Source organism: Lactuca virosa, chromosome 5 (assembly GCF_052849685.1).
Source record: "Lactuca virosa cultivar CGN04683 chromosome 5, Lactuca_virosa_CGN04683_v6, whole genome shotgun sequence".
In the NCBI taxonomy this organism is placed as follows: domain Eukaryota; kingdom Viridiplantae; phylum Streptophyta; class Magnoliopsida; order Asterales; family Asteraceae; genus Lactuca; species Lactuca virosa.
In genome coordinates, this window is record NC_136430.1 from 352,650,065 (window position 1) to 352,722,153 (window position 72,089).

General features: G+C 37.8%; 2 protein-coding genes and 1 long non-coding RNA gene across 3 annotated transcripts; 2 read left to right on the forward strand and 1 right to left on the reverse strand.

Moving 5' to 3' along the window:
• Positions 1-897: 897 nt before the first annotated feature.
• Positions 898-1,750, reverse strand: LOC145114811 (uncharacterized). The gene is made up of 3 exons (XR_013711241.1): positions 1,675-1,750; positions 1,497-1,565; positions 898-971 (listed from the first exon to the last, which is right to left on the reverse strand). It is a non-coding gene; the product is annotated as an uncharacterized LOC145114811 (long non-coding RNA).
• A 5,778-nt stretch (positions 1,751-7,528) lies between these two features.
• LOC145113420 (uncharacterized) lies at positions 7,529-8,056 on the forward strand. The gene has a single exon (XM_079049515.1). The coding sequence runs from the start codon at positions 7,529-7,531 to the stop codon at positions 8,054-8,056; it is 528 nt and encodes a 175-aa protein (XP_078905641.1).
• Positions 8,057-8,117: 61 nt separating this feature from the next.
• Positions 8,118-11,827, forward strand: LOC145113421 (uncharacterized). Its single transcript, XM_079049516.1, has 4 exons — positions 8,118-9,350; positions 9,450-9,656; positions 10,430-10,645; positions 10,832-11,827. The coding sequence occupies exons 1-4, from the start codon at positions 8,118-8,120 to the stop codon at positions 11,825-11,827; spliced, it is 2,652 nt and encodes an 883-aa protein (XP_078905642.1).
• Positions 11,828-72,089: the final 60,262 nt, after the last annotated feature.

Genomic DNA, 72,089 nt, shown 5'->3' on the forward strand with positions numbered 1-72,089 from the left:
GATCAATTAAATCAAAACTATTTATATAAATCTAGATAGCTAGTCCAGTTGATCGTGATAAGACCATCTCTGATGGTAATATATATATATATATATATATATATATATATATATATATATATATATATATATACTAGTAACGTCTAACGGCCGTGCTAAGCACGGCCCACGATTGGTCCAAAACTTAAGATAAAGTGGATACCGAATATATAGTTGGGGATTCTTAAGCCGGAAATGGTAAAAAAAAAAGTTTACGCATTAAAATAGATTTTCAATATTGTAAGTTGGTACATCTTTAAAGTGCAATGCCTCAATAAGAGATATTTGAAGTGAATATGGAATATGAATGCAACTACAATTAAACTACCACAACCATTAAAGTTACCTACTCATTTCAGCAACCGTCAATTTCAACGTTTTTCGAACTATATTTAACTATGTAACCACCAACTCATTATCATTCCTCTCGGACATCATCTTTTATGGATGATATTCGACTGTAAACTTGGAAAATTTTATAAGAAAGCCCTTCATTAAAATCAATTAATCCACTGTTAGGTAAATTAAACATGTAGGTATTACATCAAGCTCACAATTCTGAATTCATATTTCAGGTATAAGCATGAAACAAAACTCATAGTTCTTCTCATGGAAGATGAAAATGAAAATGATGTTATTAATGTGGAAACTAATGTGTTGTGCCATGAAAACTAAAATGAAATTGAGCAAGGCCAATGGCACTACAACAAACTCAGATAATGCTTTCTCCATGCATAAAATAACATCAATAACTAATCAATTAAACATACTTTTTATTTGAGCAAAATAAAAGTAATTCATGATTTTTACATAAAAACAAAACCTGAACTTGATTGTATTTACCTTCAAAATAAGGCTCTGTTATATAATATGACATGTATCACAGTTGAAGCTTTCACCCAGAAGTTCTACATAAACTGTGCACCTCTTTTCTGCCCAATACAAAGATATAATCAGCTGATTATTAATCATGTACGTAATTTTTTTTATTATTTTAATATTTTTTGAGGTCATTTACAATTTTAGTTTAGAACGATTTCAAATAAATAGTTAATTATTATTTACCATCACTTTTGGACTGATAGATAAAATGTTATTTTTTCACATTCAGACTAATCATTAATCCGGTCAAAAAACAAAAAAGAAGCAGTAGTTATTTATACAACACTTAACAGACATAATGTATCCTTTGACCACTTTACGTACACAACACTAAAATGGGAAATAAAAGAAAAAAGGCCCTTGGACTGAATGAAGTGGCTGAATGTGAGTTAATGACTATTTTTCCATTCTATTAAGAAATGATGATGAATAACAAATAATTGTTTTGTTAACCCATTAAGACATGCTTTATGTATTAAGTTTGAAAGAAACTCCCTAATATATCTGCTCCTGTTAAGCCGTGTATAACCATTATGTCGATTAAGTCAAAACAAAACAGACAATTAAACAATTACCTTAGTCGGCTCAAGTTCTATCAATAGAAGAACTGCAACACCTTCTCCTCTAACAAATCCATCATGTCCCTATTATTAAAAGGAAAATGGAGAGTTTAACATTGTAACTCATAATTTACACATATGAAATCTTGAATAAGCTTTGAAAGTGGGAGAAAGTATATATACTGAATGTTACCATATCCCATGATCACGAAGTTCTGGCATGATCAATGTTTCTTTCTAACAAAGCTCTACATGCAACAAAACCTCCCAATCCTGCATCACCACCAGTTGTACCATATCATTCTACAAGTTCAACATGAGTACATAACTTGTAACACATGTGTAACACCATACCTATGGCTATAATCACATCATCAAAGCCAACAAGAAGCATCAAATCAGTTACGGCTTCAGCAATGTTAAATCTTTCTTTCATAATTATAATTCATGTCAAATCAGTTACAACATCAACAATGATAATCACAGCAAGAACCAATGGAGCACATAATTATAATTCATGTTAAATCTTTCTTTCATCTCCAAAGACAAAATCAGTTACAGCTTTTTGAGAAAATAAAAACAAAATCAGTTACAGCTTCAGCACTATATATATGTGATTTCCAGCATTCAATTAGTTGGTTAGAAATAACTCCTAGTTCAGGAGTTACATCAAACAGTTGATAGGCATGACCAATTCTGACAGATTTTAACACTAAAGCTCAAAATCAAGTTGAAAAATTCAACTTGATGATTTTTATTTAGAGATGGCAATCCAAAATAGAAGAGCTTAAAGGCAATTTATCTACCATGAACTTTCAAGGATCCACTCCAAACCCTTATAACCATATATATACTACATTAATTATCTTTGAACAATGATCAATACAAATGATAAAGATAACCACGCCTCTATTATTTCTCCAAAACAAAACATAAATAAATATACTTTTGAAAACTAACAAGCTTCAGTTGCCTACTGGCAGAACCTTGGAGAACCACAATTAAAATCCAAAATATAAGCTCCTTCATGTATAATATATATCAAAAGATGAGTCTATTGTAGTAAGATTTCATAAAGTTGGCATAATGGAAACCGTTTTTTCAAAATATTATCATCAATATTGAAATAATACTCACACTATCTTCAAATACTTTACAACCTCTTTTCATCAAATCATATCTAACCTGAAAAAATAAGAAAATAAATTAAAACTTACATCCAATTTGATTCAAAAACCCTAATTTCATAAATGAAATCATATACAGATAGATGAACGTGTTTCAATATACAGATAGATGAACGTGCTCCAAAACTTGAGATGTCATCAAACAGATTCACCACAGCAGATGGAGTCGATGTGAAGAGAAAATCGATTTCAACAAAGAGGAAGAGGAAGAAAGAAGGAAGAAATCATCTCCGAAGCATTTAACTGATGAAAGAAACGAAGTTCCAGTACCGGGAAAGCCAGAAGGGGGAGAATGAGGATGGCAGGTTCTGTGTGCATTGGGCGATATAGGTGGTGGTGTGCAGGCCATGGATGACTCACGAAGGCTATAAGTAAGTTTTGTAAGAGGCTAAGTGGTGGAGAAGACGGTGCAACATGCAAGAAAAACAACCCTAAATCGATCTTTGAAAGAAGGTGTGAGAGTCCGAAGGACAGAGAAGGTGGAAGGAGAGAGAATTCATAGGGAAGATGTAAAGAGAAGAGGCGATGTAGTCGAATGGAGTCGGTGATGGTCTGGGGAAAAGCTAAAAAACTGGAAGCGGTGTGAAAATGTTTTGGGAAGACAAAGCTTCTCCAAAACTTGTATCGGAAGTATCGATGAATGAGGCGGTGACGGTGGCTTCCAATCTCGCCATCTGATTGGGACATAAGGATAGTGTACGGGTGCAGGAGGTAAAAAACAGCCTTGTAAAAGACACGCGCCGATCTTAAGGTGGCTAGACGCGCTCATGCGTGAAATATACGTAAAAATCTTAAGACAGGAGGTTTATATATATATATATATATATATATATATATATATATATATATATATATATATATATATATATATATAAAAGTAAGTTCAAATAAAAACAGTAAATAGTGTGAGAAACGTAAAAACATTATGTTTATGTTATTATTCTGTAATGAATTTTATATATATGTGTATTGTTGAAGTAATTCTAATATAAATATTAACTTTCGATTAGTCATATATTTATTACAATGTTATTATTCTATTATAAACTTATATATATGTATTTTGTAGTAAATTCTAATTTTAATTTTAACCTTTGACTATTCATTTATTCTTTGCTGAATAATGACATAAAGTTGTCGATACAAAATTCATTGCAGAATAATAACATAAAAAAGTGTTTTTACGTTCTCACACTATTTACTGTTTTTATTTGAACTGTCCCCTATATATATATATATATATATATATATATATATATATATATATATATATATATATATATATATATATATATATATATATATATATATATATATAGAGAGAGAGAGAGAGAGGATGGTTCAATTGAGAAAAAAAAAAGATTGGGAATGGGGGAATCATTCTTAGCAACTCATTTATTTTTGTCGCAAAAGCTCGGTCGTACCAGCAGAAATGGAAAATGAATAGACATGTGTTTTCCAACAAAAATTTTCCTTAAACTATGCTAATCATTACCTTAATATATATAAAAACATAGTTTTTTTCGTTTTATTTAATTTTTAAGAAGCTATTTTTATCGAAAAATGATTTTAAATATACCAAAATTCATGATTTTTTATTCTCTACAAATAGACATCCATATTGATATAGTTTTAAGATAAAATAAAAAAATTATTTTTTTATATATTTTCAGCTATCGTTATTCATAACTGAATAAAAATACATCGGGTTTTTACTACAGTACATTCGTTATTCACTTATGAATAAAAAGTATGATTAATTTTTTTATAATTTAAGTATCATTCATATATGAATATAGCATATAATAAACATAGTATATTCATATTTAGATATTAGACGATGCATTCACTTGTGAATATTACATAGTATATTCAATTGTGAATATTAGATGGTATATTCACTTATGAATATTATATGATATTTTCATATGTGAATATTAAATAGTATTACATGGTATATCACATGTGAATTTTACATAGTATATTCACTTGTGAATATAAGATGATATATTCACTTATGAATATTACACAGTATATTCACATATGAATATTACAAGGTGTTTTCACAAATATATATATAATTTTTATACGTTATTCACATATGAATAACATACAGACTTGCATATTTGTTTTTTGTTTTAATAATCATATACTGATTCAGGTCAGAAAACATATTCATATGTGAATATAACGTGGTAATTTAGTTTATGCATTTCATCAAACAGTTGGAGTGCATACAAGTTAACTTTTTTAAAAATGTTAAAAACATGATACTTCCAATTCAAGTTATCAATTCCAAATCATCATATACTTCCGATTTCGACTTTGAAGCGTGCAATTCCGATTTTCATTTCATTCCAAAAAAAATTCCGATTTCAATTTTGAAACCTTGAAATCCCGATTCCAGATTTCTTTGTAATACTGATAATCAAGACGCGAACTATTCCGATTAGAATATATGTTCCAATTTCAAAAGCTTCTGACTTCAGATGCGACATCATATGTCTGATCAATTTCACATTTTGATTTTGATTTCCAAAAATCCGATTAGGAACCTGTGATTACCGATTCCGAGTCCTTCAATGTCGACTGTGACTGCGAGTCCAGAACTCCAATTCCAATTTCATGAACAACAAAGAAATTCTGATTCCAACTGAGTTCGTTTGCGAATCTGGGAATTTCAAATTCAGAGTATTCAACAAAGAAATCGATGTTACGTATTTGAGATTGAAGGTTATTATCATATTTATAAGTTTGCCACCGTGTCTTTTTATGCTTAGATTAAATGAGTGGCTAAGAATGATTCCCCCATTCTCAACCTTTTTTTATTTTTTCAATTGAACTTACCTCTCTCTCTCTCTCTCTCTCTCTCTCTCTCTCTCTCTCTCTCTCTCTCTCTCTATATATATATATATATATATATATATATATATATATATATATATATATATATATATATATATATATTAAAACGATACAAACCTATCCAACAATTAACACCATTATTATATCAAAATTATTATTTCATATATATATATATATATATATATATATATATATATATATATATATATATATATATATATATATATATATATATTCTAATAAATGAGTATGTTTATTCTTCTATTTACAAGTGTCATACTATTAGAACTCCTCATTAATATTATACGTCATCTATTATGTCACTTGTCCACCTATTAATTATCAATTTCAAATTTCAAATTTTAAAATTTCCACTTTAATTATATTAAATTAATAATTGGTTCTTCATTTTAAATTTTTTCACTCTAATTATATTAAATTAATAACATTAGATTCAAAAAGAAACTAAAATTAATACAAATTATAAGATGATATATAACGTCACGTATTTATGTAAATAAACGATTATAATTTTATATAACTAAAAAATATATCTCTTAAGTAATAATTTATTTAAAATAACTGATTAATAATTTTGATTTTTTAATATAAAATTTTAATTAATTTTATAACCGTCATTCTCATGGGTTATAAACTAGTGTGTGTGTGTGTGTGTGTGTATATATATATATATATATATATATATATATATATATATATATATATACACTTAGATGTGAACACTTCCAACAAGTTTGTTACCTAGACGTGTACAAAAAAAAAGATAGTTACCCAGATATGAACATACCGAAAAGTTAATTACATTGATAAGTCATTTTCCCATTTTTATATAGTAAATGAAAATTAGTTGTTACAAAATTAGAACATATATATTATTCAACAATATATAATATAAACATCTTTTTGATACAAATTTTTTTTATTAATTATATAACTCAACAGCTCTAATCAAATATATAAGTTGTATATAACAAATTGTAATTAATGAGTACTGTATTAGAAAAACATTTTATACGATAATAAATACTCCCTCCGTCCCATTTTTATTGGCCACATTACTATTTTGAGTTGTCCCAAATTAATTGTCATTGTTAAAAATAAACATGCATTTTTACTATATTACCCTTCATTTAAGTTATCTATAATACACTTAAATTTGTGATTTACGAGGAAAAGAAAACTCTTGCTTTTTTAAACAAAAAAGAAACAATAAAGTAGCAGTAAACTTCCAAACACAAAAGTCTTTCTTTTTCATTAAAATCAAAACACCATGAACTGTTTCTTTCAAAACAAATTGATATGCAAATATTTTAATTGTTCAAATACATTATAGCATCGTCTATTAAAGTTTGATCACACTCAATTTGGAGTGGCAAGTTACCTTGTCGATCTAACCTAGACTTACCAATATGAGGTACATGATAATTGTTGCCACCTTGAACCTTTATGATTTCTTTCATGCATGTTTGTAGAGTTAAAAAAACATTGTTAAGTTGTTGTGATTGCATTCTTTCAAAAGATGTTTGAACCGCATCAACCAATTCATCGGTTGTATTCAAAGCCTCTTGTTCTTGAAGTGATTGTATTGCTCGAAAAAATCCAAGGTCTAACACATTCAAATCTGGGCTATTAGGGGGTTGAAAACAAAGTCGAATATCAAACCCATCTCGCGATGCCACTTCAAGAAACTCACTATCATCTGTTAGACTAGATTATTATTTATATATTGTTTTGTATTTATCTGGCCCATGTTTCTGATTTGGGCCTAGTCAATGTATTTGCTATATATATTGTTCCTATTAATGAAAGACTTTCGGATGGGAATTATACCAATCAACTTGCTATCAGAGCTCTCCAAAATTCTCTCACCCTAGCCGCATTCTTCTTTTTCCCTCCTGTTCTTCTCTTCCAAGTATATTCTCTGTTCTCTCATTCTCATTCAATCTCCTCTTCTTTTTCTGTTATTTATCAACCATGGGTGAAGGACCATCAAACACTACACCATCAGAAAAACCATATGGCATATCCAACATCAAGGCTTCAATACCCATTATTCTTGATCTCAAAAAGCTGAATTATGACGCCTGGCGTCACCTCTTCCAAACCCACTGTAAGGGTTTTGGTGTTGCTGATCACCTCGAACCACCCAACGAAAAAGCTATTGCTGCTACAAACAAGGAAGAATGGGAACGTATCGACTCTATTGTCAAGATGTGGATGTTTGGCACTATCTCTGAGTCCTTGCTCCAGATGATCTTAAAGAAAGAGTGCTCGACATTCGAGATGTGGCAAGATTTTGAAGTGTTGTTCCGCTCCAACAAAGATGCTAAGGCGCTACAACTTAACCTGGAGCTCCGTAACATTACTCTCGGTGATTCTACCATTGAAGCCTATCTCACCCGTATCAAGACTATTGTTGATTTGCTTTCTAACATAGAAGCTCCCGTGCCCGAAAAAAAACCTGGTTATGTATGCTGTGAACGGGATGTCTCGCAAATATGATCATGTTGCGAGTATTATCCGCCACAGTAGGCCTCTCCCGACCTTTCTTGAAACTCGTTCCATGCTTCTACTTGAAGAACATCAACTGTTGAAACAAACCCCCTCTAATGGTGCTACTTCATCTTCTCCAACTATTCTTGTCTCGGAACAACAGCCAAATAACTTCTCCAATAATTTTCCTACCAATCGGGGAGATTTCCATAATCGAGGAGCTCGTAATGGGGGGCGAAACGGAGGACGTGGCGGCAGAGGCAGAGGTCGTGGGGGCGGACGATGGTCTCATCAGCAACCGGCGGGAACATCTTCAACTGTTCAAACACCCCCTGGTTGGGGTTTCGGGTGGTTTCTGTTTCATTCCGCTGGCCAGGGCTTACTTCCATCTCCTGTTCCACAATCATTCCAGTCGGACCCACAACAACAGTGGGCTGTGTCGCCTCAATTCCGCCCTCAAGCTCAACAAAGTTCATTGGTCCAACCAGATCATCAAGCATACTCTGCTCATCATACTGGAAGCACTCCTACTCCATGGGGTTGGTTCCAAACATCACCTCACACAGGCGCTCCTCAACCTATAGCTCTTCCACAGATGTTTAATGTCATGTCTCTTAATGATCCATCTCAAGACGGTTGGTTAATGGACACCGATGCTACCTCTCACATTCATTCCAACGCAGGTATACTTCGTTCTATTAGCAATAAAAGCTATAATTTACCTTCGGTTTTGGTTGGTAATGGAACTAAAATTCCTGTAAGTAAGACGGGACACACTTTTTTATCTAACCCAAATCCATATCGTCCTCTCGTCCTAAAAAATGATCTTATCACACCCGAAATTATTAAAAATTTGATTTCTGTTCGCAAGTTTACTCGTGATAATCTTTGTTCCATTGAATTTGATGCTTACGGTTTTTCTGTGAAGGATTTTCAAACCAAGCAAACACTCCTCCGATGTGATAGCACTGGTGATCTGTATCCGGTTACGCCTCATACACCTCAAGCTTTTGTTTCTGTTGACTCTACCGTTTGGCATCAACGTCTTGGTCATCCCGGTCAAGATGTTTTTAATCATTTATTTTCTCAAAAGTTAATTCCATGTAAAGACAATAAAAGTAGTCATTTATGTCATTCATGTCAGTTAGGCAAGCATACTCGTTTACCTTTTCAATTATCAACTTCTGTTACATCTGTTGCTTTTGAAATTGTTCACTCTGATGTGTGGACTTCTCCCATTCTTAGTAATTCTGATTTCAAATATTATGTGTTATTTCTAGATCAATATTCTCATCATGTCTGGGTTTATCCCCTTAAAACAAAATCTGAGGTGTTTGACAAATTTTTGCATTTTCGAAATTATATTAACAATCATTTTAAAAGTGACATAAAATATTTCCAGTGTGATAATGGTGGTGAGTACAATAACACTCAATTTCACACCCTTTGTAATTCTCAAGGCATTCAAATGCGTTTCTCTTGTCCGTATACCTCCCAACAAAATGGGAAGTCTGAACGAATGATTCGATCCATCAATAACACCATTCGTACTCTTCTCTTTCAAGCTCGTCTTCCTCCTACATTTTGGACGGAAGCTCTCTTCATGGCTGTCTATCTTCTCAACATAACACCATTTACCACCCTCCAAAATATATCTTTGTATCAAAAATTGTTCAACAAACAACCTTCATATAAACATCTTTGGGTCTTCGGGTGTCTGTGTTATCCTCACATTCCCACTTCACATAAACTTTCTCCTCGGTCCACCCCATGTATCTTCCTTGGTTATCCATCTCAACACAAAGGATATCGTTGCCTTAACCTTCACACCAACACGATTATCATTTCCCGACATGTCACTTTTGATGAGTCAATTTTTCCATATGGGTCCTTCACACCAAATTTCGCTCCATCATACACTTTTCTTGACACTTTTGACTATCCTAATCCTGTTGCATCTTAATTTTTATCAAAGCCCATAACTTCTGCTCCGATCATCTCTCTTGACCCTACTCCACCGAGTTCGCCTCCTCCAGTGATTAACGAACCCTTATCGTCTGCTGATTCTTCTTCGTTCAATAGCCCCTACTTTACCACTGTTTCATCTCCGTTGTCACCTAATAATTTTACTTCCTCCGCCACTTCCACTCATCCTATGGTTACCCGTGCTCGTGTCGGTACCCACAAACCGGTTGTTAAATTAAATCTTTATACTCAGTCCGTCTCCTCTGTCCCTCGCACTTACTTACAGGCGTTTAATGATCCGAACTAGCTCAATGCCATGAAAGATGAATTTAATGCTCTTATTTCTAATAAAACATGGGTATTGGTTCCTAAACCTATTGGCGCAATATTGTTAATTGCATCTGGTTATTTAAAAAGAAAGAAAATGCTGATGGTTCTTTAGCTCGCTATAAAGCACGTCTTGTAGCAAATGGTCGCAGCCAGCGACCAGGAATCGACTGTGATGAGACTTTCAGCCCTGTAGTCAAACCGGCCACGATTCGCACAGTTCTCAGTCTTGTCGTGTCTCGGCATTGGCCGATTCGTCAACTTGATGTTAAAAATGCCTTTTTACACAGGCATTTACAGGAGACGGTATATATGCATCAGCCTTCGGGGTTTCGTGATCCATGTTATCCTGACAATGTTTGTCTTTTGCAGCGCTCTCTATATGGTCTTAAACAGGCCCCACGTACTTGGTTTCAGCGGTTTGCTTACTTTTTGCTTCAACTCGGGTTCACTAACAACCATTGTGACAATTCCTTGTTTATTTTTAATCAGGGATCTCAGATTGCTTATTTACTTATGTATGTGGATGATATTATTCTTACTGCCTCGTCTATAAAGTTTCTACATCAGATTATTGTTACTCTTGGGATAGAGTTTGCTATGACGGATCTTGGAGATCTCAACTATTTTTTGGGAGTGTCCGTGGTTAGAGATTCAAAGAGCATGTTCTTATCTCAGCACAAGTATGCTATCGAAATTTTATCTCGAGCCAACATGCTTAACTGCAAACCAACTAAAACTCCTTCAGATACTTTAGCCAAATTGGATGACTCCGGTCAACATGTCTCTGACCCTTCCATGTACCGTAGTCTTACTGGAGCTCTTCAATATCTTACGTTTACCAGGCCTGGTCTTACATACGTTGTTCAAAAAATATGTCTATATATGCATGATCCTCGAGAACCACATTTTACAGCTCTTAAACGAATCTTGAGGTATGTTCGAGGCACTGTTGATCACGGCTTGCAACTATACTCTATGCCCTCTCATGGTCTTATTGCATATTCTGATGCTGATTGGGCCGGCTGCCCTAAGACGAGACGTTCCACCTCCGATTACTGTGTCTTTCTTGGACAAAATCTTTTATCATGGTCATCTAAACGTCAAGGTACTATTTCTCGTTCAAGTGCTGAGGCTAAATATAGAGGTGTTGCTAATGTTGTGGCAGAAGTTTCCTGGCTCCGTAATTTATTGTTGGAACTTCACTGTCCTACTACTCGAGCCACTATAGTCTATTGTGACAATGTCAGTGCCGTCTATATGTCCAATAATCCGGTTCAACATCAACGCACGAAACATATTGAAATCGATATTCATTTTGTTCGTGACAAAGTCGCTCTCGGTGAGATTAGAGTTTTGCATGTTCCTTCCGCTTCGCAGTATGCAGATATCTTCACTAAAGGTCTTCCATCATCTATGTTTCTAGATTTTAGATCCAGTTTGAATGTTCGGCGGTTGCCTCCCGTTCCAACTGCGGGGGGCTGTTAGACCAGATTATTATTTATATATTGTTTTGTATTTATCTGGCCCATGTTTCTGATTTGGGCCTAGTCCATGTATTTGCTATATATATTGTTCCTATTAATGAAAGACTTTCGGATGGGAATTATACCAATCAGCTTCATCAACATCAATATGGGGCTTTGCGTTATCTTGTTGAATAAATATGGGACCGGTATGACCTCGTGGCCATTTAGCTCTAATATCCGGTAGAACTTTTTCTATCAACCATGACCTTGTTACCTCTTTGTTCACCGATAAAATAGGCTTCGTCTCCATTGTTCCCGCAACACGGTTTTTGCTTGAACGTTTAGCGGGTTCTAATGTTGTAAATGGGTAGATACCAATTTTTCCCGAAAAAACATCGTTGCCCGATGAATCATATCTCGGTCTTGCTACCGCCGCTAGAAACATGATCTTTGTAATAAACTTTTTGCTTTTACATGTTCTTAACGGTTCATCCTCACCGGGAACAAGATAATAGCGTTTTGATGGTTTTGACATGTAAAACTATTTTTCATCAATATGGACAACATTAAACATATCATGGAATATAGGAATTGGACTAAATAATGATGACAATGTAATCTTTGATAAACAATATTCTAACCTTGCTCTTCTATTCTCATGAGTTAGAGTTGGCTTGATGGCATTTGTATGTGGTCGAAGCACACCTTCTTTAATTCTTCTATGCAAAGTTGATTTTGAAACATTTAGAGATTTTGCAAGAGATCGTATATTGGATCGACGACGTAATGGAATTTCTGAAACTTGATTCAAATTTATTTGTACCCTTTTCCGCCCAACAACCATTAGCATATTTGAAGAGAAATCAATCAGTAATCCGTGGTCAACTTGATTTTTACCTTGACGCCAAATGCGACTAACGGTTCGTTTAGAAACCGAGAATAGTGAAGCTACTTCACTTGCGGAACCTTTTTTTTAATCTTCCATCGAAATTTTCTTGCAATAAGGATTGGAATATAGCTTGACGTTGTGCAATGGTAGTGTTTTTTTTAGTGAGTGAATTTGTGGAATGCTCCATATGATAATTGAAGTGTCGATAAGAATAAATTTGAATTTGGAATACACTATTATGAACTCGTTGATGCATATAAATATACAGTAATACAGGTGGTAAAAATTAGCTCCATAAAATTATCTGGAAGTGTTTTTGGCATTATGGCGGCATAATTCGCTCCAATTGTTTATCATAAGAAAAAGAAAATAAAAAAGTAGGAGTAAAACTTTAAAATTATGGCGGCTTAATTGCCTCCAATTTTTACCATAAGAAAATGAAAATTTAAAAATAAGAAAAGTTTTGGTGTGAAATTATGGCGGCATATTTTTGCCTCCGTTTGTTACCAAATAAAAAATGAAATATTAAAAGTGGGAATAAAAAGTCTAGAATTTTAAAAGAGAAAATAAGATAAGTTTATAAAAGAGTAAAAATGTCATTTTACTGAATAAAGTAATCAGTAATTAATGTTTTTTTAAACTTTGTGTTTTTTGTCTGTGGACAATAAAAATGGGACGGAGGGAGTAACATTTATAGCAAATTAAAACTAATATTACACATTCATTTATAAAAAGATATTGTACATACATTTGAAAAAGTAATACATATATATTTAAGCAAATATTAAACATTTATGCATTGGGATATATTGTGCACAAACGATCAATTTGACTAAGAGGAGTGGAACCGGCATTTGTTCGGGAATGATGGCATACACCGTCCCTCGATGGTGGGAGAGAGAGAGAGAGAGAGAGAGAGAGAGAGAGAGAGAGAGAGAGAGAGAGAGAGAGAGAGTATCTTTGTGTGTGTTATTAAATCTAATTTTTGTCACTTTTAGTCTTTTCCTTCTTCGAGGGTGTTTGTTTTAACTTTTAAAATGACTTTTACTTTTATCTTTTAAAAAAAGTCAAAAAGATGTTTATTTAAGTGAAAATGATTTTTCCAATAGAATAAATTGAACATTTTTGAAAAGTCACAATTATGTGACTTTTCCCAACTTTTCAACAGTAAAAATATTATTTTACAAATATACCCCATCTATCCTAATCAATTCTTCATTCACAGCATGTGATTCCATACTCTCTAATTTTTGTGTGTGTTATTAAATCTAATTTTTGTCACTTTTAGTCTTTTCCTTCTTCGAGGGTGTTTGTTTTAACTTTTAAAATGACTTTTACTTTTATCTTTTAGAAAAAGTCAAAAAGATGTTTATTTAAGTGAAAATGATTTTTCCAATAGAATAAATTGAACATTTTTGAAAAGTCACAATTATGTGACTTTTCCCAATATACCCCATCTATCCTAATCAATTCTTCATTCACAGCATGTGATTCCATACTCTCTCCTAAAAGTTAACCCAAACACTTTAACTTTTGACTTTTTCCCTTCAAAAGTTAATCCAAACACATTTTAAAAAACAACTTTTGTAAAAAGTCTTTTTACAAAAAGTTTTTTACAAAAAGGACTTTTGTCCTACAAAAGCTAAGCCAAACACCCTCGAAATCTCTTTGCCACCACTCTCTTGTTTATACCATGGTAAAGTTTACATAAATCCGAAGTTTACATAAATCCGATGTGGAACTTAATGGAAGCCAAAAAGGTGATGTGGGCATAACATACCATACACCACTTCTTCCCGCCTTAAAGCATCAACCATAGCAAAAGTTTTTGGCTAAACCTTTTAATGTCACATCAGTAAATAAAAAGCTTAAAATACATTCATACCGAACATTTTTTTGTTACATTTTTTCATGAATTAAAAATAAAAAAAGATTGATATAGATCCATCAAAATGATTGAAAATGTTTTTGCTTAATTTTTTTATTGGTTGAAAACTATAGAACCCACAAATAGATATATTAAAAAAACTCTTTCCAAATGGCTTATTAATAAACAAGTGATTATGAAATATATAAACTTAACCTTTATTAAATTTAAAATGTAACTTTATATTAAAATTAACACGAAATATATAAACTTAAACTTTAAGGTATTAAACCAAAATAGCAACATATCAACGGTTGAAGTACTAAAACTGATATTTGAAACTTTAATACAAAAATGGAATTAACATGAAATGTATAAACTTAAACTTTAAACTATTAAACCAAACGAGCAACATATAAACGTTATTAGGTTTAAACATGTAGAAATCACAATTAAGAAAGAAAAATACTATTTGTAATTTGAATCGTATTGACTAATCAAATATTTGTAAAGTATTTATTAATTTACAAAGATAGAAGTTTTGTCAATAAGTTTAGAGTAAAATACATGAATGGTCCCTATGGTTTAGTGTAATTTGCGCATCTGGTCCCTAACTTCTTTTTTTACTCGGAAGATCCCTATTATTTGTTTTTGTTACGCGTTTGGTCCCTATCTTACCTAAAAAGACTATTTTCGCCTTGATTTTTTAAATTTATATTAAATAAACACACCCCAAACCGACCCCCTCACCTTACCTTACCTACTCCACCATTTTTTCCTATTTAAATAATAGTCTTTTAGGTAAGACAGTGACCAAACGCGTAACAAAAACAAATAGTAGGGACCAAGCGCGTAACAAAAACAAACAGTATGGACCTTCCGAGTTAAAAAAATAAGTTAGGGACCAAGCGCGCAAATTATCCCAAATCATAGGGACTATTCGTGTAATTTACTCATAAGTTTATAATTTTTCTTTAAATAAATATATATACTGTTATGAATATCCAATTTACAATTTGTAAGTTCATATATTTGATTCATCATGGTTATTTTCCTATAAAAACACGATGTTAGATATTAAGATCATCCTAGTAGGTTTTATAGGCTATAAAATTACATATGAAGCGAAAACATTAACCCTTATGTTTACATGCAATCTATAAAGGATCTATGTTTTCTCTAATAGCAATAAAACATTGAACATCAAGAACCCTAAATGTACCCTATAATAATCGAAATATACATAACATTAAGATTTACATACCTTTTGATTATTATAGCAAATAACCAAACAAAATTCCTTCTTCAAGACCTTGGAAAGCGAGCACCAAAAGCTTAGTGCATCTAATGGTTTGTATCCAAACCCTAGCAATTAGAAGACTTGAGGAGAGAGGAGATAAGAGAGCAAAATTTATGCCCATCATGAGACTCATCGCACAGGAACCATCAACATCAATCTGGTTGTTGATCCTTCAAGCAAAACGCTCAGTCCTCCCTCACTCAGGGCTTGTTCCCTCATTGACTGGCGCCTTCCACGTCGAAGCCTAAACCGGTTCGTCCAGATACTCTCTAAACACAGTTCTCGGCATGCAAAATGACATATGACAATTCTTGAATGATAACTAGCAATCACATGGAAATCATGAACCCTGGATGGAGATGTCAGAAGCATTCCCAACATTAAGCTTCCAATCCTTCACGAACGATCATGTTACTGGATTCTTAGACTCATCGTGACTTTCCTCGATTCGAGTATGGATCCTGTGCTGTGACATCCCCAATTTCTAGGCCAGAAAAGACTGTTTTATTTATGTTTATATGAAATCAGAGTATCCTTTTTAAAGAATAATATTGCGGAATTTGTTCCCAAAAACATAATAGAAGAATTTTCGAAGAAATGTATTTTATTTATATTAAAAGCGTTGGGACGTCATTGTCAATACATTACATAAGCATAAATGGAAATAATACATGTCTGACAAACATCTATTATTCTACCAGCCTATAATCCATAAATCCCTCATTATTCATCACACATGTGCTCTCGTGCCACTACCTGTAATGCAAGAAACTGAGTGGGTCAGGCTTGGGAGCCTGGTGAGCACATACGATTTTCAACCCACAATAATGAAATTCTTTTAATCATATATTCTTATCAATTCGTTCTACCTGATTACCCATTCCCGTTATCCTCACTCTCTGTCCCTAAAGCATCTAACTTGAGTGACCTATCCTAAGGATTATCTTCGGGATAGACAATAATTCTTAAGGGATTCCATAGCACTATATGTCAACAAGGCAACCGTGGGGGGATGGAGTACACCTGATGAACAGTTAGTTCAAAAACACCTACAGGTTGCGAGCCTGCTAGCGTTTCACTTGAATATCTAGAATAGTCTGTGGTCTTCATCTAGACTCCGCTAGACGACCAGATCATCTTTAAAGTCAAGGCCTCTCATCTACTATATCATTTTTCATCTCTCAACATATATATCATCTTTCATGTCTCATCATCTATATCATCTTACATCTACCCATATTCACCCAATATATTTATAGGTAAGACAAATACATATACAGTTTAAAATAAAATAAAACATGTATATATTGTTCATCTAACATAGATATTAGGAACACAGATAATAGGCACATATATCATGTAATTATCTTAAATACTTTATATCTATATGTAAGATGAAAGTAATTATTCACTCACTTGTTAAAGTGATGACTCGAAACTTGGACAACGTTTCGCTTTAGCAACTGACTTTTCCTTTGACGTAACCTATGTTTAATTAATACTAAGTCTTAGGCTAATGTTCCTTATGAAAAAGATAGCCCAGGTCCATCATTAATTCCAAATTTTACTGATTTATATTTGATAATGGATAACCATGTAGGATCATATCAGAGGTAGGGTCTGCTTTGTATACATAGTATACTGTTTGGAAAATCCCATTTTAAACACCTCATTAAATCCAGCCTAGACATCATCCCCATAAGTAGATCAAGCAGTAATATGACATTGGAATCACTGACAAATCTTATTTATAAATTCATAACAACGACTATGAATTTTAAATATAAATTACACTAAAATAATATAGAGTGTAATTTAACTTACAGAGATTCCCTAGACCAAGGTATAGAAATTACACTAGCGGAACTTCAGGCTAATACCTACTAGATATCGGGCTCCTAGGGACTTATAAACTTGCCAAAATACTCTAAACTCTAAGAAGAATTCAGAACAAAAGAAGTAAAACTGAGAGAGAGAGAGAGAGTGTGTGTGTGTGTTTGTGTGTGTGAGAGTGTATTTTGGATTTGTGTGAAATGAGTGAACATTGAGCAGGAATTTATAGGATGGAACCTCGGGCTGCACGTTGTGCAAGGTCCACGTATGCCTCGCACATGGTCGATGTGCTTGCCTAAGTGTGGTGCCACATGTGGGAATCTGGTTAGTGCTACGCGACGGCTTCTAGAAGGTCACACACGAGGCGCAAACGCATGCAAGTATGCAACAAAATTCAAACTTTAAAATTGTGTAACTTCTTCATACGAGCTTCGTTTTTGACGTTCTTTATATCCATGCGTAACTATCGACGAGATCTACAACTTTCATTTACACTCTGTCGGCTAATTTTGACTTTATTTATTTTACACATGCTGAGACTGCTAAAACACATATAAAATGCATAACTTTGTCATCCGATGTCTGTTTTCGACCGTCTTTATATCGTTGGAATCCTATTAATGAGATCTTCAACTCTCATTTAGATTGTCTCAGCTAACAATCAACCGATTTAAATTTCGATATCTGAGTTGTCTACTACTACGCTAAATCTTAGAAAAATCATAACTTCTTCTAATGAAGTCAGATTTGGACGTTCTCTATATTTACACTCTTGGTTTAACAACTACTACGAGTTTTGTTTAGGTCGCTAAAGCAAATAATCGATCTATCTCCGATTTTCTATTTATGATATCTGTAGCCATGCTGGTTCGATCATGAAACTTTAACGGATCATAACTTCTTCGTCTTAGTCCGTTTTGAGCGCTCCTTATATCTCCGGAATCCTTGTCATGAACACTACATTTTACTCTTAGGCTATTCGTCCTAATTGTTAAATTTATTTTAGACGCATGTTTTATTCCTATTTTATTATATCGTTATAAGCACGGATATTTCACATAGAACACATAATATTCAAATAACTTCCCTTTATTACTTCAAATAAGTTACAATTGTTGACCCTAAATATTACATCATCTTTATTAATGTCTAGCGGGAAACGCAGGTGTTACAATTCTCTCCCCCTTAGGATGATTCTGTCCTTGGAATCATGCATCAGCAAACAGATGTGGATAGCGATTCTTCATCTCGCTTTCTATTTCCCAGGTGAGTTTCAACTTATTTGAATGTTTCCATCACACAAGCACTAAATCAACCATCTTACGTCGTAACTTCTTCATCTTGCGGTCAACAATCGCTTCGGGCTCTTCGATTAATCTCTTATATTCAACAATCCTTAACTCCGAAAATGGAATTATATCAGGAACTTCTTCTGAAAACTTCCTCAAATAACACACATGGAATGTGTTATGAATACCATCCAGTTCTTCTGGAAATTCCAGCTTGTAAATTCCCAACTCTCGAAGAACCTTGAATGGTCCAATGAATCTTGGACTCATCTTCCCTCTTTTACCAAAACTTATAAATCCCTTCCATGGCGAGACTTTGAGCAACACCAAATCTCCAGCTTTGAAGTCATTGGTCTGTGCTTCTTGTCAACATAGTTCTTTTGACGATCCTAAGCTGCTAACATCCTCTCTCTAATGACATTTAACTTTTCAGCAGTCTGATGGACTATCTCGGGACCCATAAACTGTTTTTTTCCAGCCTTAAGCCAACAAGACGGCGTACGACATTTTCTGTTCATACAAGGCTTTAGAAGGTGCCATCTTAATGCTCGAGTGGTAACTATTGTTGTAGGAAAACTCTACTAGGGGTAGATGCTCATCCTAGTTACCTTAGAATTCTAGGGTACATACTCTCAACATATCTTCCAGTGTTTGAATTGTCCTTTCACTCTGACTGTCAGTCTTTGGATGGTAGGTTGTACTCAAACAGAACTTCATACCCATTTCTTCTTGTAGGCTTTTCTAAAACCTTAAAGCGAAACAATTGTCACGATTCGAAACAATCGCTAGGGGAACACCGTGAAGTCTTACTATCTCCTTCACATATACATCTGCAAGCTTATCCATAGACCATATTTCATTGGCTGATATGAATTGTGAACTCTTTATGAATCGATCCACGATTACCCAAATCATGTCGTGACCATTCTACGTCCTAGGTAGTTTAGTCACAAAATCCATGGTGATGTCTTCCCATTTACCCATGGGTACTGGTAAAGGCTCCAAACTTCCATACAATTTTTGATGTTGCGCTTTAACTCTTGCGCATGCCACACACTCAACCACATACTTAGCAACATCGAGCTTTATCGTTGGCCACCAATAGTAAGGTTTCAGATCCCCATACATCTTGGTACTGATGGGATGAATCGAGTACACGGTCTTGTGGGCTTCTTCCATAAGATGATCTCTCATTCCTCCCATCTTAGGCACCAAAATCCTATTTTGGAATACATTCAACTTTTGGTCGTTTGTACTGAATTCCAATATCTTTCCTAAACACTCTTCTTTTCGGTTATCTCCTTCCAAAGCTTCTTCCTGAGCTTTCTTAAAACTATCTACAATTATTTAGACAATCTCAATCCTTAATGCTCTTGGCCTTTTCTTCTCTAGCTTTATCTTTCTACTCAAAGCATCTGCTACGACATTCGCTTTACCATGGTGGTAAAGTATCTCGCAATCGTAATCCACTAGCCAGCATCGTTGTCTCATATTCAATTCCTTTTGACCAAAAAGATATTGGAGACTCTTATTATAAGTGTGAAGCTTACACTTTGTGCCATAAAGATAATGTCTCCATATCTTTAGCACAAAGACTACTACTGCCAACTCCAAATCATGAGTAGGGTAGTTCTTCTCGTGTTCTTTTAGTTGTCGAGATTAATAGGTGATTACTTTATCTCGCTGGGTCGGAACACAACCTAACCCAAATCCAGATGCATCACTATAAACTGCGTAGTCTTCAACTCCGTCAAGTAAAGAAAGAATCGGTGCTTCACACAACTTATTCTTTGATTCCGCAAAAGCTTCTTCGTGCTTCTCACTCCAAGTATATGTAACTCCTTTATGGGTCAAAGATATCAATGGAGTAGCTAGAATAAAAAAAGCCTTGGATAAACCTTCTTAATATCCAACTAATCCTCGAAAGCTTCGAATCTCAGTGGGAATTTTTGGTCATTCTCACTTCATCACAACTTCAATCCTTGTTGGGTCAACCATTATTCCTTTCTGGTGAACCACATGAACAAGGATTTGGACTTCTCGAATCCAAAAATCACACTTGGAGAACTTTGCGTACAACTTCTCCTTCTTCAGAACTTCTAACACTTCTCTTAAGTGATTTCCATGCTCCTGTTGGTTCTTTGAATATATGAGAATGTCATCGATGAACACTATTACATATTTGTCTAGGAAAGGCTTACAAACCCTATTCATTAAATCCATAAATGTTGTTGGAGCATTGGTTAGTCTAAACGACATAGCCAAAAAACTCATAGTGTCCATATGTTGTTCTAAATGCAGTCTTCTCTATATCTTGCTCTCTCACCTTCAACTGATGATATCCTAACCTAAGATCGATCTTTGAGAAATAGCTCGTACCCTACAGCTGATCGAACAGGTCGTCAATCCTTGGCAATGGGTACTTGTTCTTCACTGTTGCCTTGTTTAGCTCTCTATAATCTATGCACATCCTTATACTCCCATCCTTCTTCTTCATGAAAAACACCAGAGCTCCCCAGGGTGATGAACTAGGTCTAATGAAACCTTTTTCCAACAACTCGTGAAGCTACATCATAAGGTCCTTCATATCCGTCGCTGCTAATCGATAAGGTGCTTTGGCTATCGGTGTGGTTCCTGGTAATAAGTATATCCTAAACTCTACTTGTCTATCAGGGGGCAATCCAGGAAGATCTTCGGGAAAGACTTCCGGAAAGTCACACACCACCGATATCCTTTGCATCATTTTCTTCTCTTTCTTCGCATCGATCAAAAATTCTAGATATGATGTGCATCCCTTAGACAAACATTTTCTGGCTTTCATCAGGGAGATGATTCCGAAATTCACTATATGTTTGTCCCTATACACTATAAATGGTTTTCTTCCAGGCGGTTGGATCACTACGATCTTCTTTCTATACTTGATGTCGGCATCGTTCGCACTAAGCCAATCCATGTCTAACACTATGTCGAAGCCATTTAAATCAATAGGCAATAATTCCTCACGGAATATATTCCCATTTAATTCGATCACGATGTTCTTAATGCATTCGCTAATAGGTACGAATTTGCCACTAGCTACCTCTACTACTAGAGCACTATCTAGTCTATATACAGGCAATGTTAGTCTTCTACCAAATTTATGCAATATAAAGGAGTAATTAGCTTCAGAATCAAACAAAATATTGGTAGGAAAATTATTTACTAAGAATGTACCTGAAGCAACATCTGCTTCCTCCCTTGTTGCTTCCAGTGTCATCTGGAATGCTCTCGCCTTTGGCCTAGGCGGCACATTAGGCTTCACAGCTCTTCTTCGGGCATTCCTTTGCAATATGCCCCTTATCACCGCATCCATAACATACCTTCTTTTTGGATGTACACTCATTGGCATAATGACCAATCCTTCTGCACTTGAAACGGGTCAATTCTTCGCCATATTTCCCAGAGTGTTTCTTCCTGCACCTCTCACACCACTTTTCTTCTTTTCCACTTCCAAACTTCTTGCTACTAGAGCTAGATTTCAAAAATTGCTCTTATTGTTGGATCTCGATGATCCCTCAAACTTTCTCTTTTTTCCTACCTCCGCTCTCTCCAGAACCTTTTCTCTAATCTGGGTTTCCACATTCCTTGTTGACCAGATGGCCTCCTTTAGAGTCCTTACTATCTTTACCATTAGACCAAAGTTTTTCGGTAGTCCATTAGCAAATTTGTCAACCTTAGCAAGCTCAGTAGGGACCAAATGAGGTACTAACTTCATCTTCTTAGTGAAAGTGGCACCATAATCACTGACACTCATCTTGACCATTTTCAAATTATGGAAGTCGTTATTGATCTCCATAAGATCTCTTTCAGAGCAATACTCTCTCTTCAACTGCGCGAGAAAATCCTCCCATGGCATCCTTTTTGCTTCTCCCCTTGGCATCGAGTCCACCAATAGATTCCACCAGCTCAAAACTCTTGTCTTCAATTGTCGAACAACGAAAATTGTCTTCTGTCTCCTACTGCAGTCACAACTCTCGAACACCATCTCCATCTCGGAGATTCAGTTAATGACTTGCAGAGGCATATGGTTCTCAGATAGGCTAGGTGGTTTGGCTGCCATGAAGTCCTTATACTTGTAACCACGTCCATCATCTTCTCCATTTGTTTGGTTCCTTCCAACCACTCTTGGTTCGGCTTGGCTAATAGTCTGACTGTAATTTCCTTCTTCAGACTGTTCCTCATCTAACTCTCACTGTACAATGGGTGTCGTAGGATCTCTTCCATTATCACAAATTAGTTGCCTCATCTCTTCCCTTTGTTCAGCCATCATATCCTGGATCATTGCTTGGACTCCTGCCATCGTGATTGCTCTTGCGCAGGCATCACTCTTGGTGCATGCTCGACTACACGAGGCTCGGGTGGCTGATTTCCATTAGGGTTTCCTAATCCGCTGCACGTTCATACCATGACATTCTATACACCAAAGCAGACATTCAGTGTATAGTTACGAGAATTAAGATGGGGAAAGCTATATTATGATAGACGTATAAATCTCCTTATTACTCCGAAAAGTTATATGCCAGTTTTAATCTCGTGGTTAAACATTTAGAATCCTAAACACATAAAATTTCCAGATCTTTTCGGCAATAGACCATATATCCGATCAAATAATAGTATCCTAAAACATATAAGGCATTTTGTAGCTATCATTTAGCACATAAAAGCAATTTAGGCATCTTCCCTAAAATAAGCTAGTGCATGTGTCATTTCAAGCATACTACCTAAAATATAGTAGACACTCGTCTCACAATCATTGCTTAGCATTCTAAGTTTAAGTCTAGAAATCCTAAAATTTCCTAGTTTGCTTAAACAAATGCCCTGATACCAATTGTGAAATCCATATTGGCCATAAAAGACCGTTTTATTTATCCTTATTTAAAATCAAAGTATCATTTTTAAAGAATAATATTGCGGAATTTGTTCCCAAAAACATGATAGAAGCATTTCCAAAGAAATATATTTTATTTATATTAAAAGTGTTGGGATGTCATTGTCAATATAGTACATAATCATAAACGGAAATAATACAGGCCTTACAAACATCTATTATTCTACTGGCCTATAATCCATAAACCCCTCATCATTCATCACACTTGTGCTCTTGTGCCACTACCTGTAATGCAAGAAACTGAGTGGGTCAGGCTTGGGAGCCTGGTGAGCACATAGGATTTTCAACCCATAATAATTAAATTCCTTTAATCATGTATTCTTATCAAATCATTCTACCCGATTATCCATTCACGTTATCCTCACTATGAATTTTAAATATAAATTACACTAAAATAATATAGAGTGTAATTTAACTTATAGAGATTCCCTAGACCAAGGTCTAGAAATTACACTGGCGGAGCTTCGGGCTGATAGCTACAGATATCGGGCTCCGAGGGACTTCTAAACTTGCCAAAATACTCTAAACTCTAAGAGGAGTTCGGATCAAAAGAAGTAATATATATATATATATATATATATATATATGTATATATATATATATATATATATATATATATATATATATAGAGAGAGAGAGAGAGTTTTGCATTTGTGTGGAATGAGTGAACATTGAGAAATAATTTATAGGATGGAACCTTGGGTTGTGCATCGTGAAAGGGCCATGCACACTGCACACACGGTAAATGCGCTTTCCCTGGTGTGGTGCCACATTTCGGAATCTGGTTGGTGCTACGCGGCGGCTTCTAGAAGGTCGTGCGAGAGGCGCAAACACGTGCAACGAAATTCAAACTTTAAAATTGCGTAACTTCTTCATACGAGCTCCATTTTTGATGTTCTTTATATCCACGCGTAGCTATTGACAAGCTCTACAACTTTAGTTTAGTCCATCGACTAATTTTGACTTTATTTATTTTACACATGATTAAACTACTAAAACCCGTATAAAATGCATAACTTTGTCATCCAACGTCCGTTTTCGACTGTCTTTATATCGTTGGAATCCTATTAACGAGATCTTCAACTCCCGTTTAGATTGTTTGGCTAACAATCAACTGGTCTAAAATTCGATATCTGAGTTGTCTACTGGTACTCTGAATCTAAGAAAAACCATAACTTCCTCCAATGAAGTTAGATTTGGGCGTTCTCTATATATACACTCTCGGTTTAACAAGTACAATGACTTTTGTTTAGGTTACTAAGGCTAATAATAAATCTATATCTGATTCTCTATTTACGATATCTGTAGTCGTGCCGGTTCGAACGTGAAACTTCAACAGATCATAACTTTTTCATTCTAAGTCCGTTTTGAGCGCTCTTTATTTCTCTGGAATCATTGTTACAACTACTACGTCTTACTCTTAGGCTATTTGTCCTAATTGTTAAATCTATTTTAGACGTGTTTTTTATTCCTATTTTATTATACCGTTATAAGCACGCATATTGCACATACAACACATAATATTCAAATAACTTTCCTTTATTACTTCAAATAAGTTACAATTGTTAACCATAAATATTACATCATCTTTATTAATGCCTAGCGGGAAATGCGGGCGTTACATGTGCTTCCAGTAGTACGGGCCCAATACTACCTTCCATACCTATCCATACTTTCCTCAAGAATCATCCCGAATCTGCTAAGTTGCCTCCTCATAATGGTACTCCCAACACTCGCTAAATAGCACACCATGAGTACCACACACGCTATCCTAGGATCCTCACCTCACCTTGCCATCAACTGTCGAAAGACCCCCCCCCCCATTAGTGTCGGTTAAGTACTTCATGAATACAATCACATGAAACGTAACTTAAATAATCTTAGATTAAAAGACTTAACCCTACAACGGTTGGACTCAGACAAGAGTAGCGTAATATGACCAAATCCTTCACCCTAAGATTATTTAACGTTTGTAGCATGTGACTTAACGTATTCATTTAATTGTTAATTTACACCCGAAAGAGTCCTACAAGCTACAAGCAAGCAACATTCGAGCAGAAAAACTCCATAGGAAATAAGGCATCATATCTAAGGCAATTCTATCATGCAGTTCCTGGAGATGTATATCCTACAACTAGCGTGTAATTCTATCATAATCATCATAAGCAAATAGCAGTATGGGTAACTTGGGGTATACTTTCTTGCTCCGGCTGATCGTACACATCTCATCCTTCCTTGGTTACTTTTGAAAACCATTTAAAAACTTTTACAGATACTTAGTTTGAGTCTGGATTCACATGAATGTGATAAGTTTTGAGCCAAAAATATATTCCTATGTGTGCATGCAAACCTAAATTGATTGGATCTAAGTTTTCTCTATTGAACATGCAAAAAATGAACACGATACAAGAAACCCTAGGATCTATGTATTTTAATTGAAATTCACACCATAGGGATCAAAATACATACCTTGATTGTTATATTGTAATAACAATTTAAAACGTTGTAGATCTTGAACTTTGAGAACTTAGTGTCACAAGTGTAACACCTCTAATGGCTCACAAACACACTTAGCAAGAGGATGATTATGAGAGGAGGAGATAGGAGATAATTTTTGGTTTTCTTAGGTTTTAGGAACCTTAGCATTAGTCGGAATCCACAAGGGGTTATGCCCTTTATATAGTTGTTGGTTGCTTAAAGCCAAATCTAGGGTTAAGATAAGGAAACCCTAATCCCTTTGCTTAAGGCCTAAGTATCTCATGGATCCTCATCCTTAAGGCCATGAGCGAAATTTCTAGGGCCTTCCCTAGAGAATTTCGTCCATCCCTCCTAGGATGGTCCAAGAGCCAAAATCCACAACTATCAATAAATTGTAAAACAACCCCTGCACTTTTAATTAATTCCTTTAATCCCAAAATTAATTCTAAATTAATTTATGATTAAATATTAACTAATAATATGATTTCTAATTAATATATTATTTCCATAACATATTAATAAATCATTTATTCCAATTTATTATTCCAAATAATACATTCTTCCTCTTCCTTAATTAATCATCCTGTCAAGTTGCTAGTGTGATGGCAACCCAAAAGGACTATGCCACTATCACTTCAAGTACATACCAATTATAGTTATGGGCTTAGACACCTAATCCAACAGTCTCCCACAAGTATGACTTCAAAAACTGACAAGCAATCGTAGCTCTCAAAGCCGCTGTCGAACTCTGACCTAGTCAGATATGTGTCCTTAGATAAGTGATCAAATATTCCTCCATTCTACAAGATATCGTATGGACTTGAGACATGGATTACAATCAATCTCTCTGTCCAAGATTTGTTTCCCGATTTTCGATTCATGACAACTGATATTAGACTACTAATTGAACACATCAATTTAGTCCAGGCTTGGGCAAGCGATTTAGATGTCATCATCAAATCATCGAGGGCCCCACATATATCGTTTTTCCCGTTAGGTCAAAAGGAACGGATAAACTTCAACTCATATGCTTGCACTATTCTCATCAAATCACGCACAACAATACGTTTTATAACATCAAGTTACTGATGCGTTTACATATTATCAATGCAGAACTGACTCGTAAACAACAACTCATATGTCTCCGTTTCAAGAACATAAGATATTATCGTCTCAAAATTACTCGTGATAAAATCCGTGAAGTAATTCTCTGAGCGTGGGTTAATCCAATACTCAAATCACCATTTCAAAAGTACTCATGAATACTGCAGCAAACCATTGCTATGTCTAACACCTTAGACAATCTACAGTCTGATTCATGACTGTCTTAATTCAGTACTTACTTCTAAACGTATGATTGACTGTGGATGTTTGAATAATCCAATTATCCGGGAAGTAAAACATGTGAAGTGAAACATAATAATAACCTAATTAACTATGGTCTCAAAATTATTGAATATAAATAAAACACTTATTATTTAATTACCATAATAATTAAACTTTATTAATTGTACAATGTTTTGATTAATCAACTAAATACTTGAATTGAACATCAGTCATGCCATGTTCCAAACATGCATATTATGTTTCTCTATGGACCTTCCTTTGTGAATAAATCGATTGGACATTATTCGAATGATGCTCATTTCACAATTTCAATTTCTTGTTAGAACTAACAAGAATTCCAAATTCTTTTCATCACTAAATGTGTTAGAGTCTAACCTTGCATGCAATATCCTTTTGCGATGACATGACGTAAAAGTCACAAAGACTTTGCCAACGATGTAACAAAATGCTCCATTGAAACTTTGTTACTTAAAATAATTTCATGGTTACGAAGTTTCAAATTCAAGATACAATTCTTGAACACCTTCCTTGCATTAAGGTTTCTAACTTATATTTAAATACTCAAATCTTATTATGGAAACATTTCCATATTCCCATATGTAAAGGTGGCAATGGGTCGACCTGGGTTGGGTTCGGATTCAACCCATTTAATAATTGGGTTGAAATTTCAACTCAACCCAACCTGTTTATTCAAATGGGTTGATATTTTCAACCCAACCCAACCTTTTAGATAAATGGGTTGTCACCGAGTTGACCTGTTTATGTAGTTCCCGACCCAACTATTAAATAAAAGGGTTAAACTTGGGTTAACCCATTTAAAATCAATTAAATAAATTATATAATTAAATATTATACCACTTAAAATATAAAACATAAGTAAAATTTCATAATTATGACAAAAGCATAATCCTAATTCATAAAATAACATTAAAAATGTTTAGTTTCACAGTGATTTTGGAGAGTGACCAGTATTATCGGCGCTTAAAAAATGATGTAAATTAGGATTGAATTTTATTAAACATAGATAATAATAATGCATTATAATTTACAAATTAATACTTTGATTAATATATGATAATATTCAAATAATATTAAATTATATATATATATATATATATATATATATATATATATATATATATTATAGTTAAATGGGTTGACGGGTTGAAAACGGGTTGATAAGTTTTACCCAACCCAACCTATTTAATTAAATGGGTTAGACGGGTTGACTCATTTAAGTTAAATGAGTTGAAAATCTTAACCCAACCCGCTAATTTTGGGTTGGGTTCAGGTTGGGTCGATTTTTGCCAGCTCTACCCATATGACCATCGATTCTGAACAAGAATCACTTATACTCAGAATTATGTCAATATGGTACATCCAAATATTATACTTCCAACTGTCCATAAGCAACCAATCTTTAGTGAACCTCAGATTGTCCTTTAACAGTTGTTTAACAACTCTAGTCACATCTTGTTCTAGTCCTTTTTCCCTCTTAAATCCCAAGGCTTTTGAAAAATCAGAGCAAGTGAATATTATAACATATGTAATCAATCATATATCTGAAGCATAAGGGACTCGATACATAATGTCTTGCATAAAGACATTATACTTGATCAGTCTCTTGCTATAATATTTTCATATATAGAATTTCCTATGTTGAATCATTTTAACACTATATTCATATATGTCCAAGACTAAGTTTTATTAAATCCTTCAATCTAAACTTTTAGATTTGAAATGAAGTATAAACGCTCTCTCCCCCATAACTTTCTATAGCGAAACAATTTTCAAACTTTGCAACTTGCAAATTTGTAACCTTTGTTTCTTACAAATAGTATTGCTAACCTGCAACACTTAGCATAACAATTATGCTCCCATTAGCATAACAATTATGCTCCCACTAGCTTTGACATGTACCCAGAAATCAACTGGACTTCTAGAAATCAATACTATTGACTTTCATTCTAAAGTTCAGATTTCTGATACGTGGTGCTTCGATAAGTCTTCATCTAGGTAATTAGCATAATGGTCCCTTAGTACGCGGAACGTACTCCAGGAGTACACTTAGCGTACTAAGGATGAATGATCGCGGAGGGTGGCCGCGTACACGACGGAAGAGCAAAACCCTAATTCTCGGACTTGACACTTATTTAAACATCCTTAAGCCTCTTGGACCAAACCCTAATCAACCTCCCTAGCCTTATTTCGCCCTTTTAACCCAGAGTTTCCTTGTGAGAGTGTTCTTGAGCTTAAAGAGTGTATTTATGGCCATTTTAGAGATTATTCAAGAAGAAGAAGTTAGTGAGCAAGCTTGGTGTGGCATTGAGCTTCAAGATCCTGCATCTAGTTCACCTTGAGGAGCTTCTGGAGGTATAAAGTCTGAATCTTGCCATCTTATTCATTAGATTGAGCTAGGGTTTGCTATATTGTCCCATTTGTGTTCATGGATCATCTCTTGGGAGTTTGAGCAGCTCCAGAGCTTAGGAAGAGTAGATTTGGGGTCCCTTAGTTCATTCATACCATAAAAATGCAGTCTTGATGAGTGTTTTGACCTCATGCACAAGTTAAGACCCTTGGAAAGGTCTTAATGGGTTATAAAGGGTTCTTGGGAACATATGGAGCATGCAAGGGCATAAAGTTGCCAACTTTATGCCTTAGAACGTCTTAATGGACTTAGATCTAAAGCTTGACGTTAATATTCCAAGCATTAAGAGCTTAATGGTCATTTGTGCATGTCTGGCTTGTACGCCGCGCGTAGCAGCATGTACGCAGTGCGTGCTGACTAAGGCGCTAGTACGATGAGTGTACTGGAGTGGTACGTTGGGCGTTTTTATAAGCCCTTTGGTCCTGGTCATATTTTGGGGTTAGTGTCCCGATTAATCTGTTTTGGTCCATGGTTATTTTGGTTGAGCCTTATTGGGCCATGTGGCCCATTAATAGCTTTGGACATAGACTTTGGGCCCATTAGCAGAGGAAAGAATCCGGGCCATTATGGAAGGATTTGGTCTTAGTTAATTGGGCTCTTTAATTAGATTGTGTTTAATCCTAATTTTGGGTTAATGGCATTATTGTTCAGCACGGGTGGTTTCAGACTGTTAGGCGAGCAACTTTCGGGTTCAGCTGACTAAGGTGAGTCTCCTCGCCATACCAACGGGTCGAAGGAACCAAGGCCGACCCATTTTGTGATATGTGGTACACTATGTAGTGATATGTGGTATACTAGTTGGTTATATGCTATGTGGATTGCCAGTTGTTTCTATGATATTTACATGAAAGACCATGTGGGGGTGCCCATGGCATTCCAGGTAAAGACCATGGAGGGTGGCCATGACACTTGGTTATAAGACCATGTGGGGGTGCCCATGGAATTCCAACTAAAGACCATGGGGGTGCCCATGACACATAGGTGTAAGACCATGTGGGGGTGACCATGGCACCCTGGAGTAAGACCCTGGAGGGTGTCCAGGGCATCCTTATATGTTTATATGCATGGATTATGTGATTGATATGGATTATATGATTATATGGATTATAAGATTATATGGATTATGTGGGGTATGCTCTAGGGAACTCACTAAGTATTAGTTTACATCTTGTTGGTTGTTTCAGGTACTTCGGGATCTAAGGGCAAGGGCCCGGCGTGATGGCACGGCATGCACACTCTGGCGTTTTCTTTGGGGACACTCTGATTTATGAATTATTTATCTGATGTTATAGATTTTGAAAACAATTGTGAATGGAATTTTATGATTTATGGAAATGAATTCGTTATTTAAAAATGAAATTTTTTATTGAGAATTTGGGTTGTTACAAGTTGGTATTAGTGCCTTGGTTTGAGGGATTCAGGCATACTCTCGGGTATGTCAGAACTCAAACTGAGGAAATGGTAAAATTAATTTTCAAAATCAAAGTTAAAAACTTCTTAAAACTGATTGCTTGTAAGAAAAAGGGAGAGTGCAATGCGCGTAATCGGCCGAGCTCAAGTAAGTGTTTTCCCCAATATGTTAGCCATGATATGTTGATATTTGGAATGTGGTAATCGTATGGACTTGGTATGTGTTTGCTTTCAAAATTGTGTACGGTTAGGATCTTATAGCATTAGAATAATTGATTTGGCCTTATTTCTTGTTTCTCGTTTGGTTGTGGTCCTAGGGTAGAGTCTGTTATTTGACAGTCTATTTGATCTTGTTATGTGTATAATTTGCATGCATAAGGCAACCTGTTATGATTGATTTGAGTTCTAGTTTGATGGGATTGAGAAAATCTTAGGATAGCCTAGGATTTGAGCTATGCGGTAGTTTGAGAGATATGTTTTCTTCTGGGACGAATTAGAGTTATCAGGTAGAGCCTTGGGGAAGGTACAGGTAGGTGTAGAAGGTAGTATTGGTCCCGTACTACTGAAAGCACAGGACCTGTACCCGAACTAATGTTAGATTTGGAAGCTCTAAGGAGACTGGTGTGGAAGGACCCCTTTTTGAATATCTTGATCAATATGTCTTATGGTATTTCAGTGCAGTATGGTGATGGCACGTCATGGAGCAGGGGGATCGGGATCAGGATTTGGGTCGGGCTACGCTACTGAGCCCATTGACGAGAGGTCGTGCGAGCTTATCGCAGCCGAGGTTATGAGGGGCATTCTTGACGCTACCCCAGTGAGTTTTAGGACCGTCAAGGAGGGGATGATGGAGATCATGGAGGATCGGCTCAGGTCTTTCCAAGCCGAGATTGTTGCGGGCCAAGTCGGGGACCGAAATCCCTCGTTCCAAGAGTTCAAGGTGTGTGAGGCGCCTGATTTCTTTAGGGTCAGGGACCCTATAGTTAGTTGACGCTGGGTGGCAGACATGGAGAATGCCCGGCGCACGAGCTCTTGCCCCGAGGCAGCAAAACTGGGGTTTGCTTCGTGTATGTTGAGGGACCGAGCCAGGGACTGGTGGGAGGAGGTGACCCACCAGGTAGGATTAGCTGGAGTGGTTGAGATGTCGTGGGAGGAGTTTGTTAGGCGTATTGAGTTGGAGTTTGCACCATCCATTGAGGTGCAACGGATTGTGAGGGAGTTTCAGGAGCTACAACAGACCACCGAGACTGTGGCGGAGATCACCGCCAAGTTTCGGGAACGAGCACTATTGATCCCGTAATATGTTGTGGATGAGGATATGAGGAGGATGAGGTATCATTCCATGCTGAAAGATGATATCTGTGAATTCGTGAGCTTTTCAGGGTGCAAAACCCTGAATGAGATGGTGGAGAAGGCCCGAGAATGGGGATGGAGTTGGAGCACCGCATCAAGCGGAAGCCATAGCAGGTCCAGACAGCGGTAGGTCAGGCTAAAAAGCCTAAGACCTGATTCTTCCAGTAGAGGCCAGCAAGGTCGTGGCCGGTGTGACAAGTGCGGTAAGCCGCACAATGGGGCTTGTCGAGCAGCAGGCTCGGGATGTTACACGTGTGGACAGCAGGGCCACATGAGCAGGGATTGCCCCAAGAAGGGCTTGATTTCAATCCACTGCAACCAAACCGGCCATAAAAGGGCCGATTGTCCAAGGTTGCAGGGAGGAGGAGGAGAAGTGACGGAGCCTGCGCCCACCACAATGAGGATCACTGATGGCCGCCCTGCTAAGGCGGAAGCTCCTGTGGTGAAAAGCCGCACATTTCATCTGACCACAGAGGAGGCTCGAGTTGCACCAAACATCATGGCTGGTACGTGAGATATTTTTCCTGTTTGATATTATTTGTTATGCTTATATGTATATATGTGCGCTTGTATAAGGACCGTTTTGGTCAATCGTATGTCGGCTCATGTTCTTTTCAATTCGGGAGCTACCCAATCATTCGTATCTCTTGCGCTTAGCAAGAAGTTCCGAGATGCTCCAGGGACTTTGGATTCCCCACTGGAGGTTAAGGTTGAGGATGACCGCACCGTGAATGCTGCGAGAGTATATCGGGGCTGTGTCCTGAATGTGTTTGGGGAGAGGTTACGTGTTGATTTGGTTCTGATACCGTTGCGAGTGTTGAAAGTGATCGTTGGGATGGACTGGTTGGGGGCCAATGGGGCCATGATAGACCGCGAGCACCAAATGGTGAGAGTTAGAACCCTAAGTGGGGGAGAACTGGTTATTCATGGGGAGAGGGCCTCGCAGGGGCCAACCCTCTGTTCGGCTGCGAGGGCGACGAGACTTCTTCCTCAAGGTTGTTCGGGATTTTTGGCATATATCTCGGATACGAGGATTGAGATTACAACAGATTTGGACAGTGTACCAGTTGTACAGGATTTTCGGGATGTCTTTCCTGAAGAGTTGCTTGGGGTGCCTCCATAGAGGCAAGTAGAGTTTCGCATTGATTTGGTATCGGGTGCCACTCCGATAGCTAAGGCACCGTACCGACTAACTACGCCCGAGATGCAGGATCTGTCTACGCAGCTTCAGGAGCTGCTAGATCGAGAGTTTATTCGTCTGAGTAGTTCCCCGTGGGGAGCACCGATCCTGTTCGTGAAGAAGAAGGACGGTTCATACAGGATGTACATCGATTATCGGGATCTGAACAAACTAACGGTGAAAAACCGTTATCCGCTTCCGAGGATCGATGATTTGTTCGATCAGTTGCAGGGTGCATCTTGGTTTTCCAAGATTGATCTTCGGTCTGGGTACCATCAGATGAGGATTAGGGATGAGGACATATCGAAGACAGCTTTCAGGACTCGGTACGGTCACTATGAGTTTGTGGTGATGCCATTCGGGCTCACCAATACCCCAACAATATTCATGGACCTCATGAACAGGGTGTGTAGGCCGATGTTGGATCGGTGTGTGATCATTTTTATCGATGATATCTTGGTCTATTCTAAGACCAAGGAGCAGCATGAGCAGCATCTGAGGGAGGTATTGGAGACACTGAGGACAGAAAGGCATTATGCCAAGTTCTCAAAGTCTGATTTCTGGTTGCGAGAGGTGCAGTTTTTGGGGCACATCATCAACCAACAAGGTATTTTGGTTAATCCAGCCAAGATTGAGGTAGTGATGCGGTGGGAAGTACCAAAGAATGCATCTGAGATCCGTAGCTTCTTGGGCCTAGCAGGGTACTACGGAGATTCATCCAGGATTTCTCCAAGATCGCCATCCCTTTGACTCGCTTGACCAAGAAGAATGTGACTTTCCCATGAGGCCCGGACCAACAGTTGGCTTTAGAGACCTTGAGACAGAGATTATGTGAGGCCCCGATTCTAGCACTACCCGAGGGACTGGACGATTTGGTGGTGTATTGCGATGTGTCGATCTCAGGGTTAGGGGCGGTTTTGATGCAGAGAGGGCATGTGATCGCGTACACCTCGAGGCAGCTGAAGCCTCATGAGGCGAATTACCCCACTAACGACCTGGAATTGGGGGAGGTTGTGTTTGCCCTCAAAATATGGAGGCATTACTTGTACGGAGTTCAGTGCACCATTTTTACTGACCACAAAAGTTTGAAGTATCTGATGGATCAGCAGAACCTCAACATGCGACAAATGAGGTGGTTGGATATACTGAAGGACTACGATTGCGATATTTTGTACCACCCCGGGAAGGACAATGTGGTGGCTGATGCCTTGAGCCGCAAGAGGGCTAGTGCTCTGATTAGGGATGTTTGTTTGAGGACGACGATGATTTCCCCCTTGTTGGATATGATCAAGGAGGCTCAGGTGGAGGGTTTCAAGAAAGAGAACTGGAAGATAGAGCGGATTCGGGGTCAGATTCCCTTGTTTGTTCAGGATGGTAGGGGTATTTTGACCTAATGTGGCCGGGTATGGGTATCGATATCTGGGGGTGTGAGACAGAAGATCTTGGTGGAGGCACACAAGTCGAAGTTTTCTATTCATCTCGGGGGTAGAAAAATGTACAGAGATATGAGGTTGAGTTACTGGTGGCCCTGCATGTAGCAGGTGGTTGCGTGGTTTATGGACCGGTGCTTGACCTGCAATAAGGTCAAAGCCGAACATTAGAGACCTCACGAAAAGGTTCAGCCGCTACCCATTCCTATGTGGAAGTGGGAAGAGATCACCATGGAATTCATCACGAAGTTACCGTGGGAGTCGAGGGGTGTGGGTTACATTTGGGTCATTGTGGACAGGTTGACGAAGAGTGCTCATTTTATTCTGATCTCCGAGAGCATCTCTGCTGAGAAATTAGTAGATATTTATGTGGGAGAGGTGGTGGTCAGGCACAAGGTTCCAGTGTCGGTGATCTCTGTCCGGGATGTCCGTTTTACATCCAGGTTTTGGAGGAAGTTCCACGAAGAGTTGGGAACTTAGTTACATTTCAACATTGCGTACCACCCCCAGACAAATGGCCAGAGCGAGCGGAAGATCCAGATGCTTGAGGATATGCTACAGGCATGCGTATTGGATTTCGGAGGGAGTTGGGATACGTACCTACCACTAGCAGAGTTTTCATATAACAATAGTTATCATCCTAGTATCAACCGAACCCCATTTGAGATGTTGTATGGTCGAAGGTGTAGGACTCTTCTGTGCTGGGGTGAGGTAGGGCATCGAGTCATGGGAAGCACCAAGGTGGTGCTCAAGACTACCGATTTGATTCAGCAGGTGCACGACAGACTGTGAGTCGCACAGAGCCATCTTGAAAAGTTAAGCTGACCTGCGCTGATCGGATCTCGAGTTTCAGGTTGGAGATTTCGTTTTGCTGAAAGTGTCACCATGGAAGGATGTCATTAGGTTTCAGAAGAGGGGCAAGTTGGGGCCCAGATTTATTGGTCCGTTCAGGATCTCTGCCCGAGTCGGCAGGGTTGCTTATCGACTGGACCTCCCGGATGAGCTGAGTCAGATTCATAACACCTTCCATGTGTCCCAGCTTCGGAAGTGTGTCACTGACGAGGCTACAATTATCTCTCTGGATGACACTCAGGTAGATTGGGCTCTTTAATTAGATTGTGTTTAAGGTAATTGGGCTAATGGTCCATTATGGAAGGATTCGGTCTTAGGAAGGATTCGGTCTTAGGTAATTGGGCTCTTTAATTAGATTGTGTTTAATCCTAATTTTGGGTTAATGGCATTATTGTTCAGCACGGGTGGTTTCGGACTATTAGGCGAGCAGCTTTCGGGTTCAGCAGACTAAGGTGAGTCTCCTCACCATACCAATGGTTCGAAGGCACCAAGGCCGACCCATTTTGTGATATGTGGTACACTATTTGATGTAGTGATATGTGGTATACTAGTTGGTTATATGCTATGTGGATTGCTAGTTGTTTCTGTGATATTTGCATGAAAGACCATGGGGGGTGCCATGACACTTGGTTGTAATACCATGTAGGGGTGCCCATGGCATTCCAGGTAAAGACCACGGGGGTGCCCATGGCACTTGGTTACAAGACCATGGGGGTACCCATGGCACTTGGTTACAAGACCATGTGGGCGTGCCCATGGCATTCCAAGTAAATACCATGGGGGTGCCCATGGCACATAGGTGTAAAACCATGTGGGGGTGCCCATGACATCCTGGAGTAAGACCCTGGAGGGTGACCAGGGCATCCTTATATGTTTATATGCATGGCTTATGTGATTGATATGGATTATATGATTATGTAGGGTATGCTCTGGGAACTCACTAAGCATTAGCTTAAGTTTGTTGGTTGTTTCAGGTAATTCGGAATCTAAGGGCAAGGGTCCGGCTTGATGACGCGGCATGCACTCTCTGGCGTTTTGTTTGGGGACACTCTGATTTATGAATAATTTATCTGATGTTATAGATTTTGAAAACAATTGTGAATGGAATTTTAAGATTTATGGAAATGAATTTGTTATTTAAAAATGAAATTTTTTATTGAGAATATGGCCTGTTACAATACACTTTCATTAGATAGCATATGTATGTGTTTAAACCCATTCAAAACATACAGCAATAAGTCATGAACGTTTAAAACATTACTTTCCATTTCTCACAATTCGAACTATGAGAAGGGATGCTGTAATCATATACGAATTTGAGAATGCAATTATCACACCTGCTAAGCATGATATCAATCAGATTTAAAATCTACTAGCGAAAGTATTTCCTAATAATCATTTTCATGAATTAGAGAAAAAACTTTTTCCACCTAGATTTTATGGTGTATGTGTTCCTATCCATGTGAATTTATCAATTCCAACCTACCATCATAAGATAAGGTTGAGGACAAACCAAATTCAAATTTTGTTTTTCCTTTCATGGACTGAACTTTGCTTATTCTTAATTTCTTGCCATGTGGTAGCACAAGGGTCTACTATGTCTTCCATGTTGTTTAAGCAGCTCACTTCCATTGACCAATGTAATATCACTGACCAACGTGCTCTACCTTTTGCATTCAAATGAGAACCATAGAACTCACATGCATTGCCAACTCAACTGGAAGGTGCATAGAAACAAGAATGTGTCAACTGAACACGATAGGTTATCAACCCCAGGTCGTGTGCTGGTGCTAACCAAAAAGCTTTATTCTTCATTGACTCTTGAAACTCTTCAAGACCAATAATACTCCCATTGATTTCTTGACATATAAGTTTCTTTCTCAAGGAATAATCCTTGACAAGCAAAAACAAAAATTCAAAAGTTAGTGTGGATCCTCGACAAGAAAACACTTCATGTAATTGGTCATAGTTTTTCCTTTGTTTCAACCAAAACAACAAAACTACCAATTCCAAATGTGCTAGAGTAAGAAAACATTTTTACTCCACATTTCATGAGGTCTTATAAACCTACTTAGTTAGAAATAAGCTTCAAGGTACGATTTGCAGTCACTAGAGTATGACTCTAAAACTTGATTTGATACGAAGTATGACTCATCTTTTGACTAAACCATTTCAACAATATCTGATTCCTATTCTTATTCATACAAATTCACTAAGATGTCCTTAGAGGATCAATTGTGACATGGTTCCACAATCATTAGGATGATCATAAAACACGATACTAAAGTATTCTCCTTTCCTTTCAGATTGGAGAAACCTTTATCTTTCTGCCTAACAGATTCTTCTTATTCGTTCTGCCACTCTTTGAAACTTTTCAAAGTGTTGGAATTATGCTTAATTTTATAAACATAACCATATTTACTGAACCATCAGTAAATCATGACGAATATACTTATCATCTTTTGTGGGGGATCTAAACAGTCCACATCAATGTGTACTAGATCTTTTAGTCCTTCACTTGACTAGCATAGACATGTGATCAATGAATTAATCTTAATTTTCCAAAGATCAAGATTCTCATACATCACACAATTCGAATTGCATTACTCCAAGTTTCTATCCAATTGAAACTTGGGTGATGAGAATTATCTTTTCACTTGGTTAATTATGACATTACCACAAATGATATAACAAAGAATCAAATCTACTTTTAACATTGCTAATAATAGAAATATAACCACAAATTTCCATAAATACCTTTGTAAGGAAATATTTAAAGTAAACAAGATAAAACGAAAAATTTACTTTATTGATAATGTACGGAAAAATTTGTCCTTACAATGCAATATATATATATATATATATATATATATATATATATATATATATATATATATATATATATATATATATATATATGAAAACTAAGTTTCTAGATATTTCCTAAGCAATCTATTAATCTATCATAACTCCTAAGCTCCAAATTCAAATCATCGAACCATGTGACTGAAATCCATCTCTCACGATCAGAATTAGCCTTTTCTTCTTAAGCTTCCTTCTTTCTCTTAGATCTTGCAAAAACATCAAAATGTGACTATCACATCATGTATTAAGAATCTATGAATAGGAACTTAATGGAGTTATATAATGGATGTACCTGAAGTAGAGTCATACAACTTGACTTTCTTATCTTTGCGATCTTTCAGGTAGACAGGGCATATCACACCCCGACCGTCGGCGAAACACCGGGTGGTGTAACGTCATTTCTCGTATCATAGTTGTCAACTTCCTGAAAACACATGCATTTTAAAATACGTCAACATAAAGTTGGTGAGTTCACAGGTTTTGACTCCATAAAATAATACATTTTCCATGTTCAAAAGTATAGTTTTGAAAGTATCATTTTGACTAACCAACGTTTAGCATATATATCCTAGGCATAAAAGTTTACTTACCAAATAAGTAGTTTACCTATAAGTCTCATATACTATGAATATAAGTGTTTGTAATTCCATACAAACGAAAGTTGCTACGTATAAATCTTATTTCAATTCTATACGAGTAAAATCGCTACGTATAAATCTATTTCAATTCTATACGAGTAAAACTGCTATGTATAAATCTATTTCAATTCTATACGAGTAAGTAGAATAGGTATAGTGGTCTACTTAATATACAAATAACATACCTACTAGATTCTTATACTTAGAGTATAAGTCTTTGGGAAACTTATACTTAACATTCATACTTGTATATCGACAAACTATAATGCTTCTAAAGTTGTGCTACCATGAGTCTATAGTTGCGACTGTATGACTTAGTTTTATACCTCTTGTTATTATTACAAGGATCACACATTGAGGTAGTACAAGGATCACACCTTGCGGTAGTACAAGGATCACACCTTGAGGTAGTACAAGGATCACACCTTGCGGTAGTACAACAGCTATAATTAGAATTAAAACCAGGTTTTATCTTGACATAAAACCAATAACAACAACATATAACATACCTGGTTTTATCTTGACATAAAACCAATAATAACAACATACTTATCAATTAACATATAGAACTTCCGAGTATAACTCTGGAACTATATCGCACACAACATATATACAGAATCCTAAGTATAACTCAAGATCTAAATTAATATACTACTATAATAACATGCTAACAACTTTACGATAGTTGTATATTTTCAGATACGAAATAACTATATCCCGGTTATTATAACTATCTACGTTGATACTAATATACTATCATATAGACGTAATAATAACGTATATATAATATTTAGCATGCGTTTTCCCCCGAAATATTAGAAAGTGGGGCCGTGAAACTCACCTTAATAGCGTGATTTTATGTAATCTAAGCAGAAACGGTCAGCGTATGAGGTCGTCGGGGATCGGGATGCAAGATGGCTTCAACACAGGAGAGAGGAGAAAGGGAAATGGTGTAAGGAATAGCTGAAGTCGGACCTGCTATTTATAGGAAGGATTTTGGACCCTCACGACGTGAGAAACTCATTGTTCACGTCGTGAGTTCCAAACTTATCTCTTCGTAGACTTGCCATCCGTCTTCTAGCTTCCGAAGGTAGCAAAATGACTCCTCACGTCGTGAATTATCAATGTTCACGTCGTGAGTTTGGATCTTATCCGCTCGCAGCCTCGTCACACCTTCTAGATCCGAAATGTGGCGGTTTGACTCCTCACGTCGTGAGTTTTTGTGCTCACGTCGTGAGTTCAGTCAAATTAGGGTTTCTGACAGCGAAATCTTCGGAAGGCCATAACTTTTGCATACGAACTCCGTTTTTGTCGTTCTTTATATCCACGCATAGGTATTTACGAGTACTACAACTATCTTTAGACTCAAATAGCTAATTCTAAGTCTATTTTTAATTCCTATTTTTATAGAGATTTATAGTGTTCGGTTTATCATAACTTCTTCATGCGAAGTCAGATTTAGACGTTCTCTATATTTTTGGAATCGTATGGATGTATACTTTGAGTTGTATCATAAAGAAAGTTCATATTTGTATTAGAATTATCATGAAATACATAGTAAGTTTATCACATTACTAGTTTTAACAAAATCACATTACATGATTGGTATAATCACATGTGATTTTTATTGACCTACTTTTTACTAGTGTTACATTCTCCCCCCGTTGATAAAATTTCGTCCCGAAATTTATCTTGTACCAAATTCCACTGCAGGGTCTTTGATAGCTTCCCTGCTTCCTGTTACGAATGCCCTGTAATGGCCTAACTTCCTTGACTCCTTAACGTTGTACATTCCTTCTTGATATGTCCAATTTCACCACACTCAAAACATGCTCTTCCTCCATCATAGCCTATTCCAGTGTTTGTTCCTTGATTTTCTATTGTAGGTGTTGTGATCCTGCAGTAATTTGCAGTGTGTCCCCTCTTTTTGCACTTCATGCAAATATAACAGTCACCTGCGTGCTGACGGTTACATTGACTGCACCATGAACAGTTACCTAGGTGATGACGGTTGCACTGAGTGCACATTGGGAGTTTTCCAGCATACTTCCTTGGTTGTAGGGGTATTGTTGTTGTGGTTGCATAATTAGTTGTCACCTCTTGTCTCTCCTCAGATGATTGTATGGAATTCTTCCCATTAAATTTGCGCTTGTTCGTTCCAGATTCGGGAGACTCAGCTATAAATCCTACTTGGATTTCTGTGCTGGTTAGCTGCTATACGCTTTGCACTGTCGTATGTTGTAGGCTTCGATGCGATCACCATTCCTTTGATTTGTGATGCTAGACCCCAAATATATCGCTCGATCTTCTTATACTCTGAGGTTACTAGTGCTGGACACATCACCGCAAGATCATTGAATCTAGCGGTATAAGCATTTATCTCTGAACCCTTCATGGTTAGGGTCCACAATTCTTGTTCCAGATTATGCATTTCCTCCCTGGGACAATACTCCTCTACTAGCATCCTCTTCAGCTCTTCCCATTGCATGGAATTGGCAGCATCAATACCCGTTGTATTCACATGGCTGTTCCACCATGTAAGTGCTGCATCAGCGAAGGTACACGCAGCAAATCGTACCTTACATTCGTCCGGACAAAAGTTTATTTGAAATACTGATTCTGCCTTTTCAATCCACCGGGTCAAGTTAACAACCCCTTCCGTTCCATGGAAGCTCTTAGGTTTGCAATTCATAAAATCCTTGTAGGTACACATTCTGGCGGTCCCTATATTACCTTCATTTCTAACTCCTCCTCTTGTGACATTAGCAAGAGCTGCAACGATTCTCTGGTCTATGATTTCTTCAAGTTCTGCTGAACTTATTGGAGGGTTTGTTTCTCGTGGTGGAGGTTGCGGTTGTTGTTGTTGTAGTTCTGGTCGTTGGTTAAGGTTTAGACGAGCGCTATTTCTTCTAGGCATTTTGTTTAGTTCCTATACATTTTAGATCACCAAGTGTTTAGTCTATCAAATATTACTCCCAATTTAAATAGTTCATATGATCTGATCATAATAAAATATAGTTGTACACCTACACCTAGTTGTGATAAGATCTATGCACATATGAACTTTAGTTGGAATATCTGATCTAAATCCTTGAGATCAAAAACATTCCGGGTATTTAGGTGTATTCTCATCGCGGGTCTGAGTCTTCATATATGACTCTATATTTATTATTTGTTGTATTCATGCTCTATTAATTATTGTTCGTTACTTCAGGTCTAGCTGATAAGGCACCGGGAGTAGCACAGTCGAAGGGCAGGATCATTTTAGCATATAGCCGTTCTGAAATCCAGCAACCCAAATCGACATGTCTATCCTTGTCACCGCTCCCGTAAGTATCTTCAGTAGAATAATTAATAATACTTTATATTTGTAGGCTAAGGGATATACCTAAACCTAACAGAGTAAGCCCTAAACTATAGTTGTGCTTTCCTAAGAAAGTACTAATTCACTATAGTTAATAGCTCTGATACCAATCTGTCACACCCCGGCCGTCGGCAGAAACACCGGGCGGTGTAACGTCATTTCTCGTATCATAGTTGTCAACTTCCTGAAAACACATGCATTTTAAAATACGTCAACATAAATTTGGTGAGTTCACAGGTTTTGACTCCATAAAATAATACATTTTCCATGTTCAAAAGTATAGTTTTGAAAGTATCATTTTGACTCACCAACGTTTAGCATATATATCCTAGGCATAAAAGTTTACTTACCAAATAAGTAGTTTACCTATAAGTCTCATATACTATGAATATAAGTGTTTGTAATTACATACAAACGAAAGTTGCTACGTATAAATCTTATTTCAATTCTATACGAGTAAAATCGCTACGTATAAATCTATTTCAATTCTATACGAGTAAAACCACTACGTATAAATCTATTTCAATTCTATACGAGTAAGTAGAATAGGTATAGTGGTCTACTTAATATACAAATAACATACCTACTAGATTCTTATACTTAGAGTATAAGTCTTTGGGAAACTTATACTTAACATTCATACTTGTATATCAACAAAGTATAATGCTTCTAAAGTTGTGCTACCATGAGTCTATAGCTGCGACTGTATGACTTAGTTTTATACCTCTTATTATTATTACAAGGATCACACATTGCGGTAGTACAAGGATCATACCTTGCGGTAGTACAAGGATCACACCTTGCGGTAGTACAACAACTATAATTAGAATTAAAACCAGGTTTTATCTTGACATAAAACCAATAACAACAACATATAACATACCTGGTTTTATCTTGACATAAAACCAATAATAACAACATACTTATCAATTAACATATAGAACTTCCGAGTATAACTCTGGAACTATATCGCACACAACATATATACAGAATCCTAAGTATAACTCAAGACCTACATTAATATACTACTATAATAACATGCTAACAACTTTACGATAGTTGTATATTTTCATATACGAAATAACTATATCCCGGTTATTATAACTATCTACGTTGATACTAATATACTATCATATAGACGTAATAATAACGTATATATAATATTTAGCATGCGTTTCCCCCCGAAATATTAGAAAGTGGGGCCGTGAAACTCACCTTAATAGCGTGATTTTATGTAATCTAAGCAGAAACGGTCAGCGTATGAGGTCGTCGGGGATCGGGATGCAAGATGGCTTCAGCACAGGAGAGAGGAGAAAGGGAAATGGTGTAAGGAATAGCTGAAGTCGGACCTGCTATTTATAGGAAGGATTTTGGACCCTCACGACGTGAGAAACTCATTTTTCACGTCGTGAGTTCCAAACTTATCTCTTCGTAGACTTGCCATCCGTCTTCTAGCTTCCGAAGGTGGCAAAATGACTCCTCACGTCTTGAATTATCAATGTTCACGTCGTGAGTTTGGATCTTATCCCCTCGCAGCCTCGTCACACCTTCTAGATCCGAAATGTGGCGGTTTGACTCCTCACGTCGTGATGTTTTGTGCTCACGTCGTGAGTTCAGTCAAATTAGGGTTTCTGACAGCGAAATCTTTGGAAGGCCATAACTTTTGCATATGAACTCCGTTTTTGACGTTATTTATATCCACGCGTAGGTATTTACGAGTACTACAACTATCTTTAGACTCAAATAGCTAATTCTAAGTCTATTTTTAATTCCTCTTTTTATAGAGATTTATAGTGTTCGGTTTATCATAACTTCTTCACGCGAAGTCAGATTTAGACGTTCTCTATATTTTTGGAATCGTATGGATGTATACTTTGAGTTGTATCATAAAGAAAGTTCATATTTGTATTAGAATTATCATGAAATACATAGTAAGTTTATCACATTACTAGTTTTAACAAGATCACATTACATGATTGGTATAATCACATGTGATTTTTATTGACCTGCTTTTTACTAGTGTTACAGGGCAGCTTTGGATCCAATGTCCCTTCAATTGGCAATAGAAACATATGGACTCTTCAGGAATGGCACATGGGACTATCTCAGAATTAGCCTTTCTCTTTACCAAATGGTCAAATGGTTTGACCTTGGCCGATCCCTTTCCATTGGGAAGAGAAACCTTTTATGGACTTCCACTGTTGCTATTGTCCATGGAGTTTTGGGAGACAGATCCTTCAAACACATTTGCTTGACCAGTGCTCTTCAGCATTTCTGCTTCAGTAGCAATTAGCAAATATGTCAGATCAATTAGGTTCACATCGTGGTCAGTCATATAGTAGTACTTAACGAACTGACTATATGACTCAGGAAGCGAGTGAAGAACCAAGTCAACAACTAGCTCCCTTGGGAAAACGTCACCTATTCCCAATCTATCAATGTGTGACTTCATTTTCAAAAACATGCACACACACAAAATCTCCATCTTGGTGTTTGCATGCCAAAAGTACTTGAATAACTTTGAACTTTTCAAGTTGATGAAAACATGGGTCAGGGAGAATCACTGGAGGAGGTGGAGGAAGAGTTGGAGAAGTATGGTTTCCAGTTCCACCAATGCTCGAAGAAGGGAACGTTCTTTCGCCTTGATCGACACGTGGATGATCATCTTCAGAAGGAAAGCCATTTCCAAAAGGACAAGGAATACCATTGTTGTCAGAACTTGACATCTATAAAAGGAGAAAATAAAATTCAAGTTAGTTGATTTTTTAATCCTTAATTGTTAACCCAAAAATTTAAATTAAGGCTAGGATCCATATTTTCAATTCGAATTCTGAAGAGGGATGCCGTAATCAAATTCGAATCTGTTTTAGGTAGGTAGGCATTTACCAGTTTCAATGTAATGAAACTCCTAGATCTTTTGAGATTCATTGAACTATTCAATGGCATGTTTAATCTCGATTATGCTCTCACTTTTGTGACTAGGATGCCGAGAATTACAAACGAGATGTGAATAGCCATGCAAATTAGCTTGGTACTCGCGATGTCATTTATCATCTAAAATTAGCGTGCCGGTGAACCACACGCGCTCCATTAATTAAATGATAATTTACGAGACACCCATTGCCAACAATATTAGTCCCATATTAGTGTGTCGGTTAACCACACACGCTCCACTAACGACAAATAAGGTGCAATGTGCAATTTCATGGGTTAGCATCAAATTCACATTTTTTCGAAAGTAACTAAGAGTGAGATTTTTTTTAGAAAAATGATTTATTTACTTTATAATTCATTATACTTATTAATGAGAATTATTTTGTCCTATCAAACCCGTTCGGTTAACGACCCTCCATAAGGATAATTACGATCAAATAAATTATCATTATCTAATCCATAGTTATCTCCTAACATTTAGGTTTTAATTGAATTATCTTATATTACCAAAAACAGATTATGGCAGAATTATTAAAAGATAATTACCAAATATAAAGCTAGTAAATCAAGTTAGGCAAGAAAATTCGAAATCAGATCTAATGCACCAACTCGACGAGTTGGAGGACCAAACTCGACGAGTTCATGCAACTCGACGAGTTCTAAGAACAACTAGACGACTTCATTGAACAGAATCTCGATTCTGTTCCCTTCTCCTTTGAACAAGATCATAATTGCAACTATTCAACAGAAAACTAATTCTAGGCTCTGAAACCACTGATGGGTTTTGAGCAAAACATACATTCCTATGTGTGCATGCAAACCTAAATTGATTAGATCTAAGTTTTCTCTATTAAACATGCAAACAATGAACACAATACAAGAAACCCTAGGATCTATGTATTATAATCGAAATTCACATCATAGGGATCAAAATACATACCTTAATTGTTATATTGTAATAACAATTTAAAACCCTGTAGATCTTGAACTTTGAGAACTTAGTGTCACAAGTGTACCACCTCTAATGGCTCACAAACACATTTAGCAAGAGGATGATTATCAGAGGAGGAGAGTGGAGATAATTTTCGGTTTTCTTAGGGTTTAGGAACCTTAGAATTAACCGGAATCCACAAGGGGTTATGCCCTTTATATAGGGCCTTCCCTAGAGAATTTCGTCATCCTTATGCCCTTTATATAAGGCTTCCCTAGAGAATTTCGTCCATCCCTCCTAGGATTGTCCAAGAGCCAAAATCCACAACTATCAATAAATTGCAAAATAGCCCATGTACTTTTAATTAATTCCTTTAATCCCAAAAATAATTCTAAATTAATTTCTGATTAAATATTAATTACTAATATGATTTCTAATTAATATATTATTTCCATAACATATTAATAAATCATTTATTCCAATTTATTATTCCAAATAATAAATTCTTCCTATTCCTCAATTAATCATCCTATTAAATTGCTAGTGTGAAGGCAACTCAAAAGGATTATGCCACTATCAATTCAAGTACATACCAATTATAGTTATGGGCTTAGACACCTAATCCAACAGAATTCTCATCCAGTTCGCTCAAACCAGGGCTCTGATACAAACTTGTAACATCCTAAAAATCAAGGTAAAATTTTCATTTTTCAAAACCACCCAAAAACCGTAAATGTTTACAAAACATAGTTTCCAAAAGTCAAAATCACAAATCAGAGTATCCCCAAATCAAAACTCATGAAATCTGAAGAATGTGCACAATCAATCCTTCGCCTTGCCCCGATCATCTGAAGTACCTGAATCATAACACTTAAATTGTAAGACAAAGCTTAGTGAGTTCCCCCAAAGTACCACACACAACCAAACAAAAATACATATTGCATGTTGGGTCCATAGTCTCCCGACTAGATTACGATGGCTCACAATCTCCCTATTGGATTGCCACTCTTGCCCACAATCTCCGGATTGGATTGCCACTCTGGCCCATAATCTCCCGATTAGATTGCATGGGTTTACTGGCCGACAACACAGAGCAGTACGGCCTCAACCCACCCACACCGTCAAAAGGAGTTCACGACCACAAACTAGGTTCACGGCCGTGAACCCATCTTTGGGCCGTAAACAACTCTTATATATATATAAAGTTGGCTCATTTTTCTTCACTTCTTCAAACTCTAGCAGTGAACATCTCCTTTCTCTCTCAACTATCTTCAACTGTGATCACTTCTAAAGGCCTCAAAAACGTAAGTATCTCATCCATCTTTATGTTGTCCCTTAGAAACACTTGATTCCACGCATGATACAAACACTTCTTTGCAAAGATCTTCAAGAGTTTACGGTCGTGAACCCTTCATAGGGCCATGAACCCTTCATAGATCCAATATTGGACCGTGAACCCTCTATCTTTGGCCGTAAACCCTTCATAGGATCAAGCTTGGGTCGTGAACACATCATGTGTTCTCAGGCCGTGAACCCTTCTAAGGCCGTGAACACCCCCTTGTTTGGCCGTAAACACCTTTCAACCATTCATTTGTGATTTTAACACTTCATTGAAAGTGATTCCTAGTTCCTAAGTTTTTTACCTTACATGTTAGTTGTTATATACACTAATTGTATACATATATGTGTTATTATATGCTTAATAGGATCCGTTTGTACTCGAGACTTCACTTGACATACTTAGCATCCTATATCGATCTTTCATTCGAATCACTCACTACAGGTGAGTTCATACCCCTACAAATCCACTTTTAAATGCTTTTAGGGGGGAATACAAGTAGAAACACAATGAAATTGTGTTAACCATTTACATGTGAAAACAACATCCAAAAGGATTTCTTATACTCAAAACTTGTTAAAACTCTTTTAAAGCTTTTATAAACTTCTTTTATATCAAATCATATTCGTCTATCTATTTACGTATAAGTATGCTTTAACAGACTTAGGAGTATTGCTAGATACCTTGACTCATGTTCCTAGTTTGGTTGTGGGCTTGGGGTAGGATCACTAGTCCGAATGTCAGTTAAATCATAGTTATATGTATTAAATACATATATGAATATTAAACCCATTTTTAAGGATTATACATAACTTAGTTGCTTGGTGAGTAATTGAGTCTTTTCTATAAATCAGTAACAGTCAAACAATCATACTAGTAAACTATAATAGCTATAGTTTAGAGGATTACTACTTACTACTTCTAGAACAGTGAAACTTACATGAGCCAGTTCATACATGAGTCAGTTCTTACATACTATAACTAGAACAGAAAGGAACATACATACTATAACTAGAACAGGAAGGATCATACATACTATAACAAGAACAAGATAACAATAATGTGAGCCACTACTTCATGGCATAACAATATACTTGTTATGTCACGTTTTGTAACCAGAGTCTCCTGGAGGGAGAGCGTGAGTTTGTGTATAGATCTATACGGGATTGACCATCCTACACCTTGCTACTAGCTACAGTAGGACCTGCAGGTCTACGGGTGACAAATGTCATACCATTTCGACGTATTTAGATCGCCGTGTTTTATACTAGTCAATCAAGCATGGTTATAACTTCATCACATTTTACCTTAATTTAACTTATTGGTTTTAAGGTAGTTAGTACTTCAGTAGTTATTTTATACAATACTACTGTACATCTTCATTTTTCCCATTACATTCATATAGTGATATTCTCACATCGAGTAATGCAAACTATTTTCTAGTAAAGATATTCATAAACTTGGGAAAACATACATTTTTACGAGAAAACAAACATACAAAACAGTCGGGTCTTGGTAGAAGACTACTTTCCATTTTAGTAGAAAATATAGGATTTTCTAGGAAGTATACAAACATTTACATCAAAACACTTACAAACATTTTCATAAAACTAATGCAAACATTTGACACAAAAATACTTATGAACTCACCAGCTTAAATGCTGATCTACTCTTTCAAAATAACTTGTATTCTCAGGTCACCAGTAGACACGTACAGATGACCAGGTGTTAAGAAGACGGAGCATATTCAAGACTCGTCTTTATTTTGTTGATTACATATTTTGGTGTCTTATAAACTTTACACAGAACACACTTGTATTAACTATATTATTAATGCAATGGATTATCTTGTTGCTTGTTTTAATATTGTGCATTGTTATGATACTATACATGACGTCCTCCGCCCCCGAACGTTTCCGCCGTTCTGGTCTGGGGGTGTGACAGATTGGTATCAGAGCTTTGTTTATAGTGAATTGAGTATATCAACCCATAAAAGATATACAACTATAAACACATCGGGATTTAAACACTCTGACCAAGAGTTTATACTTTTTAAATAATAAAATATTTTACTAAAGTATACATACATGCATTCATACTAGGATCAGTGTCATACTAGAACAGAACAAAAGTATTGCGGTTGTTGGATAGCACAAGTAGGCTTGGGGACATATAATCAGGTCGGGGAATGATATAGCATGATCAACTTATATCTATCCGAGAAGTGATTAGCATGTGCCTAGGAATGGTTGTGGTGTTGCAGCAAGTCTAAAAACTTACCAACACTACTACAATCAAAACTCTAGAACTTAACATAAACTTAAAATACTATAGGAGTATTTTGTGGTACTATAATTACTTGTGTGAAAACTAAAAAGGTCTTTACTAGTAGGTCAATAGTTGTTGAGTGGATACGCTAAGGTTATTTGTGACTAAGGTGTCATAGACTTAGAATTTGTGATCTTTGCTTTACTTCCTGTTCCTTGTTTGGTTGTGGACTTAGAGTTAGGGTCACTTATTCGAAGGTCTATTCTATCTTGGTTACATATGACTGGTATGCACTATGAAAATGTTGAAGTAACTGGTAAGGATCATCCTATAATTATCTTAAGTAGTACGTCTATTATATGTTTCTTACACCCCTTTTCTTGCTTAGATAACATGGTTGGATTCCATCTCCCTGGCGACCCGTACTTTCTCGTTCAAGGGCACGGTGGATGGCTTGAAGCAGAACCTGAAGAAGAAAACCTGGTGGTCCCAGCAGTAGAAGACCTCGAGGAAGGTTCTGATGAAGAGAACGAAGAGGACGTCTAGGAAGACTCGGACTCAGAACCCGAGGTCTATAATCCACCCCAAGTTGCTAAAAGTCCTAACCCTCGTCCGACTTTTCAAGGCCCGATGCCTCTGTGGGTGGTGAACATGGGAAGGTGGAGCCACGAGCAGGGACAATCACCTCCCTACAATGACGACCAAAGCTTCTACAATCTGAATGAGGGAGGCTCAGCAGACAGAGTCCTTCCTGTCTTGGTGCGTCGAGTTGCTCGTAATGCTGATCAGGGAAGAGAAAACTTCGACCAAGTCATGGAGATCCGTGCTAACTCCGGAGTGAACACAATTCGTCTTCGTCATCTGACCGATGAGAAGAACTTCGAAAGGTCTCGCACTGACACCCTACAGGTGGAACTGAATGCCTGTCGATCTGAGACTAGGGATCTTCTTCAGAACCAGGTGGCACTGCAAAGGCGTGTATGGGAAACGGAACAGCAGCTGGCTGAATCCAGGGCTGGATCAAGTACCAACCAGAACAACCCTCCTTGCGAGTAGAGCCTACTCTACTCTCTCTTTTGGATATAGTTTAGGTCTATGTATAGACTCCAGTATTAATTTATACTTATGTTAAGGCCTTGAACTTTCAGTCTGATAGGCCTTTGTTCTGTCAAAATTTTCTCATTTCTGGTATGATGTAAGACCTACTCCATGGTCAATTTTCCCGAACTTATCACATCTTTAATACTAATGATATTGGCAGACATCTAATCTCCTGGGGAAATCTTTGTCTAAATGCTTTCATCCTTCTATTGTTAGATCTCTATTACAATCACTCTCTCATCTATTTGTTGAACTATGGCGATTTAGTTATGGATCACTCTCATTATTCTCACTATTGAATGCTTACTATCATCTTCATCTTTATAAACTTTCAGTTGAAAGATGCCTCCCCGTCGATCAACGAGACGCAATACTCCGATAACTCTAACTCAACCACCACTACCTCCTCCACAATATGATCCAACAGTTCTCCAAGCTGCAGTGGCAATGGCTGTTACGGCAGACATAGCTCAATTCAATGCTAGCGGTACTAGAGGGAGTGGATCGGGTGTTAACTCCACTCAAGGTGATGCTCACGGGCGCTCTAGGGAGTGTTCGTACAAAGACTTCACCAACTGCAAACCCAGAATCCTTAACGGGATTGGAGGAATCATTGCTCTATCGAAATGGTTCGAGAAAACCGAGTCAATATTTGAGATCTGCTCCTGTCCGAAAGGAAGCAAAGTAAAATTTGCTACCTGCACCTTCTCGGATAGAGCCCTCACATGGTGGAATAGCCAAGTCAAGTCACTTACTCTAATAATGGCTAATGTAATGGGATGGGAAGCTCTGAAGGAGCTGATGATAGAGGAGTACTGCCCGAGGGGCGAAGTTCAAAAACTTGAACAGGAACTCTAGAGCCTAACCATGAAGGTCTCCGACATAGTAGCCTACACTGCCAGGTTCAGTGATCTGATGGCTCTATGTCCGGCAATGGTCCCCACTGAGGGGAAGAAGATCGAGAGGTACATCTGGGGGCTGGTGCCTCCATTTCAGGGGAATGTGCTAGCTTCAAACCCCACTACCTTCGACAGTGCCAAACGATTGGCACAGCGGCGCATAGATCATGGAGTCTGTACACCAACGACAACCCTTGCTATCCAAGAACCAGCCAAAACAGCCGACAACAAGCGGAAGTTTTGGGACAAGAAGAAAAGCAACGCAGCGCAGAACTCTGCCAAGAAGCAGCAGATGGTGGTTGTTCATGCCGCGACAGCACCTGCTGCCACCGTACCGGCGAAACAGTACGCTGGGAGCTTGCCGAAATGCAACAAGTGCAACTTCCATCACAACGACCCCTGCCGGGAAATGCAGTGTACAAAATGATGGGTTTTTGAGCATTCTAACACTCCTATGGTGTACATGCAACCCTAGAAACCTTGGATCTATGTTTGACTAAGATACATGCAAATAATTATTTTTCCAAGGTTCTTATCCTAACTAGCATGGCATGGGGTACTTGAATCAAATAAAACTAGTAGAATTACTTACCTTGTAGTAGTAGTTGATTGCTTGGAGTTTGAGAGCCTAGCACCAATAATGTGGATGCCTCAAATGGAAGTCACAAATCACCACAAACTTGGAAACTTGAGAGAATAGTCACAAACTTCTTGAAATCGGCCCTCTTAGTAACAAATCATATCTCTAGGTTTGAAGACTTATATGATATTACCGTCTCACGATCACTCGAGATAAATTCCATGAAGTGATACAAGTGAGCGTGGGTTGAATCTAATACTCAGAACTTATGAGCACTCATGAGTGTTGTAGCCCCGCTTTGTCTAACATCTTAGACCTCTACAAGCCAACCCATGACAGTCTTGATTCATATCTACTTCCAACATATGACCGACTGTGGAGAGTTTGAATAATATGATATAAACCATGACATAATTATTCTGGAAGTCAAAACATGCAAAAAAAATAATAGTAAACGATTGACAAGAGATATCAACACTTTACTCATAAATAACAGCTTTTATTTATCATCAAATGTCAATTAAATTTTACAAATTTCAAGATTATCTAACTACTAAAACTAATATCATCCTTCAGCCCTATGCTCCGAGCATGCTGGAGATGCTTAGCCCGAGTCAGTCCCTTCGTGAGGGGATCTGCTGGGTTCTCATCCGATGATACCCTCTTTGCCACGAGGATTCCTTCTTCTATTCGATGTCTGATGAAGTGATATTTTCTGTCAATGTGTCTGGATCTCCCATGATTTCTTGGTTCCTTGGCTAAGGCAACCGCACTATTGCTGTCACAGAAAATCTCCATTGGCTCCTTTATAGCTGGTACAACTCCAAGGTCTCCGATGAAGTTCTTTAGCCATATAGCCTCCTTTGCTTCCTCACTTGCTGCTATATACTCTAATTCACAAGTGGAATCAGCCACTGTCTCCTACTTGGAACTTTTCCAAGTAATTGCCCCTCCGTTTAGAGTAAAGACCCAGCCCGACTGAGAGCGGAAATTATCCCTGTCAGTCTGAAAGCTAGCATCACTGTACCCTACAACTCTCAAGTCCTCACTGCCACTGAGGGTAAGGACCCAGTCCTTAGTCCTCCGTAGGTACTTGAGGATATTCTTTACCGCAGTCCAGTGTGCCTTGCCAGGGTTCCCCTGATACCTGCTAACCATGCTCAAAGCAAAGGCTACATCAGGTCGAGTACACGTCATAGCATACATGATCGATCCTACAGCTGAAGCATAAGGTATTCGACTCATTTCTGCTATCTCAGCCTCAGTACTAGGGCTTTGTTTCTTACTCAATCTGGCATTACTCTGGATGGGTAACTCTCCTTTCTTGGAGTTATGCATGTTGAACCTTTTCAACACTTTGTCCACATAGGTGCTTTGACTAAGTCCAATTAGTCTTTTACTCCTGTTTCTCAAAATCCTTATCCCTAGGATATAGGCAGCTTCTCCAAGGTCCTTCATAGCGAAACACTTCCCAAGCCAGGACTTTACTTCCTGCAGGGTTGGGATGTCATTTCCTATGAGTAGTATGTCATCCACATACAGTACCAAAAAGCTGACTATACTCCCACTAGCCTTGATATAGACACAAGATTCATCTTCACTCCTTGAAAAGCCAAATTATTTGACTTTCTCATCAAAGCAAAGATTCCATCTGCGAGGTGCCTGTTTTAATCCATAAATGGATTTCTCGAGCTTACACACTCTACTGGGGTACTCTGTACTGACAAAACCCTCTGGCTGAACCATGTAAACATCTTCAGCCAAGTTTCCATTAAGGAAAGCGGTTTTGACATCCATTTGCCATATTTAATAATCATGAAATGTAGCAATGGCTAACAGAACCCTAATAGACTTAATCTTGGCCACTGGTGAAAAGGTCTCATCATAATCAACTCCCGGAGTTTGAGAATAACCCTTTGCAACCAGTCGTGCCTTATAAGTGTGTACATTACCATCCATGTCGGTCTTCTTCTTGAAGATCCATTTGCACCCAACTATCTTACGATCAGGTACATTGTCAACCAAGTTCCAAACTTGATTGTCATACGTGGACTATATCTCGCTATCCATAGCCTCTTTCCATTTAGCAGCCTCAGGGCCTGCCATGGCTTCCGTGTAGCTGTTAGGCTCATCCAGATTTACCAGTGTGTTATCACTGATAAGTGTCTCACCTTCTGCAGTAATATGAAAACCATAATAATGCTCAGGTGCATTCCTAACTCTGGTGGAACGCCTCAGAGGTATAGATTCTTCAGTCGGCTCAACATGAGTTTCCTCCTCAGGTTGAGGGCTAGGGTTTGAGGTTCCTTCACCACTTGACTCTTGAATTTCCTCAAGGTCAATTTGCCTCCCACTGTCTCCTTGGCTCATGAATTCTCTCTCTCGAAAGAATCCTCTTCTTGCTACAAAGACCACATTATCACTGGGTCTGTAGAAGATGTAACCAAAGGATTTATGTGGGTAGCCGATGAAAATACACCTTTCGCTTCGGGGTTCGAGCTTATCGTGAGTCTCGCGTCTCACGAAAGCCTCGCAACCCCAAATCTTGATGTGGTCTATATTGGGAACTTTTCCAGTCCACAACTCGTGAGGTGTTTTGGCAACCTTCTTTTTAGGGACTAGATTAAGGATATGGGCGACAGTCTCTAAGGCATACCCCCAATATGAGATTGGTAGCGAAGCTCGACTCATCATGGAACGAACCATGTCCAACAAGGTCCAATTGCGCCTCTCAGCTACACCATTCAACTGTGGTGTCCTAGGAGGTGTCAATTGTGAGACAATCCCACATTCCTTAAGATAGTCAAGGAACTCAGTACTAAGATACTCACCACCACGATCAGATCGAAGCATCTTAATGTTCCTGCCCAACTGATTCTCCACTTCTTGCTTAAACTCTTTGAATTTCTCAAAGGTTTCTGACTTATGCTTGATTAGGTAGACATATCCATATCTACTAAAATCATCAGTAAAAGTCACATAGAACCGATTAGCATCTCTTGTGGCGGTTCTGAAGGGTCCACACACATCCGTGTGTATGAGGTCCAACAAACCTTCACCCCTAGCACAAGTGCCAGTAAAAGGTGACTTTGTCATTTTACCAAGCAAACAAGATTCACAACTATCATCTGACTTTAGGTCAAATGACTCCAAAACTCCATCCTTTTGGAGTTGGCCTATGCGTTTCTTGCTTACATGTCCAAGACGTCAATGCCATAAGGATGCTTTATCTAAGCCAGTGGAAGAGTTAATACACAATACATTATTTCCTAGATTATCTACAACAGATACAGTTTCATACACGCCATCACAAGGTAATGCTTTAAAATAAAGAACATTATTAAAGAAAGCATCAATACTACCATTATTATTATCAAAATAAAAGGTAAAACCTTGTTTATACAATGCATGAAAGGAAATAACATTTCTTGCCATTTCTGGCGAATAATAACATTTATTCAAATCTAATGTAAACCCACTATTTAGCACTAAGGAATAAACTCCTATCTTGGTGACAGGTGAAGCTTTCCTGTTTCCCATGATCAAGTTTATCTTTCCCTGCTCCACATTCTCACTTCTTTTTAGTCCCTGCAAATCACAACATATGTGAATACCACAACCTGTATCAAGGACCCAAGACTTAGAATGAGGTGAGTTATTAGACAATATAGTGTATATACCTGCATGGTTGGGTTTTACTTTCCCATCCTTCAAATCTTGCTGGTACTTTGGGCAGTTTCGCTTCCAGTGCGACTTTTCATGGCAATAGAAGCATTCAGCCTCATTAGGGTTAGCAGAAGGAGTGACAAAACCTTTCTTGGTTTTGCTTGAAGAGGAGCCTTCAAGGGTCTTACCCTTGGTACCCTTAGAAGGGTTCTTTCTCTTCTTCCCTTTGTCATGCCCGATTGCCAAGACATTGGTACCCTAGAAACCTTGGATCTATGTTTGACTAAGATACATGCAAATAATTATTTTTCCAAGGTTCTTATCCTAACTAGCATGGCATGGGGTACTTGAATCAAATAAAACTAGTAGAATTACTTACCTTGTAGTAGTAGTTGATTGCTTGGAGTTTGAGAGCCTAGCACCAATAATGTGGATGCCTCAAATGGAAGTCACAAATCACCACAAACTTGGAAACTTGAGAGAATAGTTACAAACTTTTGGAAATCAGCCCTCTTAGTTTTCACACATCAACTAGTGCAATTTCAAGAACTAAAGCCTCCTTTATATAGTGTGGTGGATTAGGGTTACATCCATGTAAACCCTAATACCCATGTCTTTTCATTTCCATGAGATCCATGGGTTAAAGCTCCATGGAGTATCCATGGACTTTCCATGCAAGCCTAGCCCATTCCAAATAAGCATTAGCCCACACTATATAAATACAAGAGCCCATATTTAATTAGTCATACTTTTGATCTCTAAATTAATTCTAAATTAATTATAGATCAATACTAATTAAATAATATGATTTTGTATTAATATATTAGGACTTATAATATATTAATAAATCATAACTTATACTATTCTCAAACGATTATCCATAAATTGTTCGGGTGAAGTGCAACCCAAATGGACCATGCCGGGTCGGGTCAAGTACATACCAAATATAGTTATGGACTTAGACACTATATCCAACACAAACTTCAACAGGAAAGGGCACACTGCCCGTTTCTGCAAAGCTCCGACTAGGTCAATCACCCAGGTCCCTAGTGCTGGAGCAGGCCAGGCCTGCTACAGGTGTGGTGAGGTTGGTCACTACAAGAGGAACTGCCCGAAAGTAAGGAATGCTGGCAGAGTAGGAAGAGTTTTGGCGATAGGCCATGAGGAAGCGGTAGCAGACCCTACAGTGGTCACTGGTACGTTTCTACTCGATAACTCTTATGCATGCATACCATTTGATAGTGGAGCGGAGAGGAGTTTCGTGAACCAAAAATTTGCACACTTACTTAAACAAAAACCACGAGCACTTAAAGAACTGTTCACTGTAGAAATGGCTAACGGAAAGACTGAGAGCACTAGCTATATATACGTAGGATGTACCCTATCTCTAGATAGCCATTCATTTCCTATCGACCTCATGCCTATCTCAATTAAAAGTTTCGACGTCATTATCGGCATGGATTGGTTGAGTCTTCATCGTGCTGACATCATGTGTTTTGAGAAGGCTGTTTGTCTTACTCTATCGTCTAAGGAAACCCTAGTTATCTATGACGACAAACCAGACACGAACCTTCGAATCATCTCAAGTATACAAGCCCAGAAGTACTTACGAAAGGAATGTTATGCATTCCTTGCTCATGTAGTTGATATGAGCCAAGAGGCAAAAGACATAAAGAACGTCCCAGAAGTACGCGACTTTCCAGACATTTTTCCCAAAGAACTACCAGGATTACCACCACAACGTGAAGTCGAGTTCAGAATCGACTTAGTTCCAGGGGCTACCCTAGTAGCCAAATCACCTTATCGACTAGCACCAACTGAGATGCAGGAACTATCAGGTTAACTGAACGAACTGTTCAGCAAAGGATTTATTAGACCAAGCTTCTCACCTTGGGGAGCACCGGTCTTGTTCGTGAAGAAGAAAGACGGATCGTTCTGTATGTGCATCGACTACCGAGAATTAAACAAACTGACCATTAAGAACCGATACCCTCTACCTCGTATAGACGACTTGTTCGACCAACTGCAAGGGGAAAACTACTTTTCCAAGATTGACCTGAGATCCGGGTATCACCAGTTACGAGTTTTAAAGGAAGATGTTCCCAAAATAGCCTTCTGAACTCGTTATGGACACTACGAGTTTGTAGTGATGCCTTTTGGGTTAACCAATGCGCTCGCAGTGTTCATGGACTTAATGAACCGGGTTTGTCGTCCTTACTTAGATCAGTTCGTTATTGTATTCATCGACGACATACTTATCTACTCTCGTAGTAAGGAGGAACATAGTCAACATTTACGTCAGATCTTAGAAACACTACGAGCAGAGAAGCTCTATGCGAAGTTCTCTAAATGCAAATTTTGGATTCGAAGAGTCGAATTCTTGGTTCACGTGGTTAGCGAAGAGGGAATTCACGTGGATCCTTCCAAAATAAAGGCCATTGAGAACTGGTCAGCACCAAAGACGCCTACAGAAATTTGTCAATTTCTAGGTCTTGATGGCTACTATCGCAGGTTTATTCAGAACTTCTCTAGGATCGTGAAACCACTTACTACATTGACCCAAAAAGGTGCAACCTTTGACTGGGAAGAGAAACAAGAGAAGGCGTTCCAAACGCTGAAGCGAGCCTTATGCAGCGCACCGATATTATCCCTCCCAGAAGGGATAGAAGACTTTGTGGTTTACTGCGATGCATCAAACCAATGGGTTGGTTGTGTTCTTATGCAATGAGGAAAGGTTATCGCCTATGCCTCAAGACAGCTTAAGACGCACGAAGTCAACTACACCACACATGATCTTGAGTTAGGAGCAATGGTATTTGCTCTGAAGATCTAGAGACACTACCTGTATGGTACAAAAAGCACTATCTTTACAGATCACAAAAGCCTTTAACATATATTCGACCAGAAGGAGATCAACATGAGACAACGACGGTGGGTCGAGCTACTCAATGACCACGAATGCAAAATTCATGATCATCCCGATAAAGCCAACGTAGTAGCTGACGCCCTAAGTCGAAAAGAATACTTTGGTCGTAGAGTCAAATCATTGACTATGACAATCCATTCACACCTGTCCACACAAATTAAGGAGGCTTAGCTGGAAGCCTTGAAACCTGAAAATGTGGCGGGTGAATCCCTTAGAGGGATGGATAAGAACTTAGAAGTCAAGGGTGGTGGAGCCTTGTACCTCATGGATCAAATCTGGACACCGAAGCTCTGTGGCTTCAGAGATGTGGTCATGAACGAAGCGCACAATACTCTATATTCCGTCCACACAGGTTCAGATAAGATGTATCTGGATCTCAAAAAGTTATATTGGTGGCCTAACATGAAAGCAGAGATTGCTACCCTTATGAGTAAGTGTCTTACTTGCGCCAAGGTTAAGGTCGAATACCAGAAACCCTCAGGTTTACTACAACAACCGGAAATACCTGAGTGGAAGTGGGAGCGGATCACAATGGACTTCATAACCAAATTGCCTAATCTGTCACACCCCAAAACCGAGAACGGCGGAAACGTTCTGGGGTGGAGGACGTCATGTAATGTATCACAACAATGTAAAGTAGTAAACAAGCAACAACATCATCCATTGCATTAATAGTATAATTTTAATTACAAGTGTGTTCTTTCATAGTATAAACAACATAATGAATACTCAAAATAAAAGACGAGTCTTGACTGCTCTATCTTCTCTAAACCTTGCATCGGTACCTGTCTATTTGTGACCTGAGAATACAAGTTATTTTGAAAGCGAGTATCAGCAATAAAGCTGGTGAATTCATAAGTATTTTAGTGTCATTACTTGTGAAAAGTTGTTATGAACGACTCGTAAAAATTTAAGAAAACAGTTTTGTATAAGTGTGAAAACTCTAGAAAATCCCATATTTCCTACTAGTATAAAAAGTAGTCTTTTGCCAAGACCCGAATGTTTTGAAAGTATGAACCTCTACTTAAGTGAAGGTTTTACCTTGTACAACTATTATTATTCAAATCTAATCTACCTCATCGATTATGTGAATGTGACATGTGACATCCCTATTTTTACGGCCATAAAAGACCGATTTTGTTTATGCTTTATAAAAATCAGAGTACTTCTTTTAATAAAAATCTTGCAGAATTTGTTCCCAGAAAAACATGATAAATATGTTATCAAAACATTTCCGAAGAAATGTATTTTTATCCATTTTAAAACATTTGGGATGTCATTGTCAATACAGAAACATAAGCATAAACCGAACTTACATTCATTATCACTAGTGATTTGCATCTCTTTTAAATCTCTCAGTGTAATGTAACTTCATATCGGCACCTGTGATACAAATAAACTGAGTGGGTCAGGTTGGGAAACCTGGTGAGTACATAGGGTTTTCAACCCACAATAATATAATTATTATGTTTAAGCATCAACAATCAACCCAATTACCCATCCTCATTATCTTCTTTACTCTTAAGGATCTACCCTAAGAATCAACTATTCCTCGTTTATTCATTCCTAAGGATCATCCTAAGGAATCGGCACGAAGTCCATCGTCACCGGGGTTTAGGCACTAAGTCTGCATAGTCGCCAGGGTTTTGGCACCAAGTCTGCATGATCGCCAAGGTTTATACAACAGGCACTAAGTCCGCATAGTCGCCAGGGTTTTGGCACCAACTCTGCATGATCACCAAGGTTTAGGCACCAAGTATGCATGATCGCCAGGGTTTAGAGTACACTGGGTGAACACATCGTTCACAACACCTACAGGTTGCGAGCCTGCTAGTGTTCCACTGGACTGTCTAAAATAGTCTGTGGTTGTCATCCATACTCTGCTGAATGATGGGGCCATCATTTGGGAAAAAGGCTTCTCTCATCGTTTACCTCTCACCCTTACCTCATGGTCTATATCACCTCTCAACTCATCATCCAACTCATATTTCATCTACCCATGTTTTACCCAACATATTATGTAGATATAAAATACATATACAGTTTAAATTCTTTAAAACATGTATAAAAATCTTTCACCCAGCATAGACAACAAGTATTCAGACAATATACACACATAGCACGTAGTTTATATTAAAATACTTCATATCTATGTGTAAGATGAAAGTAACTATGCACTCACTTGATAAGACAATGATCGGATAGCACCTCGTCTTTTAAAATAAACTTTTCCAATAAAACCGGGATGTTTTTCTTGAAAACCGGGCTTCTCGCGGGCAGAGTTTCGGCTCGGAAACTTCACTTCTCGGGATCCTCGGGGCTTCGGAACTTGCCTCGGGGCTCGGGAATGATACTGGGGCATCGGGATATGATTGGCACGCAAAACGATGCAAAACTTAGAGAGAAAGGAAGAAAAATGGCAAGGAAAATGGCTGATCTTGGTTTCTATTTATAGGCTGCTAGGTCTGGGATTATGCTGGGCGTAATTTCCAAGTACACTGGGCGTAATCTTGGTTACGCTGGGCGTACGCTTCGGATAAGCTTTGGTGTGCGTGCCACAATCTTCAAAAATTCATAACGTTCGCATACGAGCTCCGTTTTCGACCTTCTTTATATCCACGCGTAGGTGAGATTATGCTCTACAACTTTCGTTTAGACTCCGTCGGCTAATTTTGACTTTATTTTTATTATATTATTTTTAGTAGGCCGGGACAGGAAAATTCTGTTATAAAATCATAACTTCTTCATCCGACGTCCGTTTTCGTCTGTCTTTTTACCGTTGCACTACTAATGACGAGATCTTCAATTCTCGTTTAGATTGTTTCGGCTAAAAATCGCTCGATCTCAAATTGAGTATTCGGGCTGTATACTGTTAAGTCGAAACTTTGGAAAATCATAACTTCCTCACACGAAGTCAGATTTGGGCATTCTTTTTATGCACGCTCTCGGTTTACCATATTCTACAAGTTCCGTTTAGATCACTAAGGCTAGATATCGCTCTATCTTAAATTCATATTTTACGTCATTCAGCGTTGTGCCGGTTCTGTCGCGAAACTTCGACAGGTCATAACTTCTTCGTTATAACTTGGATTTCGGTGTTCTTTATATGTATGGAATCCTTGTAACATATACTATAACTTGGTTAAGATTACTCCTCCTAAATAATCTTCCATCAAAAAGTCATTTTTGATGCTCATCGTCTCTAAATTGACTAGGCCGGATCTACGGGCGTTAAATGACACACAGTAAGGTAATAAGGAAATAATATAATAAAGGAAATTGTATCCTTTTGCATCAGGATATTCACGGCGTGGAAACTCGCCGAACAGTACACCCGTAACTATGTGAATGTGTCACACTGTAAAGGTAATTGTATCCTTTTGTACTAGGATATTCACGGCGTGGAAACTCGCCGAACAGTACAACCATAGCCACCTGCCGATGTGCATTTTCCCTACTGTAGTTAACAGCCTTGGGTGCGGAATGGTAAGTCCCGTAGCGTATATAATAGTATCTACTCATATAATATGTAATAGTATCTAATCATATAGGATCTATGTAATCGTATCTATGTACAAGTATCCATGTAATAATATCTCTACATACAGCACATATGTAATCGTATCTAAGTAAAAGTATCCATGTAATAGTATCTCTACATACAGCATAATTGTATTTCTACATACAGTATATATGAAATCGTATCTATGTAAGGGTATCCATGTAATAGTATCTCTACAAACAACATGTAATCGTATAGACTCATGAATGAACTGACTCTTGTGTGATTCCTTGTACTAGGAATGGCAAGTAGTATCTCCTAACTATACCTATTATAGTTACTAGTAATGTACGAGTATAATCGGAAGTATACCTTTGCTACCCAAAGGTACTGAACTGACTGATGGAACTTTTATGATTATATATGTATACATGATATATAACTAATATTTAGACGACCTTCAGACGGATAACCGATACCCTAAAGCCACATCCCAACGAGGAAAAGGAAACAAGGCGAGCTAGCCGTTCTAAGTCCTTTAAACATTACTTATATAACTATACGTATATAGGCATGCATTTGACAATATAAAAGTATAAAAGAAGTTTTGTAAAACCTTTGAAAAGTTTAATAACTAAGAAAAGATGACTTGATGTCAGTTTATAAAACGATTTGAAAACAGTTTGATAAGACAGTTTAAGTGAAGAAAACCTTTGTTTGAAACACAGCTGTAACAGATTCTTGAAAGAAAATATACAGTGTGTAAGACAGTTTGATAAAGAGATTTAAACTAGTAAAAACGTTTTGGAAAGTCATTTGAAGTAATGTGTTTGGTAAAACAGCTAAAAGTGTAGTAAATCCTTTTGCATGCGGGTTATTAATCACATTTGATTGATATGATAACTAGCATGATTCAACTTGTATTCCCCCCCCCCTCATAAAAGCATTTAAAAACATTTAAAAGGTTAATTAAGGGGTATGAACTCACCTGTAGCGAGTGGATCGGATGGAAGTGTCGGTTAGGATGCTAGGTGTCGAGTGAGGACTTGAACACACACACACGGATCCTATGTAACATGTAGTGATACATAAATGTATCTAATTAGTTATTTAATTACTAATTAAGCAAGTAAGGGTATCCTAATACATGAAAACACTTTGTTTCAAGTGCAAGGAGTGCTAAGGGTTGCATCTAAGGAGTGTATGGCTTCACTATGGAGTTTACACTTCAAATGGTCACCCCTATGTGTGTTTACGGTTGGAGGACCATTTCCCCCATGAGTTTACGGCCGTAAACTCATGGGAATGGTGTGTTTGTGTGTTTTAAGGTCTCATGTTTCACAAAGAAGTGTCCTAGGGTCGATTCAAGGGCTTAGGAAGTGGTTAGGGCTCGAAATGGCATACTTTTTGGTGTTTACGGTCCTTGGACCAACCTTGAGAGTTTACGGTCATAAACACTAGGGTTTACGGCCGTAAACCCATGTATGCCTCAACCTTTTCGTGTTTTGTGGTTCCTAGTTCATTCATGCAAGTTCCTAGTCCATAATCCATGCTAGAGAGGGAGTTAGGGGCATCAAAACACCCTTTAGGGGTGTTTACGGTTTTGGGAGATCCCCAAACCGTAAACACATGTTCTTGGGGGTTTTTGGTGTTCAATCCATGGTTTTATAAGCACACTAAGCAAATAACTAGTTAGGAAGAGTATACTTACTTATAGGAAGCTTGTAAGGGTGTTTAGGACCTAAGAACACTAGTGTGTGTTCTTGGTGTTTTGAAGAATGCTTGAAGATCTATGTAAAAATCAAGAATCCATGGATGAAAAGATGTATAAACACTAGATTAAGGGTTGTATGAAAGAATCTAGGAAGGAAAACTTACACTTTTGGCGGATTTGGAAGAATGGACTTATGATACTTGAGAGAAAAGTCTTGTGTTCTTGAGGTGGGAAGTGGGAAGTGAGTAAAAAGGGTGTAAAATCATGCTATATGCATGAGTCCTTGGGGAAGAGGTGTTTACGGCCCAAACACCAATGGTTTGGCCGTAAACTCCTAGTTAATATGTTGGTTGTTCGGTTTGTTACACCTTACTAATAACGACACTTCCTTTTATTAAATCGTTTGACGAAAAATAAAATAAAGCACCAAACGGGCTTAAATCCGGCCAAAAATGTACGGAAATGTTTTTGACTATTATTTGAAGTGTTTGACTGTAGAATTTGTACAAGTGAAAATTTCGGGTTGTCACATCATCCCCCCGTTAGAGGGAATTTCGTCCCGAAATTAGAATTTAGGCAAGGAGTAGGCATGAATAATCGAGCCAAGAAGTGGGGATACTTCCTAATCGATTGATTCTCGCGCTCCCAAGTGAATCCAGGTCCTTGGTTGGCATTCCAGTTAACCTTCACTAATGGGAAGCGGTGTTGCTTCGTCCGTTTGACCTCTCGGTCTATGGTGACTATGGTTCTTCCACGAAGGTGAGGCTCTTGTGGAACTCGATCTCGTCGAGTGGGATTACAAGAGTCTCGTCGGATAGATACTTCTGCAAGTTCGAGACGTGGAGGGTAGAATGTACTTTACTAAGCTCGCGGGGTAGATTGAGTTTGTGAGTTACAGGGCTGATTCTGGCAAGAATCTCGGAGATCCTAACTATCTTGGATTTTTAGCTTTCCACGCTTTCCGAAGCGTAATAAGCCTTCCCAGAGTGAGACTTCCAAAAGAATTTGGTCTCTTACCAGGGGTTCCAAAGGTTTCTCCCTCTTGCTTCTCTTCCCAGTCAGGGGTTGCTCCCTTCTGGGTCAACGTCGTAAGAGGTACCGTAATTTGCGAGGAGTTCAAATCGAATTATGACAGTAGGTCAGCGAGACCTAGAATTTGGCGAATTCCGTCGGCGTCTTCGGTGCTGATAAATTCTCAATGGTTTTGATTAATTGAAAAGGTTCCTCAAGAATTCCTACATCACTATTAGTGTGTCTTAGAAATTTTGACTCTTAAATTTCAAAACTCATATCTAGAGAACTTCGGGTAAGGCTTCTCTGATCGTATTGTTTCCATGGGTTGCTGTAGCTGCTCTTTATGGTTTCCTTCTTACTACGAGGGTAGATAAGCAAGTCATTTACAAGGACAATGACGAACTGATCCAAGTAAGAATGGCGTGCCCTATTCGTTAAGTTCATGAATACTACGGACGTATTGGTCCTATCCGAGGGGTATCACTACGGACTCGCAGTGTCCGCATCGAGTTTGGAAGATTGTCCTCGGACATCCTTCTCTAATACTCGCAACTGGTGATATTCGGATCTCAGGCCCATTCCTGGAGGGTATATCGTTCCTTGCGGTTAGTCGGCCTATTCATCTATGCGAGGCAGATAGTAATGATTTCTACTGGAGATATTGTTGAGTTCTCTGAAGTTGATGGACCTACGAAACAATTCGTCTTTCTCCTTAAAGAACAAGACCGAAGCTCTCCATGGTGAGAAGCTTGGTCTTTCAATTCCATTGCTGAGTAGTTCGTTAGGTTTGACCTGACAGTTCTTTGTAGCTCGGTAGGTGTCAGACTGTAGGGCGATATGGTTACAGGAGTCGTACTGGGTTCTAAGTTTGTTCGCATGACGATGCGATTACTCGCAGTCTTGGGCAGTCTCCGTCCTGAAGTTCATATTAGAAATCATACATGGTTCATCAATCCCAGTCTCGTGTATACGAGTCGTATATAATTAAGATTGAAAAGGTAATAGAATAAATGATTCTTCTTTAAGCTCACATCCCAACGAGGAAAATAAGTTAAAGGGGAATCATTAATTCTAAACCTGTAGAACCTTGATTATATACCACCCTTGTGTATACATTCTTCAGCGATAGATCAACCGTACGGATCTTTGGATTGAACTTGACGTACTGCACGAGTGGTACTTCGGGGAGGTTTGCTGAGGTTTCTTCGGAAAGGATAAGAAACATGAGGTACTCTACGCATGAGTACTTCGGAGTTCTAAAATGACGGCTTCGCTAGAAAGATGATTTCGGAGAAAGAGATTTATACACGAAACGGGTATTGTGAGGATCGAATGGACTCTAGTCGTATGATAAAATTGGAATCACTTGGATATTAAAGGCACTATATCTGATCATAAAGGCGTTACAGACAAAACACGACTGTGCAACTTTTAACAGAGCTGCAGTACTATAGATTTACTACAAGACTATTGCTGCGAACTAGGTATACTACAAAAGACAAGTATACGCAGCACGAGGGTCCCTTAACTGACAGGATCTCGCAAAAGATAAGACTCAAGTTGCGCTAGTTTTAAACAGTTTGGAAAGCATACAAAATACAACTGATGGGAAACGTTCCTATACTATAGTAGGGTCAAACTCCTCCTGTTCCCCCGTCACCCTTCTCCGTTGGGCAGTCCCTTTTGAAATGTCCCATAACACCACATAGATGGCATATCCGAGAAATTTCGACGTTGGTGGTTGAAGTAATGTGTTGGATCCGAGCCCTGCAGTAGTTGATGGTGTGTCCCTTTTTGTTGCAGTTTAAGAACTGCATTACCCGACAAGGTCCATGATGGTGATAGTTGCATTTGTTGCACTCTGGGAGATTGCCAGCATATTGTCTGGCTGGGTTAGGGATAACTGGGATGCTAGTAGGAATGACAGTAGGAGTTGCAGACGTCGTGGCCGCGAAGGCTGCCACAGGTTGTTGTCTTTTGCTCGCCCCTTGGGGTGATTTGCCTTTACCTCTTTTCCTGAACCTTTGTCTGTTATTCTTGGGCTTGAGATTCGGAGCGTTGCGGTAGTTCGTCACTCATGGATGTACTTGGTTGTCACTTGGATTGGAATCATTGATACATATTCCGCTAACATTTGCATTGTTAGCGCTAAGGTGAGTCAGAACAGCTGTCACGGCAGCTGAGACTGCAGCTTGAAAGGTAGCTGCATCGATATGAAGGACAGGGGTTTCGTTGTTTGGCTGACTATTTCCGGATGACGACATGATTCTGTAACATGGGAAGAAAATTAATTCGTGAGCGATTATGGTTGAACCTAGATGCATTTCGATCGTTTATGTAAAGAGTAGAAATAAGTTCTCGAGGGTTTGACCTACATCCCTATGATGTAGTCCTAGTACAGAGTAGAAGTAAGTTCGTAGAATGGTCTCAAGACGTTTGATGTTCAAACCGGGGGGTACCATTGGTTGGTGAACAACATGATCTAACCTTTTAAAGAGAATTAGGAATGATCCCGGAGCTAAATTACCCTAGTCCAATAACTTGACTAGAGTGGGTTTCAGATAGACTCCTACGATAGCATGATGAAAGTATTTGAACAAAGAATGACCCAGAAGTTTGCCGACTGTCATTATCATTGATGTTTATGATGTAATAATTTTGGGAAAATTGACCTTGTAGAAGGTCTTACATCATATCCGGAGTAGAAAGGTTTTGGCCGCATAAAGGCCTAAATAGAAGTACCTACAGTACAATATAATTTCATAGAAAATGCCACATAGGACATAGACAGGAAAACGATTCCTTTTGACAGGGAAAGAAGGTAAGACAACTACTACTGGTGACGGTCATCCCTCTGGTGAATCCCTAGTTCAGCTAGTTGACGTTCCATATCGAGCAGGTGTCTTTCGTACACCCTCTGGCGTACTCGGAGTTCTATGACTTCGGCTCGTGATTCAGCCAGCGCTTGCAGCAGGGTTTCATGGTCTCTCTCAGATCTCTCAAGAGCATCTTCCAGGCGAATGGTGCGGATCGTATGCATTCTTGCATTGGTGACAACTTTCGTGATTTGATGGAGGGCTGTCCTGCCTTGAATCTCATTTCGGGCCACTCTGCGGACCAGGATTGGCAAGACTCTGTCTGCTGAGCCCCCTTCGCTTAGGTCATAGAAGCTTCGGTCTCCATTAAATGGCATGGGCTGATCCTGCACTTGGCTCCATGTTTCCAAGCTTTCCACCCACGAAGGCGTCGGGCCTAGAAAAGCCGGACGAGGGTTAGGATTTGGAACAAGAGCCATCGGGGGTAGGTTCTCCACTCCAGGTTCGGAGTCAGAACCATCAGCAAAGCCTTCAGCTTGGTGACCATCCATAGGGATTGGGTGATCATTCTCTGGCTCCTCTCCGAGCCATCCAACATTGCCGTGGTTAGGGTAGTACGGGTTGTCGTGGGGATGGAATCCAGCCATGATATCTATGCGAGAAAAGGGATAGAAGAAATAACTAAATAGATGTACTAATTAGATAATTATATGATGATCTTTATCAGTTACTTCAATACTTGTTTAGTGCATACTAGTTATATGTATTTAGGACAGGATAGACCTTCGAATAAGTGACCCTAACCCTAAGCCCCCAACCAAACAAGGACAGGACATAAAGCAAAGATTCACAGATTCTGAGTCTATGACGTCCTAGGTACATATAATTTTAATGTATCCACTAAGAAACTATTGACCTACTGATAAAGATCTATTTAGTTCTCAGATAAGTAATTACAGTAACATCAAATACCCCTATGGTATTTCATTGTGATAGTGTTGGTAAGTTTTTAGACTTGTTGCCACATCACAACCATTCTTGGGCATATGCTAATCACTCCTCGGACCAGCATAGTTGATCAGGCTATGCCACTCCCAGGACTGACCATACATCCCCAAGCTTACTTGTGATATTCAACAATCGTAATACTTTTGTTCTTGTCATTGTGACACTGATTTTAGTATGAATGCAGGCACGTATACTTTATTAAATATTTTATTATTTAAAAGTATTAACTCTGGGTCGGAGTGTTTTAATCCCATTGTATTTATAGTTAGTATATCTTTTATGGGTTGATATACTTAATTCACTATAAACGATGCTCTGATACCAATCTGTCACACCCCAAAACCGAGAACGGCGGAAACGTTCTGGGGTGGAGGACGTCATGTAATGTATCACAACAATGTAAAGTAGTAAACAAGCAACAACATCATCCATTGCATTAATAGTATAATTTTAATTACAAGTGTGTTCTTTCATAGTATAAACAACATAATGAATACTCAAAATAAAAGACGAGTCTTGACTGCTCCATCTTCTCTAAACCTTGCATCGGTACCTGTCTATTTGTGACCTGGGAATACAAGTTATTTTGAAAGCGAGTATCAGCAATAAAGCTGGTGAATTAATAAGTATTTTAGTGTCATTACTTGTGAAAAGTTGTTATGAACGACTCGTAAAAGTTTAAGAAAACAGTTTTGTATAAGTGTGAAAACTCTAGAAAATCCCATATTTCCTACTAGTATAGAAAGTAGTCTTTTGCCAAGACCCGAATGTTTTGAAAGTATGAACCTCTACTTAAGTGAAGGTTTTACCTTGTACAACTATTATTATTCAAATCTAATCTACCTCATCGATTATGTGAATGTGACACATAGTAAGGTAATAAGGAAATAATATAATAACAGAAATTGTATCCTTTTGCATCAGGATATTCAGGGCATGGAAACTCGCCGAACAGTACACCCGTAACTATGTGAATGTGTCACACCGTAAAGGTAATTGTATCCTTTTGTACTAGGATATTCACGGCGTGGAAACTCGCCGAACAGTACAACCGTAGCCACCTGCCGATGTGCATTTTCCCTACTGTAGTTAACAGCCTTGGGTGCGGAATGGTAAGTCCCGTAGCGTATATAATAGTATCTACTCATATAATATGTAATAGTATCTAATCATATAGGATCTATGTAATCGTATCTATGTACAAGTATCCATGTAATAATATCTCTACATACAACACATATGTAATCGTATCTAAGTAAAAGTATCCATGTAATAGTATCTCTACATACAGCATAATTGTATTTCTACATACAGTATATATGAAATCGTATCTATGTAAGGGTATCCATGTAATAGTATCTCTACAAACAGCATGTAATCGTATAGACTCATGAATGAACTGACTCTTGTGTGATTCCTTGTACTAGGAATGGCAAGTAGTATCTCCTAACTATACCTATTATAGTTACTAGTAATGTACGAGTATAATCGAAAGTATACCTTTGCTACCCAAAGGTACTGAACTGACTGATGGAACTTTTATGATTATATATGTATACATGATATATAACTAATATTTAGACGACCTTCGGACGGATAACCGATACCCTAAAGCCACATCCCAACGAGGAAAAGGAAACAAGGCGAGCTAGCCGTTCTAAGTCCTTTAAACATTACTTATATAACTATACATATATAGGCATGCATTTGACAATATAAAAGTACAAAAGAAGTTTTGTAAAACCTTTGAAAAGTTTAATAACTAAGAAAAGATGACTTGATGTCAGTTTATAAAACGATTTGAAAACAGTTTGATAAGACAGTTTAAGTGAAGAAAACCTTTGTTTGAAACACAGCTGTAACAGATTCTTGAAAGAAAATATACAGTGTGTAAGACAGTTTGATAAAGAGATTTAAACTAGTAAAAATGTTTTGGAAAGTCATTTGAAGTAGTGTGTTTGGTAAAACAGCTAAAAGTGTAGTAAATCCTTTTGCATGCGGGTTATTAATCATATTTGATTGATATGATAACTAGCATGATTCAACTTGTATTCCCCCCCCCCCTCATAAAAGCATTTAAAAACATTTAAAAGGTTAATTAAGGGGTATGAACTCACCTGTAGCGAGTGGATC

Excerpts from the sequence above, each read along its gene's own strand:
- LOC145113420 (XM_079049515.1), top strand. The coding sequence starts at position 7,529 with ATGGGTGAAGGACCATCAAACACTACACCATCAGAAAAACCATATGGC.
- LOC145113421 (XM_079049516.1), top strand. The coding sequence starts at position 8,118 with ATGCTTCTACTTGAAGAACATCAACTGTTGAAACAAACCCCCTCTAAT. Across the intron at positions 9,351-9,449 it reads AATATTCTCATCATGTCTGG|TGTGATAATGGTGGTGAGTA; the intron begins GTTTATCCCCTT and ends AAATATTTCCAG. Across the intron at positions 9,657-10,429 it reads CGGAAGCTCTCTTCATGGCT|AAAGAAAATGCTGATGGTTC; the intron begins GTCTATCTTCTC and ends TTATTTAAAAAG.